At 26.1% G+C, this 72089-nt stretch overlaps 1 protein-coding gene and 1 pseudogene across 2 annotated transcripts; both read right to left on the bottom strand.

Annotated features, from left to right (window-relative positions):
- Positions 1-2614: 2614 nt before the first annotated feature.
- On the bottom strand, positions 2615-5472 carry LOC145843168 (eukaryotic initiation factor 4A-I-like). Its single transcript, XM_082950629.1, has 5 exons — positions 4919-5472; positions 4437-4626; positions 4008-4226; positions 3227-3363; positions 2615-2768 (listed from the first exon to the last, which is right to left on the bottom strand). Exons 1-5 carry the CDS (start codon positions 5470-5472, stop codon positions 2615-2617), a joined length of 1254 nt encoding a protein of 417 aa, XP_082806755.1.
- An 18198-nt stretch (positions 5473-23670) lies between these two features.
- LOC145843167 (large ribosomal subunit protein uL1-like) lies at positions 23671-54239 on the bottom strand (annotated as a pseudogene). The gene is made up of 5 exons (XR_014370222.1): positions 54117-54239; positions 53452-53543; positions 29157-29309; positions 25903-26169; positions 23671-23881 (listed from the first exon to the last, which is right to left on the bottom strand). The product of XR_014370222.1 is annotated as a large ribosomal subunit protein uL1-like (transcript).
- Positions 54240-72089: the final 17850 nt, after the last annotated feature.

Genomic DNA, 72089 nt, shown 5'->3' with positions numbered 1-72089 from the left:
TAAAATATGGGTAGAAATATTAGCTAGAATATTCAATTAACATTTTGTGTTCTAAAATGGTTTTAACTATAAAAATAAGTGATTAACTTGTACCTTTCTGAGAATTTGCTTTTTTAAATTTTGAGTCCAAATAAGGTTATTGGGACAGAGCTTGTGTAGCACATTTCTGGCAATTTTACATTTTTGTTTTGGACAAAACATCAAGTATTTACATAAGTAAGTCGAAAGATTTTATATGCTTTTAGGCAACTAAAAAATAAAAAAATATTTTTACTGATAATCTATTGATACCTTATAGATAATAAAATTAGACTATCTTGTAGTTTTCAAACAATTTACGAAGAATAAAACGAATTTTTGGCTTTAAGGTTAATCTAGCACATGCCAATTTGTATCTTATTAAATGGTAACTGTCCGAGAAGTTGAAAAAGATTTCGAAGGAAATAATAAGGCGCTCAGATGGTATAATCCCGTTTTTGAAATAAACTTAAATGGATTGAAACTATTCATCTACCGAAGAATACTGAATTTTCTTAACTTGTTTCGGCTCTTTCAAGTTATTTGCATTGGGCGCTTGTAAAAAAGATGATAATATGATAAACATATTCAAGAAAATTTGAAACCCACCTTAAACATTACAGAAAAATCGAAACTTACTCTAGATATTTAGGAATTCAAAACGAAGTGCAAAAAGGTCCTGGGTGCTTTTAAAGATAATGTTTAAGCTTACACTAGGTTTATAAAAAAACTTGAGTTTATTTGATTAAATATTCAAAATTAATGGTTTGCTAATGAAGATCCTAGCGAAGTAAGTTCACTGGAGTATATAACAACATATTACTATGTATTATGAGAAAAACTCATCAGTTTGATAGGATCCTACATTCTAAAATGAAGCGGCAACATACTAAATTCATAGTTCCATTACACCACTACTTAAAACTTGAAAATAGTTCCTTTGCCTTAAACTAAAAATTCTAAAACAATATGCAAGGTTAATCGTAGTAGCAAAGATGCGTTCTTAACTGTATGTGCTTTTTTTACAAAAACACTGCTACCTAAAATTAAAAATCTTGGTAGAAAAAAAGACAATTGAAATAGTTATTAAAGTAAAAAATCTTAGCTTGAGATCAGACTTAAAACTAATTAAATCATTAAATATATCTATTTGATAGGCCACAGAAAAATTGTACAATTCGAAAAATCTTTAACAAATCATCATTGAATCGGAGCCCGTGAAGAAAACAATGTTTGAAATTGCTTGTCACGTCAAATTATTGGAAGCGAAACAACTCAATAAACAAAATAATAGCATATTTAGGGAAATTAATAAGTTTTAAATTCCTACCATTCCAAAAACTTAACACCTAATCCCCACACAATTAAAAAAAAAAACAGAAAATCAAGAAACGCAATTTTTTCGGAAAAACAAAGAAAGCTTCTAAACGGTTTTCTCTGAATATAACAAGATTTCCTTTGTAAACTTAGTGGATTTTCTAATATCAATAATAAATCAAATGAAGTTACCAAGGTTACCGGGCTTCAATTACTTTTTTTACGTTTCAATTGTAAAACTAGCTACCAACTTAAACCATTCTGAATTATTTTAATAAATTGTGTCCACAAAAGTTTAAAGACATAGCTTATATGTGGCATATTTTTTTATACAATAAAACTTGTTCTACTTAATCAACTTATTTAAGATATAGGGCAAAAAAAATAACGAATAAGTCAATTGCTATATTCCATTATTATCTAATCGTACCTAGAGGTCGTTAAACTTAACAAAATGTAAAGTTAGTGTTTTATTTCAAACAAAGCTTTTTCCAATAGTTCTCGAAGGAAACAAAAGCTTTTGTAGGCTTTAGAGTAATTTGGCATGTACTGATTTGTATCCTTTAAAATCGTACTTGGCCGAGGTGATTGCAGTAAAAATCTCGAGATTATGAACTTTAAGTCTCTGGAATAAAACTATAAGACTCATCATAGTAACTTTAACTAATCGCAAGACATTTAAAAGAGCATGCACAGTTTGATCGTTGTAGGGAATGTTAAGATTAATTCTTGTCTAATGTTTTTTTCCTAAATACAAAACTAATGTTAGTTGAAATTCCTTATGTTATAATGTTTAGCAAAGCTTGTGTAGGAGAAAAAAGCAGTTAGAAAAATTACTACCTTTAAAATTGTTAAAGTGACGTTGTGCTTATCCAATCTTTGATTAACTAGATGTAACATACACTGAAGAATATTAAATTTTTGACCCTCAAATACTTGTAGTTGACAAACAACGCAAAGAGCCTGTATTTTAATTTCCAAAAAAATCATCATTGGAATCATCATGAAATTATATTATGTAATTTCTGTTGTTACCGAATGATTGAAAGCCGAGCACTTGATGAAAAAATGTCTCAAAATATTTGAGAAATTAAAATTTTTAAATTTTGCTAGTTCCGATCTTTTCTAAAGATTTAACATATAGCCCTATAGAACAAAACACACAACGAAAATAAAGAAACGCAGTTTATTAAAAAACACAAAATAAAGTTTTCAAACGGATTTCTCTTCATACATATATATATAAACTAAGTGTGGATTTCCTAATGCTAACGGCAAATTACATGATGTTCTGGAGGTCTTCGGGCAGAACTTCGATCTTGGTCTGGTAGTGGTCCTGGATGAATTGTATCTGTTCCTTGTCCGCCGAGCTTGTTTCATCGACGAAGTTGATGGCCGTCCCCTTGCGTCCGAACCTACCGCTCCTTCCGATCCTGCAGTGAAAAACGGTTGCGTTAAAATAAATGGTTGATTAAAAATGTTAAGAAAATTGTTGCGTTAAAATAAATGGTTGGTTAAAAATCTTAAGAAATTTGTTGTGTTAAAATAAATGGTTGGTTAAAAATCTCAAGATAATGGTTGCGTTAAAATGAATGGTTGATTAAAAAAAATATTAGATTCAGGCATCATTTCATCCCGCACACAGGGATGAAAGGTTGAATTTTAAAAACGGATTGTTATGTTGGTTATTGACCGTTGATGTGGTTTAACAACAACACTAATAACAATAACTGGGAAAACGTTGTTAGAATTATGAATAAGAAAAATTAATATTAACAACAGGCAAATGGCTGGTTTATTTTAAATTTGGCATACGCAGTGCTGTTTACTCAAAAAACAAAGGCTCGGCACACAAAGCGTCAATTCAAAATATTCAAGATCAACTAAATACCTGTGGATGTACTGTTCCTTCCTCATGGGCAGGTCGAAGTTGAACACCAGCGACACCTGCTGGACGTCGATGCCGCGGGCGAGGATGTCGGTGGTCACCAGCACTCTGCTCGATCCGCTCCTGAACTCCTTCATCACCTGTGAGAAAAATATTAGCATGTTTTTACTGGAAAATACTATGTGTCACGTCAGTCGATTTTACAAGTTCCTTGTCAGCGGCTTGACATTTTTATTGAAATAAGCCACTGTTACACAAATTATTTGAATTACAAAACTATTCTTTTAATGAGAGCCCTTACCACCATAACAATTTAATAATAACTGATTTATTTACACATCACTACTTCACCATTAAACATTTATCAGGGTTGCCAAATATTTTGGAAAGTTTTCCCCAAGTTTTCAAACATTGCTCCAGGTTTTTAAAAGTACACATTTTTGGGTCTATTTTTAGTTTAAAATCAAGTCCAAGTTAAAAACTGTGTTAAATAGTATAAAAACATTGAAAGGGTTCTGTGAACCTACTTTAAGTGTGTTTTTTTTTATAAAATCTTTTCGATGATAACAAAAAAAATCTACATGGTAAATTTTTTGTGTCAAATCAAAATATTTTTTTTAAACATGTAAAAATTAAATTCCAGGTTTCATAATAATTTTTGTTCAAAACTCCGGGTTTTTTTTTTGAAAATTCTCAAACTCCAGGTTTTCCCGCCCAAACTGTCAACTTCCGGGCTTGCAAGTTTTTTTTTCGGCAACCCCGACCGCCACAAACTCCAACCGACCCGCTTCCTCTCGTCGGTCTCCATCTCGCCGTGCAGCATGCTGACCGTGTGCCCGTCGCGGTTCAGGTCCTCGCAGAGGTACTCTGCCGTCCTCTTCTTGTTCACGAACACGACCGACTGCGCCACCGACAGCTGGCTGTAGAGCTCCTGCAGCGTTTCCACCTTGTCTCCGTAACCTTTCACTTCCACAAAGTACTGACTGATGCCTTCCAGCGTGACCTGTTCGGTTTCAAATTTAAAAGGTTTTTAGAGTGAAAAAAAAAAACAGAGTGCGATTTTAAACAGTGTCTCGAATAGCTAGAAAAGGCTAAGCGTTTTGTTAAATGTTAATAGCAAGTCGTCTTCGCTACGGGTGAGGGCGTTAACAAAACTGAAAAGCTTAGAAAATGATAACATCTTGAAATATTTAAAAAAATGTTTACATCTCACCTCTTCCTTCTTGATGAGCACCTTGATGGGGTCCTTCATGAAGTTCTTGGACACGTCCAGGCAGCTCTGGGGCATGGTTGCCGACAGCAACAGGATCTGGGCATCCGGGGGCACAATCTTTAGGATCTGCCTGAACTGATCCTGGAACCCGCGGTCCAGCATCTCATCTGCCTCGTCGATGACAAACATCCTGTTGTGAATAAGTTATAATAAATGTCCAAGGTTGAGAGTGATTAGGTATTGTTACTCAAGAAGTTAGTGAATTTTGTTTAGTTTTTGAGGGTAATTAGGAATAAAATTCAAATGTAGCTTCACAATTATATCTTATTAATATTTACCAACAGCTAAAAAAAAAAATCTACCTTAAGGGATTTTAGCCTTAGTGGTAAAAACCACATCTGGCTAATTGCAAAGCATCATTTGTCTTACTTAACAACTTGCAATTCAATAAACAGTTTAAATAAATAATTAATATTACATACCTGACATTCTCCGTCTTGATGGCGCCCTTATCCATCAAATCCAAAACCCTGCCGGGGGTTCCCACAATGACGTGGGGGTTCGCCCTCTCCAGCATCTCCATCTCGTCCCTCCTCTTGGTGCCTCCCACCGACACGTGCACCTTCGCCTCGGTGTGATCGCCAAGCGCCATCATCACGTTGGCCGACTGCTGCGCCAGCTCCCTGGTCGGGGAAAGCACCACCGCTTGGGTCTTGTTCCACTGGGCGTCGATGTTCTGCAGGACGCTGATGGAGAAGGTGGCCGTCTTGCCGGTGCCGGACTGCGCCTGCACTATGACGTCTCTGCCGGTGAGGCAGGGCATGATGGCGCGGGACTGGACGGCAGAGGGCTTCTCGAAACCGTAGGCGTAAATTCCCCTCAACAGACTCTCCTTGAGGTTCATGTCGTCGAAGCTCTCCACAACTTCAACGTGGTTGCTTTCCTCTTCAGGGGCTTTTTGTGGACAAGCCTCATTGGTTGGTTGTTCAGCATTATGTTGGTAGAATTCGTAGCCTTGTTTGTACTCGTTTGCCATAATATACTTGTTATTTATTTTCTGAAAAATTTTAAGTGCTAATGTTGTTTTTGTTACGCGATTTTGCCAGTACTTGAAAGTTCAGTTTAGTTTATCTTAATTTGTTGTAAATCATTAAAAAAGGACACCTTTGTCTCCTTAAGGGAAATTTTGCTGTCAGGGGGCGCTACCTGGTAAGGAGCAAAAATGAAGTAGGTAATTAACTTTTAAAGAGGCGCTTTTCTAATAAAAGGTAGATATTACTTTTTACTTTATGCCTAGTGGGTGATTATGAAATAAGTTTAGGAAACCCTGGTCTTAAAGGTATTAAAAACTGTACAAATGTCAACAATTGTAAACGTACAATTTTGCAATAATTATATATAAATAAAAAGTAGGCGGCCATGTCAAAATGCTATTTCAGTTGAGTGTTCAAGTTTCTTATTGAAACTATTGAAATTTTAACAAATGTTGCTTAAATTTACAGAAATATTAAGCTTCTATTATTGAGCCTTTAAATCAAATTACCAATTTAACTAATGTTTTGTTCCTTGCAAGTATTTAGAGCAAATGAATAGAAAAACTGAGACTAAATAACCTGCTCAAAGCTAGGATGAAAGGCAATTTAATTTATTAAAATACAAAGGATCAAGCTGAATAGAAATGTTTGATATGAAGGGGCGTATTTACAAGGGTTAAAAGAAATAAATACATCTTAAAACTTAGTAATCTTTCAAGCCTATATTAGTAAAATTTTTAATAGACTATCAATTTAAGTTATCATTTTTTTAAATACTGGGTTGGCTTGAAATTTTCAAGACTTTAAACTTTTTCACAAGCATCCTTGTATTAAAATTTATAAAATTTGAGACATATTGATTTAAAAGGCATCATCTCTTTATAAACTAAGACAAACACCTAGAAAATAAGACTCATTTACAAACAAACTAACTCAACTCATTAAATAATATCATCATATTTTTTAAACAAACTGAAGCCAAATAAAATTTTTAAAACTGAATGAAATTTGGTGCTAAGGTTTTTTAAAACCATTGCAAATAACACCAATTTTGAAAAATATATCTATCATAACAATGTTTCAAATGATAAGTTTTGAGCCAAAATTATCATTTCTTCAATCGATTACATTTAAAAAACATGATTGTATGTTCAAAAAGTTATTATTTAATAACATGTTTTTTCAATTTTAAAAACTATAAAAAAGTTTAATCAATAACTTTACAAACTTACCCATTTGTGTTTTCTGAAAAAAAAAATACTCAAAAAAAAAGTTATAAGCATGGTTAATTAAGAAATATCAACTTACTTTAAACCAAACAAAGTAATAATATTAAATCAGAGGAAAAACAGCCACCTGACAAGAAACTTAGTAATAACTTTTTCAGTAGAATTTTTTATCCGAACTTAGTTTTATATTCCAAGATGTTAATCCAGGGATACCACAATCTGAGGCAAAACTTTTAATGAACAAAATCAATCCTGAGTCACATCAATCTAGCTTGAAAAGTTCATGAAAAGTTGAAAAAAAGTAGTTTAGTCAAAAAATTAAAAGCTAATGAAGCTTAAATGCTTAAAGAATTTGAATAATAACAAAATTACTTAAAAATACAGTTTTTCAGCATATAAAGATTTTTATCATTAAAAACTATTTTGAGATTTATAAAAAATATTCAAAATGGTCTGAGTTTAAAAATCAAACTTTCCTCAGTCATCTTCAGTAGTTTTAGTGTTACTCCTAGCTTTCTTAGCTACAACTAACTTTATTTAATACTTTGGCTAAATTAAGTTAAACTTCTAGAATTTCCTAGTAAAAAACCTTAGTTAGTTCAAACAAATGTATGGTTTAAGTTGTTATAATACTTAACCATTTTATAGCCTTTTTTTATTTTTATTTTATGAAGCTTACTACTCTTTGAAGCAAACAAAACTTATTCTTTTAAATTTATGTATTAGTTGCAAAAAGTTAATATAAGTAATAAACAATATGATGTTATAAAAATGCAAAAAAGCTTGAACACTGAAAAAAATCACCAACAAAACAAAAGGACTTATATAACCTTATTAACTTTACTAAAAATTATTATAAAAAAGTTATTATACTTTATTATACCTTATTTACTTGTATAACTATAACATTATATACTCTATAAAAGGCTATATATAACTAGAAATTAACAACTAATTAAAATCTATCAAAACTAGCATAACACTCATAAATTGTTCAATTTAGTATCCTGCACAAAAAATTCAAACAAGCTTGAGTTTAAAATGATCTGATAAAAAGTATACAATCTAATTTATTCAATACTGTTTAATGTTTTCACAGGATTTTTTTACAAGTACTTTTTTAGAGTTTTCCAGCTTAATAATAACTCAATGTTAATATTCTAATTGTATGGTTTTAATATTTTTATCATACACGAAAAAATCAAGTTAAAGTCTTGTTTATTTATGAAGCTATTTATAACCTAAAAATTTAACAAAAAAAATAAAATTAATATTTCTTTTAAGATTAAACTGATGCTTTTTATATTTTGTACTATTTTTACCAACTACTCAGAGTCCATTTTATCAGATTTGTTTAAAATACTCTGTTCATTTTTTTTTGTACTTATTTCTGAGGCAGTGTTAAAACACCGTTTATTTTTTCACTATTCAATGTATAAGACATGGTTGCCACTTTAGTCAAAAACTGTCCTTAGTGACCTTAAACTGTGTAGAACTTTTTAAAATCCTCAATAAAAGTTTCAACTTTTCAAATAAAAAAAAATCAAGTTCTTTAGAAAAATTGAATAATATAAAAAATATTGAAATTAAATCACACTTAAATCTAGATATAATAGGTCTGGGATTTAAAATTTTTTTTAAATTATACAGAGGGTTTTTCATAAAAAAAAGAACTATCATGAGTCAGCTTGAGTGTTTAAAACAAAGTCAAGATATCCTTTATTATCCTGACTCATTTTGAGATTTTTGAAAACTTCAAAATATCCTCAGTGTTAGGCAAACATGAAATAAATCAAATAAGCTTCATTCAAAATCTTTAAAAAACATTCCTGAGATTTAAAAAATCTTAAATATATCCTCAAACTTCTGTTTCTCACGACTAATAAGGACAAAACAGGCTGTAAGTTGTCTTAGATGCTGTTGTTGATGGCCCTGTGGTAAAGTTCATTATTTACTATTGGTAAACTTTTGAACAACAAAACTTAAAAATACTATTTTAATATTTTTTAATTTTCAACTCATCTTTTATAAACCCACTGTTTATTGACTATTTGGGTAGATTATAACTAAATATAGTCGATTCTAAATAAAAAGACAAACTACTGTAAACTAAAAAGAATACTTAAATAATTGCAAGTAAGCATTTTCTTGTACTTTCATACTATAAAAATAAACATTTTCTACAGCAGAAAAAAAACTGAAAATGAAAGCATTATAGTAAATAGAGGATAAAAACAATCTAAATCACAACAATATAGTATGAAGTTATGGGTAAAGTTTAAAACATAATATTAAGAGCTAAATTAATTTTTACCAGAGAAAAAGTTGAAAAAATAAAAATAAAAAGCTAAAATACTTGAAAATAATCAAGAAGCAAGTAAAAATATTTATATTAAGCAAAAAAAAAAAAAAAAATTCATAAGAGATACTAACTGAAACCACTAAAAATCAAACTATCTATAAATTTATTAGAAATTCAAACTAGCACAAGTTATGATTTAAAGGGTTACATGACAATTCATGTAACAAAAATTTAAACTGAAAAACTATATATCAAGAAATAATTAATATTTTAGAAAAATAAAAAACTTCTCATGTAAAACTTATAAATAAGTTTATGATAATAAAATAAGTTTGAAAAAAATGCTTAAAGAAACTTAAAACTTATAACTATTAAAAATATTTATAGTTACTGAGTTTAACTTTCTTAAACAATTTCTCAAAAAACATACTAAATTAATAAAAATAAAAAATGCTCATGTTGGCTTAGTTAATAAGACTATGATAGAAAAAAAAATTGTTAAAAGAGATAGTTGAGTAAAACTAAAAATTGTTAAGAGCAGGGTTGCCACTAGCTTTTTCAAAAAATTTTTCAGGTTTTCTAAATTTCTTCCAGATTTTTAAAAGTATACATTTTTGGTTCTATTTTTAGTTTCAAGCTAATTTCTATATAAGAAACATTATTTTCTTATTAAATAGTATAAAAACATTGATAAGGTACTGTAAGTTACTTTAAATGTGTTTTTTAATATAAAAAATTTTGATCATGACAAAAAAATCTTATTTATATGACAGATTTTTTGTGTTAAATCGAAATTTTACTATTAAAAATGTTAAAATTATTAAAAAGTCCACTTTTTCCAGGTTATTTTTGCCTAAATTGTCAAATTCCAGGTTTTTCCAGCTAAAGTGGCAACCCTGTAAGAGTTAGAAATGTCAAAATTTAAACAGTTGTGCACCCTACTTAAGGTCATAGTGGGGGTCATATGTTATTTTTCATATTTTTAATTTATTTTGTATGATAACATACTTCAGTTTTTTAATTAAGTTCAAAGTAACTTTCTATTTATAAGGGATAAAGTCAGTGAATTGAACATTTACCTAATAGAATGAGCATACAAATATTGCAATTAAAGACTATTTCACTATTAATCTATCTTTTTTTTTTTTTGACCATTCTTCTTCAAACTTTTGAATTTAGTGATGTTTCTTACAAAGCTTTTAGTTTTAGTTTGAAAAAAGTATGATGTTTTTTACCTTATAATCAAAACTCATATGTATCAAGCTATTATGTAATCAGTAATGTGAAAAGGTTAATATTTATTAAATGTAAATCAGATATTATTATGAGAACTACAGAAAACTAAAGACAATTATTAAATTTTCTTCAAAATTAGGTCAAAATCAATCAAAAAACAAATACTCAATGAGAAGCAGACTTGATAAAAATTTGATTTTTAAAAATTTATAAGAAGTTGTACAATTTTAAAGTAAGAAACCAAAGTATTCAGTTTTAGAAACCATAGTAAAAAAAAAAATTTTATTCTCTAGTGTAGACTTAATGAAAATAAAATTTTACTAATTTAAAAGCTTTTAATTCAAGGATTTTCATTGACTGAACTAAATAAGCACATAATAAGTTAAAGTTGAAAAGCAAGCCAAACATAATACATTAAAAAAAAAAAACTTGACAAGAAAGCAAAAAGTAAAAAAAAACTTATATGCTAATACATTAATAACATTTATACACAACTCAAAAAATATAGGACTTAAAGACAAAATAGACAATAATCTTTCAAGATAAAGCCAGAAATTCCATAAAATGGTGTGAATTTGGTTTGAAAAATACTTAACTGGTAGAATGACATTATTGTACTAAAATAATCATCAACTAGGGGCCAGCCAAACAAAAGTTTCTGACCAACAATGTGCTTTTTAGGAGAAAACAATTGATGTGAAAGTAACAAATTCAAGCTTATTTAGAACAAACATTATAACTTTGCCTTTTCTTGCTTGTAAGTGATCTGTGCTGATTTGTTTATGTTTATTGAAATAATATTTGTTCTAAAGTAGAGTTTCCATTCTTTCAAGCCAGCCTTGAGACTAAAAAATAACCTGATTAACATCAAGCTAGCCTGAGATAAGAAATAATTTGGAAAAAAATATTGTAATATGAGAAAATCCCAAAAGTTAGTATTAATAAAGGCTTAATATCTTTAAATACCAAAATAATAATAAAAGAATATAATAAAAAAAAATAACTTTAAAGATAAAAGAGTCCAAGTAAAGGAAATTTAACTTTAGTTTTGCAAAATAAAAAAACAAACCTGGGTTAAAAAAAAAATCAAATAGCCTAGGTTTTTTGAAAATCTCAAGCTTTCTTGGGTTATTCTTAATAATTTAAGAAAATCTTCCAGATTTTCCAAATTTCTTCCAGGTATTTATAAGTACACACTTTTGGGTTTATTTCTAGTTTTATCTCAAGTTTAAGGTTAAAAACTGTTTTAAATAGTATTGAAAAATACTGTAAAGCTACTTCAAAAAAGTTAAAAAAAAATTTTTTTGATGATTACAAAAGTTTTTTAGTTATATTATAGATTTTTCTGTCATACACATGTGCTACTTAACATGCAAAAATTGTTGAAATTCAAAAATTTTAAGCTTTTTTAATGATTTTGATTCAAAATTCCATGCTTATAGACTTTTTAAAAAATTCCAGATTTTTCAAGGTTTTTTAAGCTAAATTTAAAAACTTTTTTCTATACAAGTTCTGGCTTATAAAATACTTTTTTTGGTAAATCTTTTAGTAGAAAAGTTGTCCACTTCTACATAAAGACCATAGAGAAGCTCAAAGCATTTTTGTAAGATTTCAAAAAAAATTTGAAAAATTTTTTCAAGATTTTCTTCCAGGGTTTTAAAAGTACACTCTTTTAGGTTTTTTTAAGTTTAAAGCTAAGTCTAAGATTAAAAACTGTGCTAAGTAGTATAAAAACATCAAAAAAATACTGTATAACTACTTAAAATGTGTCTTTTTAAAAAAATTTTCAATGATGACATAAACTATCATCTATATGATAGATGTTTCTTGTCAAATTAAAATTTTACTAATATACATGTAATAACTGTTTAAAATTCAAGGTTTTTGTTCAAAATTCCAGGTTTTTTTCTTAATTTCTCAAATTCCAAGTTTTTTAGCCTCAATGATTAAATTCCAGGTTTTTTGGTAACCCTGTTATCATTTAAAGTTTTTAAAAGTAGTTTTTGAGATATAATAAATAACTCAGCTTTTTAACATCTATTATAAAGCTTTTATAATATTATATACTTTTAAGCTTTCATTATTATCAAAAATATTTCTGCAAAACTTAATAACATAGATTTAAGATAAAACTATAGGTAGTTTTAAATAAGATTTCCACATATTTATAAATTCCATATTTTCAATTTGATATAATTTTTTGATTTTAAGATGTACTTCATTCTTATTTTGCTAGAAACTGATGATTTCCTTATTATTACTATATCTAATTAACTTGTTTTATTGTTTAGAATTTTTCTTAGAGGTTTTAATTTTAACAAAAAACTGATGTTTGTATACTTAAAGAAATTCTAATGTTTGAGCAAACATTTTATTTAATTGAAACACTAATGACAAATTTTATGACCAAATTTAATTTTAATGTAGTGGGGCCAATAAATATTAGTAGATAGAAAAATTACTTTCTAAAAACAAAAATAAGTAACTATCAGGCTGAAAAAACGCAGTAATATAGTTTAAAATAAACAAGATTTTATAGTTACATTTTGGTAAGCTACTTAATAGATACAATATAAAATTTGAAATGATTCACTTTCTGAAACTTTTGTTATTAACATATGTGAATTAAACTAGAATTTGACTTAACTAAACTTACAATCAATTCAGAAAACTTAAAAACCATAAGCAAAAATAGAGTTAGCAAAAGCAGAAATTTCTGGAAAAAATAACTAAAGAAGTTAATATCTTTTGTAAATCATTTGATTAATAAAAATAAGGGTTGAAACAACTATATAAAAATGAAGTTTGAAAATTATTTAAACTAATGAGAAAATAATTTCAATAATTAAACAATATGGATATAATGCACTTCTAAATTTATAAGTCATGGAAAGTACATTAGATATTAGTAGTGGTATGCAGTACTAAACATTTAATAAAGAGCAATTTTAGAAAAACATCAAAAAAAACTTACCTTTCAGAATAGACACTATACAAACTAATTTGGTTTCTATATAAAAAGGTTTCCAGAGAAGGGAATACTGCCCATTTTGTGTCAGAATCAATGATGCATTATTAACTCCTCACTTTAATTTGATTATCTCCATCAACTTTAGAACTACAAAATTAGGTAGTCTTGTAACAAGCTGATTGAAATTGGAAAAAAGTTTTTTTTGAAAATTTCCAAAGCTGTTCTGTTTCGCCGAAAACAGTAAAAAAGCCATTTTTGTTAATGAGTATCTAAAATGTTTTAGTTTTAACCATACAATCAGAGTGGCATAAATAACCTCATAACATATCGAAACAGTACACCAACTAAAACGTTAGTAACTTTATAAGTATAAATACATACTTTACTTTTTATAAGTAATAACTAAAATACTAGACTAGATCAGTAATTTTTAAATCATATACTGATAAATTATTTTTAAACATATGAATTACCACATACAAGGTTTGCCACATAACATGTTCTCAAAATAATATAACTTTTTTAACAGTTTTATTTTCTTAGACTATATTTTTAATCAAAATTTTAGCTCTAATTTTAAGTTTTTAATAAATAAAAACAATTTTAATGATTGCTTGACAAAACTAATAACCTTTATTTTATCTGTAAGCTTAAGTAAACGATACAAGCCACGCAAAACAAAGATTGTAAACTTAATTGATAGAATTACAAAATAAAGTATACAAAAACTGCTAAATACAACAAAGACAGCATGTTAATTTTAATTTAAGTAATTAAACTACTAAATATCGTATTTGTCAGGCTTATTTCAGCATTTGACTACACAACTACTTAGGCATTACATTTTACGTTAAAAGATTAAAAAAAGTATAATTCAAAACTTATTTTTTCAGACAGCTGCTAAATATCTGTCGACAATGACACGACTCAAAATGAACAAATACCTCAAAATTAACTGTACTTTGTATTACAAAAGGCTATCAATAAAGCTGAGCTAGCCAAAATTATGATAGTTCCTTTATGAAGGGTTTCATGTTCAAATAATGATAATTTTAGTAAAACGTACATGGGTCATGTCTTCCATAAAAACAGTTTATATTAAAATAAAAGTGTTAACCATTTAAAATAATCAAAATTAAGTGTATTAAAAATTTAAAATAAGTTATTTTTTTCTTTGCTACAGTGGTCAGTGCAGTGACCGTTAGAAAATCATGGTTTTTAAATTTTAGAATCGGGAATGTTTGTATAGATTATTAAAACTTAGATATTTAGAAAAAAAACAACAATCCTTGAAAAAATATCAAACTAAGAATATTAAAAAAAAATTATATGTTTTGGCTGAAACATCCATTAGAGTAAAAATTCCAAATAAAAACATTTTTTTCTAAGGTCCCACCCACCTCAAAAAATTCAAACCCCAATCAAATGGATTTTTTTATCAATTAAAGGTAAATGAGTTTTCTCTATAATTAAAACAAAATCTTAGTTAGCTTTAAAGATAAGGAAAATAATTAGATCTAAAGTTTGGACATTTTTTAAAAGTTGCATAAAATGTTAATCGAGTCGAGCTAATTTAACGCTCGTTAAAAATACCTAAATTTAAAACATACTATTCAAAGCTATATGAATAAAGTTATTAATGAAATTTCGATACCTAATAGCTGTAAATAGAGAAAAGAAAATATTTTATATTTAATCGATATGACAGGTCTTTCTTTAAAATTATGAATTTCAGCGTTAATCAGATAACTAAAGTTTGGTTAATAGCTTATATGTTTACCAGTCAGCTGTTTATGTGATAATACTTTCCAGTTTGAAAAACAAAATGTGTTTTACTACTAAATAGTTTTTATCAGAAGTCTGCTTTTGTATGTTTTATTTTGAAAAATAAAATTTTAGTTTAATAAGATAGCAAAATATTTTTGTTACAAGTTAAATTGTCATTAACTTTTTAAAAGTTCTAATAAAAGTGTTTAAATACGTAAAATTAAATTTTTCTAAATAGTTTTACTCAATTCGTGTAAATTATTACAGTATTTTTATTATGGGAAAGCAAAGTTGAAAGATAATTTCTTTTTAACTGTATGCTAATTTAAAAAAAGTTAATTAGAAAGGGTTCACGTTTTTTCACAAAATTGAAAAAGTTTTTAATTATTAATTTATCGAGCTATCGCTTTAGATTTTGCAATTTAGTTTTATAAAATTTATTGTTAAAGTAAGTAAAAACATTGTATGCTAATGGTTTCTAACTAGACAAAAAAGTGTATAATTAAAGTGATTACAAATAAAATGTTTAAAGTGGTGAGTTTTAAAGTCATACAGCTTTGACAGTAAACTATAAAATCTTTTGTTTTATATACTTTAAACTATTTCTTGAGTTGATTAATCGAAAATGCTTTGTAGATATTTTAAGCATAACGTTTTTAAATTTTATAACTTAATATTTTTTTATTGTAGTTGGAAATAATTAATTCTTAATACTTTATGTATGTCTAAATTAAGAAAAAATTATTAAGTAAAAGCATTTTATGTTGTTCTAAAATATCTAGTTTTCATTATCAAAATGATTAAGTTATAACACAAACTGATATACAAAAAATTAAAAAAATCTACTGATATTTGGGTAACACTAATTAGGTTACATACAAAACTTTTTTATTTAAACTTTATATTTTTATATTTTAAGGTCTCATTCTTATTTTATCTTTCTTTAAGTGGCTCTAAGATTGACTGGTAGGACAGATATATTTTTTCAATTACCAAAAAAGGTCAATTGACAAAGTATATCAAATTTCACACTTAGTGTACCAGAAGCTATTCGTTTATAGCTTGAAAATGATAAAGATTACATTAAGCTGTATTTATTTTTAACAAACCATAAAAGTGTTACAGGTTGAACTTTTAATTTCAGTATTTATAACAAGCTAAAGTACATCTTTTACTTAAAGTTATAAAGTTGTGTAGTGTATAAGTAAATCATTAAAATAACTTTTTCTTAGATAATCGTTGTAAATAAACGTAGTTTGTTTAGACTACTTAAATCCATTATTTGAAAAACTTAGTTAAGTTTGTTAAATACTCTTATTTTTAAAGTGTAAGATAGGTATGATGAAAATGAACTTGTTAAAAGTTGTTTTTTTAATGAACAAACCGTTTAAGTAGTTTAAAAATCCTAATTATAAAAATAAGTACATAACAAATGGTTAATCACCTATCTAATATATATGTTTTTTATTGAACGGCAAAAAATATGCTCAAAATGTTTGGTCCTTAAACCTGGTGAACGAACAAACTTTTCGGTTATCGAGTCGCACACCACTTGGATACCTTTTACCGTCTTGTCAAGGACAAAAATATTATGATGTATTAATTTTAGAACTTTCTCTCAAATGTTCCATGAGATAAAGTGGTTTTAAAACTTATACATTTTAACCTCAGTTCGTCAATACTAGACTTAACCAATTTGATCCTAATTAAAAAAAAAATAGTTATAATATTTTTGTTAGTTATTAGAATTTGTTATTTAGTAAGTAGTTTGAGTAATAAGTGATGCGCATTTCTCAATTGTTGGTTTTTATAAGTAGTACAAATGGTAAGTTTTATTATTTATCTATTGTAAAACTCAAAGCCATTGTGGTTCTCCATCTGTACTGTCGCTTCTACATAGCTGTTATTCACATTTAAGTTTGGCTATTAAAACTTTTCAGCAAGATAATACCAATGAAATAGACCAGGGTTTACCAAAATTTTTATTTTCAAACTGCTTTCTTTGAAGAAATTAAAATGGCTATTGCCCCATCCAACAAGACTACCATTTAAAACACTTAAGACCTTTTTTATTTTTGCTCTTCATTTGCAACTCAAGAATATCTAGTGTAAGTTTCACAATTTTAAAATCGCCCCCCCCCCCCCTTCGCCCATTTACTGATTATTGCCCCACAACTTACTAAAACCGCCCACTTTTGGAAACCCTGATGTAGGCCTTCATTGTCAAACAAGACTACATTAAGATAATTGTGAAAAATTATTAAGAAAGCGGTTTAATGTATAAATTGATTTTTTTTCGTTTTTGTATCATTTTAAATTTGCATAAAAATGTTGTAATTTTGTATTATTTCGAATTATAATTTTGTTATACAAAAGTTTATTTGTTATTTTTATTGATGTTTTTCTACTTAAATGTTTGTCAACAAACTAAAATTTGTTTTTGGTTTTATAAAAGTTTTATATTTTTGTTTGACAAACCTTTACAAGTTGTTTCGTTGAAATATTTACATTATAAACTTTAAATTCATTCAAGCTTACTAATATAATATCTTACTACCTTAAAATTAGTGTGTTAGTTAGTTTTTGTTTTCACTGTTAATTGATTTTATTTACAATTTGGTATGCTAAAAAAAATTCCTCAGTTGTTTCCAAAAATAGAATTTAACAATGAATGTTAATTTATATTTGATAACCAATCGTTTGTTAGTTTTTATTTACATTCAAACTATACACTTACTTTTCAATTGAACTATAAAACATCAGCAGACTAGTTTGTTTAGCTAAATTTTTTTCTTGACTCTAAATAAAAATGACAATAAATCTTTAAGTTATCAAAAAATTGCATCTAACAAGGTACTGTTTATATCTTGCAGACTACAGTAACCTCTCGCATCCTTACGCACTCGTGACGTTACGCACTCTCGTTTAGTTACGCACTTTAGAATTCTAAAAAATTAAAAAAAATTAATTTTAATTTCAATATCCAAAATTCTTATGGCGTGAAATTCCCACTCAAAAAGTTCATTAACATATCTTTTTTACAAGACAAGTTTATCCTTATGTGGGCAAAGGTCAAATTTAAAAAAAAATTTTACTAACACAAACAATGTTTATTAAACATTTTTATTATATTTTATATATTTTTGGTCAAAAGAAATCCATTACAGCACCAAATGCATATTTTCGTAGAAGGCTGTAGAAACTAATTTTAACATAGACACCAAACCATTTCTAAATTGTAAACAAAAGCTTAACTATAAATTGAATTCGCTAAGTAGAATAGAATATAAATGTTAAGTATATAATAAGTAACATATAAATAAAGATAAAATCTACTTATTTTTAAAATTAGTAAAATTTTTCTACAAGTATTATTATTTTATATAAATTTAGTTTATTTTTTTTTTAATATGTATAGTTTTATATTTTTTATCATATTTATAAATAAAGTAAAGAAATTCTTAAAATTGGGAAAGTACCCAATTTACTTTTAACTAGAAGCAATATCAAAAAAACAGCCATTATCGTAAGTATATTTGGTATCTCTCGTATCTTTACGCGTTTTTTCTGTGAACACAATGTGCGGAAATAAGCGAGAGGTTACTGTAGTTATATAATGTTCATTACTTGTAAATTAATTATTAATAAAAATTGTTTATTAAATACCTGTATAAGTTTTGATTTTTGGGACAAGAACATACTTTTAAAAGTAATTATGTTTTCTTTTAGATATATGTAAATTAGTTACTTGTAGTGGGCTAAGTTGTAGTAGATATAGTTACAAAACAAATTTTCATGTTACACCATTTTAAAATCTAGACGTGAAATTTAAAAAGTACGTGTTACAGAAGAAAAGAAATATTGTGAGTATATTTCTACTTAGTAGCAGTCTAGTTTAAGTTGTTTTAAGTAAGCGGTATTTTATTAGTTTTTTTCTATAAATTGTTGTTACATAAACAAATTACGAAAACTATTAACGATCAAAAGAAAATAAAACCTTGTAGGAAAAGAGAGACTTTAAATTTATAAACTATAAAGTTTTCTTTTGTTTACAGAAATCAATTATTTAAGACCTATGTATTTAATAGCAAAAATCTTCATTTACTAACATTAAGAACTAAATTTACTGTATGCAACATGTGGATATGTTAAATAACATTAAAAAAAAAACAAAACTTTACTAAGATAAGTAATTAATTCTCTTCTAAAGTTCAGATGTAAATGATAAGTTTAAACATATTTTCTTTCCGTTCATAGTTTCTAATTTTTAGTTTCACAAGATGATAAAGCTGTTGTTTGAAAATTACTGTGTACTTAATAAAACTGTTTAAGTACTTCATATTTGTATTAGTTTTAAACTGATTTTGACCATTATTATCTGAGGCGGTTCTAAAGTATCAATTTGATAAAATAGTTTTTTACATCAGTAATTGTACATGCTGCTCCTTACAAAAGTACATGCTGTGCAAAAGTAATTGTACGGGCTGTACAAAAGCGTTTGTTATAAACAACTTATTTACTGATAAGTTCTGGTTATGGTATTATAAAAACTCAATACAATGAATTTTAGGACACTTAAAAGTATTTTAATGGATTGCCTGACGTAATATAGTTATAAAGAATAAATTTATTTATATTAATTTTTAAAATTAATTGCTTGTAAAAGTCAAATGTTAACAAAGTCTTTTTGCTTTTTTATTAAATTTGTTATTTTTTTAAAAAAACGCAAAAACTTACAACTAACCCTAATCACTTTGTAAGTTATCTGTAATTACTCTTAAGATTTAATCAAAGTTGCCAAAAAAAAGATACATATTATTTTTGTGTACAATTAACCTTTTAAAATTATTATTCTTCACTTGTTAATGCAAATTTTAAAAAAGTTTTAAGTTTTTTAAGTATTAATTTTACTGTTTTTGTCAGTAATATTTATCTAGTAGTGATATCTTCGGGATTTTTAAAAGTATTTGTTTGAGAAAAGTTTGTCTCAATTATAAAATTTAAACCTCCAGAGTAGTAAAATTTCAAAGTATATTCGCTATTTTAGTAGATTTTTATCAATTCAATGTAATTTTTGTTGCCTTTTACCTCAAACCAGGCTTCAAAAACTATTTTATATTCTGTCAATTTAGCTTTCTGAACTGGAATTATGATATGTTTTAATTTAAGGCTTGTTAACTATAATTAATTTTAATATTGGTATAAGTTTTAGCTTAATAGTATAAAAACCATAAAATAGGTTAAAAAATTGCAATGGGCCAGATTTCTGGTGACGAACGATACTTTGACTGCTGCCACCATTAGTTAAACTACTTTAAGTGATTGATTTACTGAAACCTTTTGAAGTAGTTCGTCTGCGAACAAACTTAAGCCTACTACTTACAAATTTAACCACCCCTGGCTTATATAATTATATCTGATTTTTCTTAGTTAAAACCAGTATATCTTTTTGTTTTTGAATCTATGGTGTTTTGTGACAAATTTCTAAACATTTCAATCTGGAAATTTATAGCAGGAGTGTTTATTATTATACAAAATATAAATAATATTTTAAAAACATTTGTAGGAGCTGTATAGATCCTTAAAAAGTAAACAACTTAATACTTCCAGTACTAATGGAGTTAAATAACAAAACATTTTATAAAGTTGTATGTCCAAGCAGCCTAAAACTTGCAAAATAAGTACTTAATTTTCAATCAGGAATAAAACATTACCAGTAAGTTATACACTAATTTCACTTTTATTTAATTTATCTACAATCACCTGTACAGTTTTTTTTTTGATGTTTAAGCAATATTTACTTATAGAAGGTCTATCCACCACTTTCGCTTTTTGGATTTAAGTATATCATTTAATTGTGTAGATGAGTTAAGTATATAGATGGTACACTTAGATTACAGTTTCAAGTAAGTTTTTATGAGGAAACTTAAGGAAAAAACTGCACGTTTGCTTTTTTAGTTAAAGTTTTAGGCTTTGGAAAGTACTAAAAATATAAATAAGTATATTTAAAGTTGAAGGAAATTATTATTGCTATAATTTTCTCATTATGTGGAAATTCAAGTGTATGCTCAGACTGTATTATATTCTCGGACAAGTTTTTGACTACATTTTGAATAAAATTCTTCAAGTAAACGCATTAATAAATTAATTTTCCTTCATTTATTGAATTTTCATAAGTTTAAAATTTTATAATATAGAAATTATTTACTATCAGCTCGTAAGTAGTGATGTACCGGACCCGGACTTTTTTTTAAAATTAGAATGCGGCCGGAATCGGACTTTTTTTTCAAATTAGAATCCGGCCGGAATCGGACTTTTTTTTTCAAATTAGAATCCGGCTAGTGAGTCCGGTACATCACTAGAATAAACTAGCCTGAGTCAGAATGAGGTTTTTAAAAACTGAAAAAAAAGAACTTTAATCTAATAATAAGTAGAACAGCTAGCCACAAGGTTTACAAATTTAGGTGTTATTTACATTTAAAAATCTGAAATCAAGTTCTTGAACAAAATACACTAGAAAATTACAAAATATTGAAAACTGGATCAGCTCAAACTCATTCAAAATCTAAAAGAAAACTAGCCTGAGTTTTTATAAAAACTAAACTAGCCTGAGGCAGTCCAAGATTTTCTAAAATTTTCAAAATAGCAGGGTTGCCACTGTTTAAGTCAATAAAACTAGCTAGAGTGAGTATAAACAAGCCTGAGTCAGAATGAAGTTTTTAAACACTGAAAAAAATTACTTAAATCTAATAATCAGTAGAACAGCTAGCAAAGGTTGACAATTTGGTAGTAAAGTTGTGGACTGATTGTGGTACACTTAACTTATTACTACTACCCATCATAATTAAATCCTACCTTATTTAATTAATATCTAACAAATACTAAATTCTAACTAAGACTACTTTCTATAATCAGACACGACAGTTTTGAGTGATGAATCTTTTATATAAACCACAACAAGAAATACTAGCATATACAAAATTATTAATTACTTTGGTAACACTTTAAAAACTGGAAGCTATTTAAATCTATATCAAAAGACTTAAAACAAAAATCTAAAAATTAAATAAAACTTTTAGTAAACAAGAAACTGTAAAATTTTTGATAAACTATAAACCTGGCTTAAATATTTAAACAATTAAACACCTGTTGAAATATTCACTTTTAAAACAAAACACTACTTACAATAAGCATTCACAAAAACGTTCAAGATACTTTGTTGCTTCAAGCTACACACCAAACTAACTAACTGCTTACATATAAACTGCCTGTCATGTTCTGATGTTTTGTTGCATCAGTATTTAGTTTGAAACATTTCGTAGTATGATTCTCATTGGCTCGTACATTCAACCGTTTTAACTCTAAATATTCTCTGAGTTCAACTTTAAACAATAAATAATGCAAGTATTCATTCCAAAGTTTTCAATTTTACAACATATGTAAAGAGTTGCATTTCATGAAATGTTTATTTCATAGTTTAAATGTAAACAAATGTAAATTAGTCACATGTACAAAATGAGCCAACCACGGTAGGTGTTTAATTTTAACTGACGAAAATGACTCTTATTAATTTACACAGGGTTTGTTTTTGAAAAAATACTTTTCAGTATGCTCTTTTTTTACTAACTAGATCCGGGATCCGGATCTTTGTTAGGATCCGGCCGGAACCGGGCTTTTTTTTCAAATTAGAATCCGGCCGGATCCGGATATCAGACAAAAATGGCAATATCCGGCCGGACCCGGATATTGAGTCCGGTACATCACTACTCGTAAGCAACTGTAAAAGCATGTGGTGTACGACTTGATAAACGGAAAGTTCAATCGTACACCATATCCTTAAGATTTAACATTTTAAGAGTTTTTTTTATTTTGTTAATCTGCAGGGTTGCCACTCGTTTTTTCAATTTTTTTTTTTCAGGTTTTCCAAATTTCTTCCAGGTTTTTAAAAGTACACACTTTTGGGTCTATTTTTAGTTTTAGGTTAATTTCTATTTAAGAAACTGTGTTAAATAGTATAAAAATATTGAAAAGATACCGTAAAGTTACTTTAAATGTCTTTTTTGTTTAAAAAAACTTTTGATGATGACAAAAAACCTTAATTATATGATAGATTTTTTGTGTCAAATCAAAATTTTACAACTAAAAATGTTAACATTATTAAAAATTCCAGGTTTTTCCAGGTTATTTTAGCCTAAATTGTCAAATTACAGGTTTCCAGGTTAAGTGGCAACCCTGTAATCTATCAATAAACAATATAAACGTTTGTTAGTTGCACATCTTATAGATAAGATTTTAAATGAACTAAACTTTAACTTAAGTTGCAAAATTAAAGTTTAAACATTGAGACACTATAAGACGATCATTTAAAAGTAAACCCACTTCTTGATAAAATCTAAAAATTATACAATTCGGTATTGATGGAGGAATGTAATCACTATTATATTCATAGAGAAACAAATTAATTAGCAGTACACGTCAAAATGCGAAAATTTACAAGGGCTAAAATCAACTCATATCAAAGAAAAAGTCGAGAGCTAAAATAAATTAGTTAAATGTAAGGACAAAACATCTTATGTTAAGTAAATTGTAACAATCACTTATAATAACTCATTTTTTAATTATCACACACAAGTAATACAAAATAATTGATAATTGACTAGCTCATTCAACTACACACAAAACCAAGCATAATTTATTACAGTCTCTGGGGCCTGCCCATGGTGGACTTGACGTTCTGCCAGTTCTTCTTCAGCAGCGAAACGAGGAAGTTGACGGCCAAGTTGAGGTTCTGCACCAGCTCGTCCTCGCCCATTCCCACGTTGCCGATGGCAACCGCCAAGCACAGCACCTTCTTCATCTGGAACTTGATGGTGCACTTGAGCTCGGAGACCTGTGATAATATTGGGGTTTAGTTTGTGGAAAATTGTCATGTAAATTCAGTAAAGCTACATGTTTTTGCGATTGAGCTCAGAGACCTGAGAAGATAAGATTTGGGATGTAGAACATTGTGATGATGTTTCAAAACTTATTTTATTTATTAATTGTCAGATGTTAAACTATCAGTTGATTTTGTGATTATAATTTAAGTGAAAATAAAAAATGTATGTAAAATAATTTTCCAAAAACAAAGACTAAAACACTCAGATATGGTTGCCACAGATCAAGCTAAAAAAAAATTCCTGACTTTTTACTAAAATTTTCCTGACTTTTATAAATTAAAATTCTTAATTTAAACTTATTCTAAAAAACATAATCAAAACTTGAAACTATATAAAGCTTTTAATCTTCTTTTTATACAGCTAATAAGAACAGTTTTTATGATAAATTCAATCATCTAACTTCCATTACACCACTTAAACCATTTGTGTATGATTGATGTAATTGCAATAAACAGCTTTATCAGCAAAATACTTGTATTTTCTTACTTGAAACAGTTCTAGTTTGTATGCATACATATAATATTTAATTCTTCTTCTGGATGTTATAGTTTCTTCTTTCATACTGTTTTCAAGCAGAGCTTTATTTATACTAAACTCTCGTTCAACCTCAGCCTGGTCATCGCGCAACATTAATAATGGTTGCAACAACTTTCCGTGATAAGATTTGGCAGGAAATTTCAATGTTTCAAAATAGAATTGGTCCAAACGATCTTCACTTTGCTTTAAGCTCTTGAACTTTAATGCATTAATTGGACAGTTTACCAAAGTTCTTAATTGTTCAATGCTAGCATCACCTTCAGAGTTGGAGCACTTTTTTACTTTATTAATGAGTGCACAATGTTGGCAAACCGCTTAACAACAATTGTGACTCCTAATTTTTCAAGGCATGCGAATTTAGGCATGACATATTTTTTACGAATCTGCTTCTGATAGCCATTCTGCTCCGGAAATTTTCAACCGGTTTTATAACAGATACTCTAAATTCTTTGTTGAAATTTAAGACCTTTTGTTCCTCAACTAGGTCTTTTTTCCTCAAAATTGCAAGCAAACTGTTTGCAGCACAACCAAGATCAAGGGCAGGTTTTAGGGAAGCTTGATCACTCAATTCGACTTTGAATAACTGGTTAAGGTTGAGGTTCGTAACTATCACGTCTTTAATAACGATGCACAGCAATTTAATTACCAAGCACAAAATGTCCTCATGCATAAACGCAACAACAGGCTGGGTACTCTGGTACAATGTCAAAAAAAGCTACATGAGAGATATCACATAACTAAAGAAATGTAAGAAAAAATTTGTTTATATATCACAGTTTCACTATAGAAGTGTCCTTGCCACAGATCATCAATACTAAAATACATAAAAAAACTGCTCGTTCAATTAGTTGTTCAATATATTAATAGAAAAAAATTGCAGTTTTATACAGGATATTTTATTAATTTTTACCAGATGCATTGGAAGTTGAGAAATTTTGTAAATTTCTAGGAAAATTTTGCAATTTTAGTCTGACTTGAAAGAATTTTTGATTAAATTTTTACCATTTGAAGGCTTTGGAAAGTAAGGAATTTTGTAAATTTAAACTGACAAAATTTGACTTTAAAAAAAAATTTTGTCAAATTTCCTGACCTTTTTTCAAAAACCCCCATTTTTTTCAGATTTTTCCTGACTTTTGTATTTTTTAAATTTTTTCCTGATTTCCTGACCATGTGGCAACCCTGCTCAGATGAAACCAAAACAAAACTTTAGGCAATAGATAAAAAAAGTAGAAAAAATGCTAGATATATTAAGCCGTTTTAAGGTGTTTAATAAAAAGCTTCAAGTGTGTGAAAACAAAACCGTAAATATATTTTTCTGATGTTTAAGATTAAAAAAAAATATCAAAAATATTTTCGAAAATTTATAATTTTAATTTAAACAATAAACATAATATGAAATCAAAACAATTAAAAACTTGAGAGATAACAAAAATAATTAACTTGTGCATCATGTTTTCTGAGTGGGTGAGGAGTGTGGGAATTTACCAGCCTTGGAAAGACCTGGACCCAACAACCTGGGAATCTGCCTGATCAGGGATTCGGATGCCATGAAGGCGTCGTAAGACTTGGCCAGCTTCCTCACCAGCTTTTTGTCCTTGTTCAGCTTCTTAAGGTCCTCAACCGCCATGAACGGGATGTCGTTGGCCTTTGCCTCATCGCAATGCTGAGCATCTCCAAGGATGCACACCCTGTACGAGTTCTTAAGCACATGGGGAAGTCTGTACAAAATAACATATTTAATATTTATATATAATACATACTTTTTTATTACTACATTCTAGTCTCCTAGTCCTTGGGTAAGTGTGGAAGTCTGTTTGGGTAGAAAACTAGTCTTAAGTTGAATGCAATGTAAGAAGTGTAAAAATTATAAAAAATAGCATGTTAACTTTTGGAAGATGGCAATACGCTAACTTATCTTGAAACATTAAGTAAAACTGTCAGGTTAAAGAGATTTATTTAAAGTGAGTAGTTAACTTATATAAGTTAATTTGGAAGCCTGATAAGAAGATTGTTGATAAGCTCAAAATATAATAAGTCAAAGTCTATAATAAACTACTTATGTTAATAGTATTGTGTAAACTTTAAAATAATTTATTTTAGTTGCTTCGTCACAATGCTGCGCGCCTCCAAGGATGCACACCCTGTACGAGTTCTTGGGCACGTGGGGGAGTCTGTTGAGTGGAAAATTGGTAAAAAGTCTAAGGTAACATTGTTATTTGCAATTGTATGTTAGTGGAAATTTTGATTTTTGTTATAATATATTCCTAGTGTGCACACTAGGGTGCATCTGTAGCCCCGACCTTGGAACTTTATTGAGTAGAATTTTTTGATCTTGGAAAATCACATGTATAGAAAGCACAAGAAAAATTGGCTTCCTAGCTTTAAGCCTGCTGGAGCAAATTCTTTTTGAAAATTTTGCTTTATATTGGTATATCTATGAAAGGGAAAAAAGACTATTTCACTAAAAACATATTTTCTCCTACGTTTTTTGAGTTAATTACCTAAAACGGTTAGGAAATGTTTCTTGTCATATCTAGAAAATTCTGTATTAACAAAGTTTAAAAAAAAATTCTATGGAAAAATAACGAAAAAAGTTCAGTTATCATTTTTACAATAGTTTTTTAATTATCTTAAAACGTTGTTTATTCAGTATTTTATAAATATACCAAATAAAATTTCATAACTGTTTTAGGTAATTATCTCTCAAAAAACGTAGGAGAAAATTATTTTTTAGTGAAATGATCTTTTTTCCTCTTATTAAATATACCGGTATAAAGCAAAATTTTCGAAAATAATTTGCTCCAGCAGGCTTAAAGCTAGGAAGCTAATTTCTTGTTCTTTCTATACATGTGTTTTCCTAATTTCAAAAATTTTACTCAGCCAAATTCCAAAATTTTCATTTTTGGTGCAACAGATGCACCCATGCTGTATGAATTCATGGGAGAGTTTAAAAAGGTTGTTGATAACTTTCAGGTACAATAAGTTTTAGTAAGTGATAAATAGCAGATTGGAATTTATAAAAGGGCAAACTTATATTGGTACTTTGGTGAAACTTTGTTGGAAAGCTTTACTTTAAGTAATGTGATAATTAGTTGAGATTTATATTAATTTTTCATTATTTGATAGTCATTTAAGATCGTTTATATATTTCAAGTCGAATTTTAAGATGTAGCTAGTTGGTTTTTCAATATGGCATTTCGCAAAAATATTTTTATCCTGGAACTACTGTATTTAATGTTAAAGCTTATTTTATTTTACTTTCTACATTGAGTTGGCATGAAACTTATAGTGCAAACTAGTGAAAGATATCAATTTGTTGAAATTTTGTTTAAAATAATAATGACAGTGCAAACTTTTTGTCATGGTATTTTTAATTACTGCATTCAAAGTTCAAGACCGCTGTGGCTTTACGTTTATTAAAATTTATTTACAGTCATTTGATTTTTAATCAAAATTTTAGATCAAGTTGGGTTAAAGTTTCTTATGCAAACAAGCGAGGTACTTTATTTTAAAATGTCTCTGAAATTACTATCAAACTCTACTCATATTTTGTATTTGGAGTAGTGTTAGCGAACTTTCAGACCTTTATTTTGCTGGTACTTGAAATCAAAAAACATTGAAAAGTTTGGTGACTTTCGATTAAAACCAGCTTTCAAGTTTGCATCAATAGCGAAAAAATAATGCTACATAAATTGGAAATTTATATCAACAAAGCAGTAGTAATTAAAAGAGAACTTCATACATGTTTAGTTAATCACAGGACAGTAAAAATTTAAGAGGATTGTCAAATGTTTTTTGAAAATTTTCTCCAGGTTTTCAAAAGTACACATTTTTGGGTCTGTTTTCAGTTTAAAGTAATAAACTGTTTAAATAGTATAATATCATTGAACAGATACCGTAAAGCTACTTTAAATGTGTTTTTTAATAAAAAAAAAATTGATGACAACAAAATTTTTTATTAAACAATAGATTTTTTGTGTCAAATCTATTACTAGTGTAAAAATATAATATATATTACTGAACACATTTGTTCAATTTTATTAAGCACTGAGTAAAAACATTATAACCAGAAGATTTATAATAAAACAACGTGAATTGTTGTGTTTTATTAAAACTTAAAATGAAACGCTTACATGAGTATTAAAATTCAAACAAACAGCTAAGTTGTTGAACTAAACTGTAATGTTTAAACTGTATATTTTTTATGAATTTTCATAATTATGACGTATATAACCTACTCAAAACAAAATAATGAAGATTCTTAATTTTTTTTAGAGATTCAACAAAAGGTTTTAAGCATTTATTTTTACAAATACTGACTGATTTTGTCTTAAGTAACTAAATCATTATTTAGAAATAAATTTACATCTCAATTTGATCTCATGAAGATTTATCAAGCTTTTACTATCAAAAATTTGATGCATTTGAACTGAGAAAAACTGAGATTCTCAAATTTTTAAATAAAAAAACTGATTTAGCCTGACATTTTCAACTTTTTTCAAAAAAACTGATTTAGCCTGACTTAGCCTGAGGCGCACGAACCCTTTTTTTAATTGCATCATTTAAAGTCACATTACAAAAATAGCTACCCATACATTTAAACACCCTGGGTTGGGGTTGCGTTCCAAATTAATGAATCTTCTCAGCAAAAAAAGAGACACATAAGTGTCACAATTTCATAGTGTAAAACATGAATCAGTCTAACTTGACGGAGCCGCTGAAACGCTTGTCCTTCTGGGGATCGTAGTTCTTCAAAGAGATCTGGAGCTCAACAGTCTCAAGGAAGTTCCTCTTCTAGTCAACTGAGCCTTGGCGGACGGCTCCTACGCACTTGTAGAGGGTTTCACAGGATACCTTACTGTAAAAAATATATAGTTGTTTATTTTTCTAAAACCAATGGGTAAAAAGTTCAAGTTCTGAATAATATTGTAATTGTACAATTTTACACTAATATTTGCACTTAAAACTAAAATAAATAAGTTGTGCAATACAAGTGTGTTGCAAAATGAGTTTAGTACATTAAACAGCATATAAAGTTTCTAATTTAAATTTAAATGTAAATTTGTTTTTAATTTAAATGTAAATGTAAAGTAGATTTTCACAGTTGTCTGCAGCATATTGTCTGTTTCAGGTTTGCATTGTCTTTGAGTTAAAAAAATATCTTGAGTGACCTTAAAATGTCCTGATTTATCCTTAGTTTTTTCAAATCCTAAAAAAACAAAAAACTTTTCAAAATCTATAAAATTCTAGTTCTTAACAAAATTGGTTAAAAAATAACAAAATATTGATCTAAATCTCATTCAAAATCTAGAAAACGGTTGAAGTTTTGAAACTATTCTGAGTTTTCTATAAAAAAAGTTAACTATCTTGAGTTAGCTCAAGTTTAAAAAAGAAAATTGAAACATCTTGTATTATTCTGAGTTATATATAGTCATCGTGAGATTTACAAAAAACTTATAGAGGGTTGCCAAATTTTTTTGAGAAATTTCTTCCAGGTTTTCAAAAGTACAAGTTTTTGGGTCTATTTTTAGTCTAAAGATAAGTTTGAGGTTAAAATGCTGAGTTACATGGTTGCCACTGATCAAGCTGAGAAAAATTTCCTGACTTTTTCCTGACTTTTTACCAAAATTTTCCTGACTTTTCTAAATCAAACTCTTTAATTAAACCTATTCTAAAATACATAATCTAACACTTGAAATAAAGCTTTCAATCTTATTTTAATACAGGTTTAAAACGACAGTTTTTATTGCTAAATTCTATCATCAAACTTCCAGTACATCACTTAAACCATCCATTTGATGTTTGTAATAAACAGCTCTATCAGCAAAATACTTGTAATATAACTTATAAACACAGCTTGTCTGAAAAAAGACACAAATTTTTAGCATTTCCTAGCATAAATGTATCTAGATAAACAAATGACATATAAGGAACTTTTACAATTAAAACCTTGAATTAATAATTAACTTTCACAACTAAAATCTTAAAGCAACAATAAAACTTTACAGTTAAAACCTTAAAACTAAACTATATATCTGTTGTATAAAATATTTTATCTTATCATTTAGTATAAAATTTTAACAAATAAATATACTCTTATATACTTTAAAAACTTCAGTTTCTCTACAAAAATACAAACAATAAGTAAACTTAATTTTGACATGTACCTCTCTTATAACTTATTTTATAAATTTATTATTTCACTAAATTTAAAAATTATAAAGAGGTAAAGTTAGATAAAATACTAATCTAACTGATTAGTTATAAAGAACTCAATTATTAACTTAAACAAAAAACACTTTGATTCTAAAATTATGCTAGATAAACTTTTGTGTATATATCACAGTTTAAATATTAAAGTGTCCTTGCTACAGATCATCAATACTAAAAAGCTTAGAAAATCTGCTTGTTCAAGTAAGCTACTTGTTCAATATGTTAATAGAAAATTTTTGCAGTTTTATAAAGGATATTTTACTAATTTATACCAGATAAAGGCATTGGAAATGAAATTAAGTATTTTTGTAAATATCTAGAAAAATTTTGGAATTTTTTTCTGACTTTAAAGGACTTATAATTAATTATTACATTTTGAAGGCTTTGGAAAACAAGGAATTCTGAAATTTAAACTGACAAAATCTGACTTTTTTTTTTAAATTTTATCAAATTTCCTGACTTTTCCTGACATTTTTTCAAAACCCCCCATTTTTTCCTGACTTTTACTGACTTTTGACATTTTTTAGAATTTTTCCTGACTTTTCCTGATTTCCTGACTTTTCCTGACCGAGTGGCAACCCTGTGAGTAGTATAACAGCATTGGAAAGATACTGATAAGCTAATTTTAATCTGTTTTTGATAAAAAATTTTCAATGATAACAAAAACATTTATCTTTATGTAGGGGTAGGGAGTACTTAGGTGATGTTTGCTGGACGTATGAGCATTATGATTTGGATGTGTTTTTGCTTCATTATGAAAAATAAAATTCAAAAAAAAAAAGTGCTGCCCAAAAATCACATACTTTTTGATTTTTTGACTTAAAAAGTAATAAAATCATTTATAAATGACATGTCCTAGACTTATAATTTATGTCTTAAATGAAAGCTTATCTTATTTACATATATTTAAAGACATATTAACTGCTTTTAAAGTATTATGACGTCATAATTACCCTAAATGTGCAAAATTCAAATAAGTACATATGATTCAGATGTGTTTTTGCTTAGTTAAAAAGTATCTAAAAAAAAATATATTTTTGCAAAAAAAAAGTTGCAGCCAAAAACTGATTTCAACCCCAAAAATCACATATTTTTTGATTTTTCGACTTAAACAGTAATAAAATTACTTATACATGTCCTAAACTTATAATTTATATCTTAAATGAAAGCTTATAAATAAAGGCATAAATTAAAGACATTTCAAATGCTTTTGTTGTATTATGACATCATTATTATACTAAATATGCAAATTTTGTCTGTAAAATCTGACCTTATTTTCTAATATAAAAAGTATATAACACAAGATCAACAACAACAGCATCCAAGACATTCATACAACCGGTTTCGTCCTAATTAGGACTCATGAGCCAAGAATAGTCGCAATTAACCGCTATTGTGATCTTAAACAAGCGGGCTTAAGTACAAAGTACTGAAGCGACCGTTTGTGGGTAAAGTTGAAAAAATGACATAGCTAAATTCATTTAACGTCTAAGACATTGTCAGCTTATTGTGAGATTATGGTCTGCGCTCGTTTGATCAGTTTTAGCCAATATTTATTTTGGCTATCATCAACAAAGTTGAGATGTTTAATCAATAATAAACAATGAACTTTACCGCAAAATCAACAACAACAGCATCCAAGACAATCCTACTTTTCTTTTCAACTTTACCCACAAACAATTGCTTCAGTACTTTGTACTTAAGCCCGCTTGTTTAAGATCACAATAGCGGTTTCTCACAACTATTCCTGTCTGATGTGTCCTAATTAGGACAAAACAGGTCGTAGGATTGTCTCGGATGCTGTTGTTGTTTATCTTGCAGTAAATTTCATTGTTTATTATCAATGGCATAAAACATCACAATTTTGTTGATGATGGCCAAAATAAATACTGGCTAATATAAAAAGCAAATTATTCTGCTGCTTTACTATTAGTTTTTGATTTAGAATATAAAATGTGTCAAGTCAGCTAGGCAGAAAGATATTACAGATGTAATGTCATTTCAATTGCATGTTTACATATATATAAATTTTAGTTAAACTTTTTGTGTGGGATTAAAATTTTACTACTTAAAATGCAAAAATTATTCAAAATTCCAGGTTTTTTAAATTAAATTAACAAATTGAAGGTTTTTCCAAGATTCCAGATTTTTTGGCAACCCTGTCTATAATATCCTGAGTTATCATGAGTGTCCTGAGTGTGTGGCTACCCTGCTATTTCATAGTATTTAACTAAATGTTTGTATTTATCATGTAGAGTAAATAATGATATCACTTTAACTATTACTGTTTACATAATATAACATTTAACTACTTTAAAAGGGTGGCCACTAGCGTTGAAAAGATAATGTATATCTACTTTAAATGTGCTATTAAATAAAAAAAATAGATGATGACAAAAGCATTTGATCTATAATGATAGATTTTTTGTGTAAAAATAAAATTTTACTACAGAACACAGGGTTGTCACTTGTTTTTTTCAAATTTTTTTCCAGGTTTTCCAAATTTCTTCAAGGTTTTCAAAAGTACACATTTCTGGGTCTATTTTTAGTTTTAAGTTAAGTCTAAGGTAAAAAACTGTGTGAAATAGTATAAAAACATTGAAGAGATAGTGTAAAGCTACTTTAAATATGTTTTTTACTAAAAAAAATTTTTGATGATGACAAATTTTTCGAGTCAAATTTAAATTTTACTACTGAAAATGTGAAAATTGTTAAAATTCCAGGCTTTTCCAGGTTATTTTTGCCTAAAATGTCGAAGTTCAGGTTTTACCAGGCTTCCTGGTAAAGTGGCAATCCTGTGAACATGTAAAAATTATTTGAAATCAGTTTTTAGAGGACTTTATTCAAAATTTCAGGTTTTTCAAGGTTTGTTTAGCACAAACTGTCAAATTCCAGGTTTTTCAAGGATTCAAGATTTAGTGCCGACCCTGTATTTACTTACTGATTACTATTTTAATTATAAATAAATGATGATTCATTGGAATATTTTTTTATTTATATGGTTGATGATAACCAAAACTTTTATAAATTATTAGAAATATCTATGCCATTTATATATTGTTGTGGTCATTGTTAAGTCAATAGATGATATGACATCATTTATTTTTAAAGAAATATATGATTGTAAATTTCAGAGTGACCATTTAGTCCTGAGATTTGAAAAATAAGGCAAAAAACTTAATTTATTAAATAATTAATATACTTTAGATAAAACAATGAAATTTAATTAGATACAAATCATCTATTATTTTCAATAAGTTTTATCTTAATTAAATTGATTTTTTTGTTTGAAAAAATATTTAATACAACATAACATTATTATTTTTTAATAAACTTTGATTTAATATAAATATATTACTTTCAACATTTATTTAAAAAAAAATGGACAAGTAAAACTTAACCATATAAAAGTTCTGAAAGAAAATAGTAAACCTGGAAGAGATTTCAAAAACACAGTGGAAAAATAAATGAAATTATAAATTTCATACAATAAAAACATATTTAAGCTGAAATATGTGGTGCATCTACTACAGATTATGATAATGAGTTGTATTAATAAAAACTTAAAATACAACAACAATCTAAAATAAAAAGGATTACTCACAGAATAAATAATCTTATGAAAAAATGTTTGTCCTCAATATATCATTTATTATAAAAGCTTTTGAAAATTTAATAATTAAAGATAAATTTCAAAAGAAATAACAAAGAATTAAAACCTTAACAGTCAAAACAATTAGTCACATGATAAGTTCCTATATTTTTGTTCATATTAAGCAAACCATAAACAAAACTAGACTTAAATTTTTAGAAAATTAAACTAAAATAATATAACGTTCAAAGTAAGCAGTAAATACAAACCTCATCTTTTAGGTTGGATTGAGTTGAATAACTTCAAACTGTAAGAAATATTAACTAATGACTTTTTAGCAGGTGTCCTTCCAAATGGTTTTACTATTTCTGCAAATAAGAACCTGTTTTTAATGGTTGACTGAGCATTAAAAAGCGTTTAAAATACTAGCTTTCAAAATTCAACAAAAACTAGTCAAAGTCACTATGTAAGCTAACAAGTAAATTAAGCAACAGAAAAAAGTCAATAATAAAAGATCGTTAAATTTCAAACTTATCAAAGTATATGAGCGAATAAATTAAATAAGGAACTAATTTTAAATTAATTGTTTTTAAGTTTTGTCCAAAATTATAAAGTGAAAAAATATATAACTTTTTTTCATTATAGTTACAGTTTATTGCTAGTTTTTTATATACTTAATGTGGTAAAAAAAAATAATTATATTCTTTAGCGTTAATTTATTTCTAGAAGAAAAAACATTGAACCATGAAAAAATATTTAATTTCATCTTTTTCACACTTATTAATATAATTATACATTTTAAATTTTCTCATTAAAAACTAAACCAATTTATGACTAATTTACTAATAGTTTATTTATACTATTAATATTGATAGATAATTGTTTTTTTTAAATACTTTCTTGAATAACTGAAAATAATGCTGATTAGTTTAATATAAAATATATTGTTTTTAATTGTATAACAAATTTTGTAAATATGATTTAGTTTTAAATAATCATCCAAAATAAAACTTATAATAATACGAAATAAACTATTAATTTAATTAGAACTAAATGACTAAAAAGTTCTATAAGATTATACCCTTTATTATAAAAGATAAAATAATGAAACTCTTATACATAAAAATATTTCAATAAATAAATAGTTTAAGTATCTAAAAAGGCTAAATACTCATCTGAGTAGACTTTTCTAGTTTTTGTTAACATTTTATTTTATTAGACAGATTTTTGATATTATTAGAACCCGTATTTAAACTATGATTTTGAAAAATTAATCAACTAATACTAAAAAATTAAAAAATATTAATAAAGTATCAATAAATAAAAAACAAATTTACATCCTCAACCAATTTCCATCAACTCATATCTTTTAATTATTGTTTCTTTTTAATTAATGAGACTATCGAAACATCTATACAACTCATTAAAGTTTTTGAGAACATTAATATCATTCAACGCACACTGCCTACATTAAAATACTATACACGAGTAAGTTTTGATAAATGCAATCTAACAATGAACCTTAACATTTTATTTAGTTATCGACCAAGTTGCATTTTACAAAACTTGATTAGTAACTGTATTTTAAAACCTTAATATTAATACTTTTAACATAAAGTTAGATTATAAACCAAAATAAGTAACAATATTTACGGTTTTTTATAGAATGAATTATATATTTAAGCTGAATGGAAAGAAAAACTCTTTAAGTTTATAATTAATAAGTAAATGTAAAAATAAATAATTGAAACTAAAAATAGAGTAATTTATTTGTACTCAAAACATATAAAAAAGACATAGAGTTTGTAAGGGGCAGATTTTAAATTTTTTTAAGTTTAAGTCATAATATTAACTTTATATTTCTTCATAACACTTTAAGTCAAAGAAGTTAATACTTACATAAGGTTCGTGAAAATTACTGCTAGTGATATTTTTTGTTTCTTGTATTATTTTTATGGTGTATCATATTTTTTTTTACTAAGCAGTTTTAATAATGTACATATACTGTAGTGTTGCAAAAAACAATATACTTTTTGGTAAGTAATAAACTATTGAATCAAGTGTTGTGTATGGAAAAGAACTGCAATAACTAATTTTGTGGGTTAAAGTAAAATATGCGAAATATATAAACCCAAAATTGGAACTTCTCATGCATACTCGTTAGCTGAATGGTTTAAGTCGTCCGGCCCATTTATTTGTAATCAATGGACCCAACTTCGAAACCGCCATTAAGCACATTTTTATTTGAAATTACAAGTGAGTAATATTTTAATTTTTAACAAAGGAGTTATTTATCATCATAAGACTAGAAATAAAAAAACATTAATTGTTAGTTATTTTTTTTTAGATTAAAAGAAAACTTATTTTGTGTTTATCACAATAATAATTTTATCTTTATATTATAAGGTCATATTGTTAAACAGGTTTATTAAATACTAATTTAAATATGTTTATAGATCATCTTGAATAAACATAAAGCAATTTATAACTTTTAAAAATATTAAAAAAAAGTTTGAGCCATATATTATTTGTATTTCTTTAACAATTGTATATTTGAGGTTCTAAATTGAAAAAAAATAATTCTCAACTTATTTAAAATTTAGGAGACAGATATACAAGATTAATTATTTAAGATTTTTATTTGCAAAACTAAGTTTCACCCTTTAAGGGACCTTCAGTTACAATTTAAATTTGAAAAATAAAAGTAAAATAAAAAAAGTTTTTAAATAAGCTCTTATAACATAGAACAAATGGTTATAAGTTTTACTATATCAATTAAATAAAATTTTTTATTATGCAAATATTGAAGTGAAACACACTTCAAACTATACTGAAACTAATATAAAAAAACTATGTAAATGCTACTTTTAATGGCATAGGGGGTAAGTGGGTGTGCCTTGTTTTTAAAAGTTGATCTTTGACTTAGCTAGCAGTTGCTTTTCACATTTTTTTTTGATAGTACGACATTCTAGTTAAGAAAAAAATATAAATGCATTTATTTCGGAGGTTTAACATCAAAGTATGTTATACTTTTAAACATAAGTATAAATACTGTGAGCACAATGCAAGAAAAACATTTATTAGTCAGCAAAAAGTTTTATACAATTTAGATTTCAAAACTATTTTTATAATCATAATTTTACAAACATTTTTCAAAACTTTATTAGACGGAAAAACTTTAAACACAATTTAACACTGAAAAATAAATACCATATCAAAAATGAAATATATACAAAAGTACAAAATTAAACTGTTACACAGTAATAAATTTTGTTACATATGTATTGCTTATAAAAAATGGCTTTAAATAGTTAAAGACTTTAATCGAAAACAAAAGCTTGCTTCATATTTATACTAATTAAAAAAAATATCCACTACTAAATATCAACTTAAGTATCAGAGATCGTTTTAGGTAAACTTTGTAATTTAATTTTTCTAAACACTTTTATCAAAGCAATGCGAAACTTTTTGTTCATTACGTTGTATATGACAAAGTTCCAAATAGAATTAGTGGCAAGTAGAGCCAAAGAAACATGAACCCGTGTGTTCGTATAAGTTTTGATGTAATAATTTTCTTCACATATATAATAACAAATGTGGTTGTACAAAGTTAAAGATAAACAACAAGAGAATGCAAAAACCATAACTACAAGTGTAAAAGACATTTGTATTTCCAATGCTAAGCGTTTAGAGATTTTTCTGTTTAATTGTTTTGACTTCATCTAGTTTTTTAAAAGGTTACTGATCGTCAAAATTGTTAAAATCCACATTAACGAAAACAAGCCAAATAAAAGAATTGAAACTACTTTTTGATTTAGTGGTACAACGCAATCTAAACAAGTTTTAAAACGAGGCTGTAAAAAAGCTGTCTTTGATAACACGTTAACGTTTTCAAAAAATGTAAACAAAAATAAAGGTATACATACAATCCAAGTTGTTATTGAAGAAATTTTTGCAATTTTTAAAGTATTCAATGCTTTGTACTTAAAAGGAAAAGCCAAAGCATAATATCTGTCTGTCGCAGCAAAAACTAAAGACATAATTGATACCAAAAAGGCTATTGGTAAGATATACTCTAAAATATTGAATACGCTGTTAATGTTTTCATTATCTTTCAGAATGAGCTTTAAAGTGTTAATGTTGTAGTTATAAACTGTAAAATTTTGACTATTTGTAAGTGTTCTAGGTGTAATAAAATATTCTTCTTCTATAAAAAGATACGATTTTCTACTATAAGACAAAACTGAAATGTAAATAAAGTAAAAACTGATCAAAGATCCCCAAACAATGTCTGAGATGGCAATCGAAAATTTATAAATGTATTGACTATGACGCAGTTGCTTTGACTTCCAAACAACCAATAGTATTGCGATGTTTCCAAAGATTGAAGTTATTCCGATGAGTAAAAAAACAACCGACACAGTAAAAATTTCAACCTTGTGTCTGCAATAAGAACTTGTAATTAAATTTACCTATCATAACATTTTATAATGGAAACAAAATAGCACAACTGCGTAGTTTTATTTATTATTGTTCGTAGTTGACATATTTTGAAAAAATATTCTAGATAAAAACTAACCAGAAACATTAAATCTATAAACAATAAAGTAAATAATTTAACTTTATAAATACTGTTTTATATGAACTTTTTTGAAAATTTAGCTTACGATTTTTTTAGAAATTTTTAAAACACCATGACTTACTTTGTTCTCGATATTTCATTCCATACAGTTGTTTGAACTAAGTTTGTTACTTCAACTGTAACATCTTTAGCCCGAAGGTACCATAGTTCGATTTGTTGCACTTTAAAAACATGTTTTTTTCTTTGACCGTACTTATAGTACAACTCACAAAAATAAGTACTTTTTGAATTTTTTTCAATATGAGAGACTCGATAAGAGTTGCAGTACCAATCTAGCCCCAATGTGTAAACTTCAATGTTTTGTAAAATATCAGCTTCTATTCTGTAATAAGATACCAATTCTTTAAAAGGTTGCCTGCTTCTACAATTGAGTACAATTTTGTAGTAGTATAGCTCTTCGAGATTTATATCTGCAACATTGAAGTAATTCCATTTGCTCTTAAAACCTTCACATGAACATTGATTAATAGTTTGTTTTACTTCTTTGCTTAAATTTGATTGAGTTTTTAATATTTCATACGATTCGACTTCGATGAAAACACCATTTTCATTGCATTTTAGATTTAAATCTACAGTGGGCTCAGGTATTCGTGGAAAAGGGTCAAAAACTACTGGTGGTGGAGGGTTTTTGGTAAATAATTTCGTCAAGCTTTCGGTAGTAATTATTTCGGTTGTAGGTTTCAAATTTTTCTTTGCATTTACACAGGGTCTTTGTAAATTTTCGAGGAAAAATACTAACAAAAAAAATCTACAGTCAATAATCATAGTTTCTATCTTTTTTTAAATTTCTTGCACTATTGTCTGCAATGGTAACAAAATATAGTTAATTTAGTAATTTCTTAACAGTAAAATACAATCATTTCTATAATGCAAGGGTGAGCAAATTACGGCCTAATGCGGCCCTTAAAGCCAAAACCTGCGGCTTGCAAGGTATTTTTAGCTAAAACCATACTTTTTTAAGAACATATAAAAATAGTTTGTAATAAAAACTTACAATTAGGCTCTTAATTCAACAAATAATTATTACTAGTGATATATATTGCTCATTTTGTCACACTTTTGGTTGGGTCGGATTTTAAAGCAAAGGTGTTTTCCCTAATATTTGCTGAACCATCAATTAAAATTTTTGTTTTTATTATTTTAAATATTTATACCCTTAACCCTAACCCACCTTACCCAAAATATATATATATGTTTTTTATTTATACCCTTAACCCTAACCCACCTTACCCAAACATATTAAAAACTAATTAAACATAATTTTTTTTTAATGCTGACTCAGCAAATATTGAGGGATTTTCGTCACATCAACAAAAGGACTCCTTTTGGTATAAAGTAATATTTTTTATACTGATTTCTACAATTATTTTAAAATAAGTGCGGCTCTCGAAGACTTTTTCGAAATAGTGCGACCCGTGAGCAATTTTTTCCGAGAGCCCCTGCCGACCCCTGTTGTAACGGGTTGGATAATTAATTATAAACAAATATTACAAACTAAGAACAAAACAAGTTTAAAAGAAAATTTAAACTAAGCAACTAGATATACATTGTGATAAAGTCAATACAAACTGTGAAAAATCAAAAGTTTCAATTAATTTAAAACAAAAATAACTTTAAGTATGTGTTTAGTTATAACAATGGCAACAATTTTTTTTCTGAAGGTATTTTATAAGCTTATAATAGCCTGATAAAACTTTTTTATAAAATAGTCTATCAATATTTCGACCAAAAAAAAGAACATTTAAATACTAACCCTCAAGATTTTTATTTTAAATTTATTTAAAAATATTTAAATAGTTAGCAATAAAAAGTACTAATTTGTGTAAAACTACTATGAGTTAAAATTTAAATACAGTTTTGTTAATGTGTATAAAAAAGTCATTAATTTTTAAATTTAATACACCATTTTAATATATTTTTTCTATTCTATAAGTGTAAAATGAAAAAGTATATAGTGTGAATGTTAAATAAAAAGTTATTTTATTACGAAATTGTAATCAGATAACAGTAAACTTCTATAAATACGACGAAATCTCTTAACAAAGTCTCTAGAATTTTATGTAAACAAAACATAACATTGTCTAGTGTTATTTTTAAATGTTACAATTAATCGAAATAATGTTCTAAAGCTTTATTCTAAAAGGGTTATGCTGTAACAATAGAGAACGAGTTAAAATACTTCTTTAGAGAACTTTAAAGTAGCTAAATTGCAAAACTGTCTACTTAACACGTTTGAGATGAATTAACATTTTTAAAGTATATTAAATGTTGACTAAAAAACATACCTAAATGAAAAAGTACTACTAGTGTGTGGATATATTATTATAACTTATTCGTTTTTAAAAACATTTTCTTAATTACATTGCATATTCTAGTAGTTAAATTTTAATGCACCTATATCTACATTGTTCGAAAAATAATTATATTTTGTGTTCAAGATAAGCTTTTTGCACGTGTTTAACTTAAATTGTAGAAGTTAAAACTTAATGTCTGCTTAAAAACTATTGAGAAAATTTTATTAGTTATCATACTGTAAGTTTAATTACTAGACAATTTTTTGTACTTAATAAATTACAAAAAACAATAAAATCAACTGAAATAAATTCAAAATGTACGTCTAGTTGTGTCAAACAAAATATAATTAAATATTTGTATTAAGTTTTATTGGGGTACAAAACTTGAAATAATAAAAATCTTCAAAAAACGTTTATGATAATTATTTATTATTTATACTTTGTTTGAAATGTATAGAAACAGACATGGTTTTTTATTATTAAAATCTTCTTGCACTCAAGTCAATTTTGTGTTTTCTGTAAGTCGTAAAAAGATAGAAATATTTTCACTTAGTATAAAAGTTTGTTTTAAAATATCGTTCAGAGCCATTTTGATTACTTTTAATTTCAATTCGTTTATAAGGTACGTAGTTATTCGAAAAACTAAATCTAGTTCCAATTTAAACAAGGTTATCGCTTTTTTCACAAAAGTGCTTTTAGTTTAGTGTTTTTATTACGTGTAATATAATCTTTTCATTACCTTGTTTTTGCAATATAACAAATATAACAAGTAATTAAAAAAAATGAAACTAATTCTAGTTTAACAGTTTTTTTAAATTAAAACTGATTTTAATTTATACCATAGTTGTTGCATCTTAACAATGAGTGATATTACTTGCATAAGTAATGTTGCATAAGTAATATTATTTAAAATTTATATTTAACATAAAACTAACGAAAAAAACAACTCGCTTAAAATTTATTACAACTTCATTTTAAGTTTTGATCTAAGTAAAGCTTTTTTTAACACAATTTATCGAAGTTTCAGTCTTAAAGAAAATAAACAAAATAAATCTATTTAACGTATTGTTCTATCTCATGCATAGTTTTTTTATGGAAGTATTTTAACTAAAGTGCCATTTTATACATGAAACTGATATAAAATAATGATTTTTAAGACTTCTTTATTTTCTTTAGCCCAATACAATCACTGTTACTTAATTAAAGCACAATAAGTATTAACATAACAAAAAGTATTCTAATAAATCGGCAAAGTTAAAATATACAGTGAAAAAAGTTAATTCTTCAAACTAAGTCTGAATAGTTTGATAACTGCAAACTTAAAATTGATATACAAAATGAAGTATTACAGAGAAAGCAGAACTTTTTAAACAGTGTATAGAATTCAATGCAAATTAAGCATAACAAGATTTAGTGTTTTCTTTAAGCATTACGCCATAACACAAATATTGTTCTAAAGCTTTCTACAAATAGCTTAGGCTAAAAATACTTAAAATAATAAAATTGGTCACTAATTTATCGCAGCATTCAATGATTTACAATGATAGACAATAAATTGACAATAATTCTCGTAAAGTTTCAAAACTAATTACGTAGGTATATGAAAAATTTGGGTAATTTTTTAAGACATTTGTTTATTTTTTTACATTGTTTTTATTTTTTTTCTAATTAAAACTTAAAAAAAAAAGATTAAATTAATACGTTTAACAGTCAATTTATTAAAGTTAAGATAAACACATTGGAAAAAATGTAAACAAAAGTATTAAAAATCAAATGTAATTTTTATTTTTAAGAGTAAAATCATATTTGAAAATTAAAACAAATTAAACACAACAAGGACTTTCAAAGTGGTAACAAATAAAATACAGGTGAAGTTTTATTAGTCCCTTGTAAATAAAGATAGAAAATCTTGAGTAGTCTCGGTTTATTAAGTACCAGTGGCGTAGCGTAATATTTATTTCAAATTTTAACATTTTTTAAACAAGTATAGCTTATTTTTCTAATTGAAATTCGATTATAGTTTACTGTACTTGCACAAATGTAAAGTAACTAACATAAAATCAATACTTAACTAATTATTGATAGAAAACAACTTTTATATAGAAATAAAATATTTTGCAAGTGAAAACATTACCAAAGTTGTAATAAAAAAAGTACTTTAAAATAGCTAAACATTTTTTAAAGACAATAGAAAAATAAAAAATAAAGCTAAGTCAGGCTTAGCAAAAATTTGTAAAGCAAACTCCAGTTAATATTGTATATATTAACAAAAAATATTTATCTAAAACAGGAATCGGCAAACTGCGGCCCACGAGCAAATTTTTTTTTGAATGGAATGCGGCCCGCGAGCAAGTAAATGCGGCCCGCGAGCTTGTAAATGTGGCCCGCTGAGAAAAAGTATAATTTAAGTTTAATCATTTTTTACGGTAATTTAGTTTAATTTGATTAATTTCGTTTAAAGTCCCTGAATAACAATTTGAAACAAGTAGAAAACTTTACTGCTTTAGCTTAAAAATGTGAAAAATACAGATTAGCATTACACCAGGGTTTTTTCTCAGTTTCATAATAATTTTCTTTTTACAATAGGAACTTATGATCAGAAAAAGAATGTTAAAAGTACTTGGACTCAGTTATTGTTCAAAAACATATTTTTAAATGTTATAACAAATCAAAGAGTTTAATTTTTAAGTTTTGGAAACTTTCCATTTTGCTTATATTTTGTTTTCAAAAGCATAATTAGTTTTTGATTAAAATTTGATGTTTAGCTAAATTATCTTAACTGGAATTGTTTGACTTACCGATTTACTTACGGTTTGCTATCTTTTCTAACTCGCTATCATTTATAACCCGATCATTTCTAACCCGAACACTTCTAACCTGATCATTTCTAACCCGATCACTTCTAACTCGATCACTTCTAACCCAATCACTTCTAACCCGATCATTTCTAACCCGATCATTTCTAACCCGATCACTTCTAACCCAATCACTTCTAACCCGATCACTTCTAACCCAATCACTTCTAACCCGATCACATCTAACCCGATCACTTCTAACCCGATCACTTCTAACTCGATCACTTCTAACCCGATTTAACCTGATTATTTCTAACCCGATCATTTCTAACCCGATCATATCTAACCTGATCATTTCTAACCTGATCATATCTAACCCGATCTTTTCTAACCCGACAATTATTAACTCGATCTGTATAAATATATATATTTATTACTGTTTTAAAATAAGGAATTGTTTTATAAAGAAATTAATCTCAACAAAGATGTTTTTTTAATGAAATTTGGTTAGTTTTGTTTAAAATAAAACTTAGTTTTCAGATAGCTTTTGTTAAAGTTTGATTTTTGATATTCATTGCTATTGGAAGTTTGTTATCCTACGCTAGACCCAGGCATCAAAATCTGGGCCAGTTAAACTAAATTTCACTTAACAAAGAGACGCAAATTTGTATACATTAAAATCAAAAACTGTAGTCTTATCTATTATTTATAGATTAACAGCAAAAGAGTTTAACACTTTAGTATAATACTAATTAACTTATTTATGATTTGAAGGAGAAGGTTTTTAACAAATTTGGTTTTGACTCCATAATAAGCAAGTTTAAGATCAATTCTTTATCGATCAGTGAGTTCCAATAAAACCAAACACAGTTGCACAATCTTTCAATTTAGAATTATTTTCCGACTTCTTTTTAACAAAAAAAAAACATTCTTTTAAAATTTCAGCAACACATATTGAGACAATTTAGTAAATTGTTTCAATGATTTTAGTGCAGAAATCAGCAAAATATTCTGAATTACGCACTTTTTCATTAAAAGAAGGTTCATGGTTACTTTTATAAAATTCTTTTAGAACATACTAGAATGTCAGAATTCAAACAAAAAGTTCATAAATAAAATTTATTTTTGTTCAAAAATCAACCGAATATACACATCCTGACTTTTAGAATTAGGTTCTGTACAATTGTGCAACCGTTTGGTATTTCATTGTCTTTTTATCATTCATTTTATTGCTTTTCCAAAGCTTAATCGATACAATTAAAATAAACATAATTGGAATTAAGGTACAGCCAATTGTAAAGAATTAAAAAATTAAGTGCGTTAACTAACCACTAAATTTAAAGTCCAAAGCACATTAGGATTACAGGTTAAAAAATATCAATCGAAAATATTGAAAAACCTTATGATATTTACAGAGGAAAGGCGCTGCTAATAAAATCAAACTATATAGTTACCCAAATTCTACATATTATATCAATGGTTTATAATGGTTTATTTTCGTTAGGTTTATAAATCAATGGTTTATTTTCGTGGTAATTAATTATTTAAATAAAGTTAAAAATGGATTATTAATAACTGTAGTTAATTAGTTTTAAAAAGCATTAGGAAAATTATTAGTCTTCTGTATTCTAAAGATTAAGTATTAAGTTTTGATAGTCGTCAATGTAATAAATATATATTGAGTTTTGCAGCCGTTATAGACTACTCCGTACTTTTTCTTTGAAAAGATTCTATATGGTTAATATACATTTTTTAAGTATGGAGACTAGATTGGCAAATTGCATTTAAATTTAAGGCGAATTTATATATGATACAACTTTTTAAGAATAACAATATCAGTATATATGAAACTCGAAATAATACAGTTAATAAAATTTAGAAATCGTAATTAGTATGGTGGTTTCACTTGAAATTATCATTATTAAATTCTAAGTTCTTAAAACGAAAGTGTATACTGTTTGAAAAGTCAAAAGTAGAGGTAGACGTTTTTCAATATTTGATACCGGTCATTTACTAGAACTTAAATTTAATTTTCTTTATTTTAGGCAATGGTATACTATATTTAAAGATAAAACAAGATATATTATATAATAAACTTAACTATAAAAGTTAAGAAAACAGGTAAGCCGTACACCGGGGTCCAAAAACAACTCCAATTAGCTATTGTTTCAGACAAAGCTATACTTAAATTTTCAAATACAAAAAAGCTAAAAAATAGCCCTTAAATAGCTGTCTAATGAAACAATAACCAAAACACTTTAGTTGCAAAGCTTTCGTCCTTTATTTAGAACATTTTCAATGCAAAAATACGGCTGTAAAAACAAAAATTAAAACATAAAATATATATATAAAAAGATTTTTTTAATTGATAAAATGACAACTTACTATAAAAGTACTATAAAAGTTAAGTGTCGAAATTTATTATTTTGCTTTTTGTTTATTTCAAAATATGATGTATATAGAGAAAAACAAATTTACACTTATCATGAAAATTTGAGTTTTCAAAATTTAAAATTCCAAAAACAGCTTCTCATGATTAATAGTAGATACTTCTTTAAAAAATTTCTCAACATCTTTTAAAAGTTTTTGTATCACAGGTTTCCAAAAACACAAGAATTTAAGATTATTCAGCGATAATTAAATATGAAATATGAGTATAAGTTACTTGATTAATATATATATTTTTAAAATTTATAATAAAATAATAAAATTTGTTTGTATTGTGAAACTCTAATATAGGTTTCTAGAAAATTAGAGGTGCAAAAATTGTTTTTAGAAATTTAGAGGTGCAAAAAAACACCGAGAAAAAAGTAAATAGACTTTTAGCTGGCTTTACTGTAATGAATAAAAAGTAAATAGGTTGCGTGTAATAATCGTCTGAAAAAATAGTTGATTAAAGGACACAAAAAACTTGATGTAGTTTTTATAAACTTTTGCTCCTAGTTATACTTAATTTAACAATAATTTATTTAATACTCTATTTCAAAATATTTTTCAGTACTTATTTTGTTTATACTTACGTTATTTCAACTGTTCATAATAAAATAAATTTTAAAGAAACTTTTGTCTACTAAAGTACTAATTTAAGTCGTAATTAAAACATTTTATATATTATATAGATTTAAGTGATGGTTTTAAAGAAGATTACCTGGGCGAGATTTGATTAACCTCGGACTTGTTATGCAAACAAACATGTCTGTTTAATTGTTAGTGACTTTTTTTGCTTTAGGACTAGTTAGGAATTTAATAATGATGTGAAATCAAGACGCTAAATCGACATGATATACTTTTGCAGTTTGTTATACGACATAACCGTTTTAATATCTAGGTTATACCTAAAAATCAGGCTTTTTCACTTAATATAACAAAAGTATTTAATTTCTACTATTGTTTGTTTGAATTCCATTATCTTAATAGGCCTATGCAAGTTGTATAACAATTTGTAAAAGTTATTAAAATGAAACTTAAAAATAGCCTACTATAAATCGCTAATACAATAGTCAGCAATAATACAACATTTACAACAGACTTACATTGTAGTTTTTAGACCGTAATATAAAGGTTTTGTATCTTAATATTGCAATTGTAAAGGTATACTTTTTAAAATTTGCTTATGTTAAAATTATTATAGTCACGTGAATTATTATAAGATCCAACTTAAATATAGTTATCACTGCTTACTTTAAAATCCTACAAAGAATAGTTCAAAATATTGTAAAGTAAACGATTTAGAGAATTGTATATTATTAACGAAAAAACGGCTGTTAAAGTATATTGAGAGAACAAAAATATATGAAATAATGAAAAAAAATTGAAATTATGTGTAGGATGAAATTTAAAAAACATAAGGTGATAAAAATAAATAAAACTTATGTTTAGTTAATTCTAAAGTTTAAGTTTATACTAACAATGTTTTTTACGTAACACATTGAAATCATAATGTTTTAAAGAAACTAGATATAAAAAAAAGTATATATCAATATTTTTATTAAAACTAGTTAGTTTTAGAAGAAATCTAGATTAAAATTATGAAATAAAATAAACAAGTAGAATGGGTTAGAAATGATCATGTTAGAAGTGATCGGATTAGAAATGATCGGGTTAGAAATGATTGGGTTAAATCTGGTTAGAAATAATCGGGTTATAAATGGTCTTCTTGAAATGATCGGGTTAGAAGTAATCGGGTTAGATATGGTCAGGTTAGATATGACCGGGTTAGAAGTGATCGGGTTGGAAATGATCGGGTTAGAAATGATTGGGTTAAATCGGGTTAGAAATAATCGGGTTATAAATGGTCTTCTTGAAATGATCGGGTTAGAAGTAATCGGGTTAGATATGGTCAGGTTAGATATGACCGGGTTAGAAGTGATCGGGTTGGAAATGATCGGGTTAGAAGTGATCGGGTTAGAAGTGATCGGGTTAGAAATGATCGGGTTAGAAGTGATCGGGTTAGAAGTGATCGTGTTAGAAGTGATCGGGTTAGAAATGATCGGGTTAGAAAAGATCGGGTTAGAAGTGATCGGTTTAGAAGTGATCGGGTTAGAAATGATCGGGTTAGAAGTGATCGGTTTAGAAATGATCGGGTTAGAAGTGAACGGGTTAGAAATGATCGGCTCCCTTTACTCACATATCAGTGAATATGTTTTACTAATATTAAGACAAGTTAGTTACAAATTTTGATTAGTCTTCGTGTTCAGTTTCTACACAATGTACTAAATGTTTTATTATTCATATTATGTTCACAATGTAAGACACAATTTTCACATTGTCAATAATAAATTACCTAGGTGTATATTGTAATTGTTTAACTAAAATTTAAAGAATTGTGTTACTTATCAAGATTTTGCATTCTGTTTGACTAGTGTTTCAAAAACTACAGAAAATTTGTAGCTAAGAAAATTTGAAACAATTATATAGCAAAAATTGATTAAAATTTCTAAAGTGTTTTTTAAAAGCAAATTCAGAAAATATTTTTTTTTTGAACTAAAAAAAATTGCTACTATATTGAAAAAAGTCTATACACGCCTCTGTATTCAACAAGTTATTAGTTTAATAGTTGAAATAAGCTTAAAAAGTTTAGTAACTTAGTAATATTTTTTTCTATGTAATTAATACAAATCAGCTATACTCATAACGAGTTGAACAGCACAAATTTTAAGAAAAACTACAAATTAAATACTTTCAGTGAATTTGTAATCAATAATAATGGTTTATTGAACAAACAAAAGTATGCTAAAATAAAAAAAGTTCAAGGACCTGAATGCAGCAAAAGACCTCTCAGTCATTGAGTCGCACGATGCACACTCATTAATATTGATGCATAGGTTACAACAAGAAAAACTACATTTTTACTAACAAGTTCTGCACAACAGTACTTAAAGTTTTTTGTAAGCAGAAAAAAAAACGAGTAATTTTTGTTTTGAACTTGCTTGTTTTTGTTTTATTTCTGGAGTATATTTGAACATTGAAATACTTTCTTAATCAACTGATTAACTAGAGTGAAATATAACTAAGTAATATAATATGTTTTTTTAACTCGTGTTGTTTTAAAATGAATTATTTTTAACTTTTCATTGCAATTACAATTTAACACATCTTGCTTCATAAATTACTTCGAAAATTAGATGTGTTTTCTTAATAATTTTAATTTTTAAACCCTACTATCAATAGTTGTTAGAGGTAAAACTCAGTAAAATCTTAAAAACAAAGAAAATAGTTTGGCACACTTTTGTTCAAACACAAAAAGTCATATAGATTACTAATTATAGATCAGATAAAGTAAATACACCAATAAACTCTTAATTGTAACTATTAACGATTATTTCTGTAGTTTTTTTTAAATATTTAAAGTTGAGGTTTACAATGTTTGCTGAAAAGAATAGAATTTGTAACAGTTTGCATTTAGTGTTAAACGATTTAACAGTTTTAAAAAGTTCAAATACAAAGTTAGTTTTTCAACAAAAAGTTTTAGAACAGAGTTTTATATTTAAAGAAAAAAAAACATTTATTTATGTATTTAGAATTTTTAAAGATTAATTTACTTACAATTGGTATGCTAATTTTCTTAACTAATAAATTAATGTATATTTCTTTAAATAAATAAAAATATTAATACAACACATTCTAAGTACTATTTAATAGCTTTATCTAGGTAAAAATTAGCTAGTAAGATAGTTTGATTTTAATAACAAAAATTTACTTTAAAGAACTTTACTTTAAAATAAAATACTTTTCTAACAACACGTTTAAATTTCATGATATGTTTTAAAACTTTTGATCAAAGATTATGTTTTTCTAAAAGTAAAATGTATTTATTAATTGAAACTACTTTGATTAAGACATATGTTAAACTTGATTTAGTTTCCAGTCGTACCAATTTTAACTGTTAATTTATTTTTTGTTTCCTTATTGATATTGAATTATTAAGTTTTAAGAAAAGCAGTAATTACGAAATATAACTTCACCAAGAAAAATGTTGAAACACTTTTCCGTTTTAATTCTCATTAATGAGTTTTCTAATTGTTGCTTTATTAATTTCAAAAAGTTCTTGTAGTGATGGCATGTTTGCTAAAATTAATTACCTTTGTTTTATTTGTTTTGGGCTGCAAATCAGAAAATATTTGTGAGTTAATTTTGTTATTTAGTATAACTTAATTTACAATGGAACCAATTTTTTTATATGAGATAAATAATTGATTTTTTCTATGCATAACGGTTGTTTATATACTTTTATCAGTTAAGTTTATTACAAACTATTGGTTCTGCTTCTTAATTTGTTTTTAATAAAAAAATTATATACCAAACTAATTGTTCAATTTAAGACTTTGTTTTTATACTTTTAGGTAGTACCAACAGAAAATAAATATTCAAAGATAGTTAAGATTCTTATTTAGTTTTGTTTCAGTTCGGTATTTAAGTATTTACATTTTTAAGTATTTTTATAGAAATGCAACTAGTTACAAAGTTTATTTATTTTTATTTTAAACTAGGCTTATCTTATTTTAGCTATATAATATTTAGTTTTATAAATTTTCAAAGTAAATGATTATTATCAGTTTTCTATTTGATAATTTCTATCTAAAATTAGTTTACTAATTACGAACAGTGTGAACAAAAAAACTAGAAAAATAATTAGTTTTTAAGCAAAGTTGTAGCACAATCTGCAAATAATACAACTAATGTAGTTTAAAATAAGTTTAAAACGAATTTGTGATAACGTTTTTCCAAAAACTTAAGTACTGGGTGCACGACTATTCAAATTCGGACAATTCAAATTAAAAAAAAAAATTAAAAGGATCACAACTAAAAAAGTAATGTATATTTGTAAAATATAAAAAAATCATATGTAGGTTCTATTAATATTTGAAAGCCGTTTTTTTCATTTTGCAAAACATTGATTATTTTTCTATAGGCTCAAATAAAGTAAAAAAAAACATAGTTATATTTAGTAATTTTGAAATAACTTAAAAAATATTTAAGATTTTGCAAAAAATAAAAAGTGGCTTGTAGATTTTGATAAGATCTACATATTTATTTTTTATTTTTAACTTTAATTGTAATTTGTAATACTTTTTGAGATTTTTGAGTTTTAAATATTTTTTTTAAGAATTTGAATTGTCGGAATTTGGACTGTCCGAATTTGAATTGTCATGTAACCTTCCAAAAACTTAAGTACTACTTTTTGGAAAAACATAATGCTTTTCTACCAAATTATACTATATTGTTTAGTAAATTTCTTGTGCCACATATAAGTTTCTATACATTTAATTTCAGTAAAGCATATAAAAACTTCAAAAACTATAAGAATATATGAAACTATATAAACGAGTAAAGCTATAAGACATTTAGTTATAGTAAAATATGGTCTTTTATATTTTCTTATACCAAGTTTAGAAAATAGTTATACAGATTTTTTTTGCTTTTAAAATTATTTGTCCATAAGTATTTGTTTTTAAGGAAGTTGAAAACTAACTTACAACATAGAGTGTACATTATTGAGAAAGAAAATGCTTTGTTAAACACAAGTTTATTTGTAGTTACGTTTTAAATTGTATAACGAAGAGTAATTTAAACTGGTGATTAATGTTTAAACTTTTTAAATTAAAGCACAAACGAAAACTTATTTTTAAGTTTTATTCTGATTGTAACTTCCTTATAAGTTTTGTAAGCTTGTTTAAAAATAGCAGTAAATAACTACTTCAAATACTTTGAATACCTCTACTTAAGTTATTTTGTATAGTATAATTTATTGAACGACAAAAAATATTTGACGCTCAAAATAATTGGTCCTAGGACCTGGTGCACGAAAAAACCTTTTGGTTATCAAGTTGCACACCACAGATACATTTAATGTCTTGCCCAGGACAAATAAATAAACTATCAACTAGTAAAATTAAAAACAAAACTTTTTGCTTTTATAACTTGTCGAAATATTAATTTTCTACTGCTGTTAGTTTTCTGAATTTATAAGGAAAATCATTTTACATTCTGTTTTTTTGCTCGTAAAATATTTGAAGTCAACTTTTTCACTACATTTAAGATACAGAGTCGACAAAATACCAATTGACTTCACCAAAAGAGTTACTTGGATGCAAGACAAAAAATGTATAAATATGGTCGAACGGTCTCTATTTGAGAGGAACAATTTATAACGCAGTGTTCAGTAGCCCTTCTAAAAATAAAACTTTTATGTAAGCAAGGCCATGTAATGTTTTTCATATAATTATTTTAACAATTTTTTTTTGTATTTTTGTGTCATAAGATATCGTACAAAGTTACTAAATATTTTATGATAAAATTAACGTTTTAATAAAAAGGTTGATAAAGCCTTTTTAAATACCTTTATAATTTTAAATTAAAAAAACTATAAACTTTCTACTTTTTATTTTTCAAAGGTAGTATATGTCTTTAACTAGTTATATTTTAAGTTTGTCATAAATTTATTCGTATATTTACTAAAATAATTTATTTGTATAATCTTAAACACAATAATAAATTCATAATTATGCTTAAATTTTTGATTACCGAAATGTTTTTTGTGCACCAGATCCTAGTATCAAATATTTTGATCCTATATTTTTTGTACTGTAATAAACTGCAGTAAAAACTTTATTTCGTAAAGTTCCTTGAAACTATTCCATAATAGCACATTGTAAAAAAGTTTCTTGTGATAAAAGTTTTGAAAAAAACCTGATATAAATTAAATTTAATTTGCGTCGAAACTTTTTAAAAGATTATTTTTGAAAATAATAAACCGTTTAAAAAACGAATTGCACAAATAATAAATTGATTTTAGAGTATTTTTAACCCCTTTTAATCGGTAAAACATTTCTTAAATGTCCGAATATTTAAACATCAAAGTTTTACTGGAAAAAGTTATTATATATAAGCAATAGTTATTCACAAAAAGAAACTAAAAACTTAACAGGTGTATTTGGAAGATTGGTAAGAAAGACGGCTCTCACTTAAACGTGAACAACTCAAACTGCACCGATACAACAGTTGTCATGGTGATTATGGAGAAGTCAGTTTCCATGACAACATAAGCCAACTGATACTAAATGACAATTTTGTATAAAGAAAAGTGAAGGATATTAGTTTTAAATGTTCAGCCTGGGATGAAGAATGTAAAATAACTGACAAAAATAGTTAATATTTTATTTTAAATAATACTTTAAGTTTATATCTACTGTTATTTTATTACTTAGAGTTTGAAAATAAAATTATAACATTAATACGCTTAAAATTTAAATTTAAATTATAGTAGTGTTTTTTAACTTCATTAGCAAAGGTAGTATACAAAATAACGAAAAAAAAAAGCTTTAAAAATCCATACTTAACTAATGACTGCGTTAGAAGATAAACTACGAGATAATAATTTAATAAATCTTAATAATATTTTATTACAAATTTAAACACAACAAAAGTTTGTCAACTTATACAATAACTATCATATTGCTTTTCAATAGAAATAAAATCTGTCTGTTTACTTGTTTTTAAGTCAACTTTTGTAAAACCTTTATAATAAACCTACTTTAAACTAAATGAATCACACCAGTGTAGATGACAAACTAACTTTAAATTATCAAAACTCCAATAAACAAATAGGCTTGTTTAAAAATTATAACACATTTTTTATTTCAGATGTAACTGAAGCTGAAGACACGTCAAAATCATCACTGTCGAAAATTCTGATCATCTCATTATCAGTTGTTGGGTCCATCCTGCTGTGTTGTTGCGGTTGTTCGCTCATAATGATTAAATCATTAAAAAAATGAAAAAGTTTGAACAAAACTTAATTTTAAAGCTGTAAACTAACTTTAACGTGAATGTTTTTGGTGTATAAAACAAAGTTTTAATGGATTTAAAAAAAGTCTTAAAACACTTGGTATGAACTTTTTTTTTTGTGAAAGAAAAATTTAATTGAAAATAAAAATAAAATGTTTTTTGAAATATAATCTGTGTTATTAAGTTTGAAACATCTATTGAACGTGATTTAATTTAATTTTAATTGTTTTCAACCGTACAATCGAAAAATTAATTACCGTACACTATTTTGATGTCTTATGAATCATAATATTTAAAATTGTTTACTTAATTAATAAATTTTTGTGTTTTTAAAGCTTATATAACTAGGAAATATAGTTATAATTACAAAACAGACATTATAGTGTTTTTTTTTTGATTTCCATTCAAGTTTAATTATATAAGGCTTAGTTTTTAAACATCCTAAATTAGCTTTAATATTTGACATCTTTTAGTATCAGAAACAACAACTATTTTTTAGTATATTTTGAAAACTTAGTTTATATCAATAAGGTCATTAAAAAACATTTAACTTTAGATTTTAACCCATTAGATTTCCAGCTTATTGTACATTATTTATTTTGTATACTTTTTTTATTGTTTAACTTGTTTCTTTTTTTTTAGAGATTTAGGCCTGAACCCAAATTCATTTGTATGTTATTAGACAAATTTGTAAGAAAATTTTGTTTCTTACTTTCAAAGTAAATAAACTAAGTAGTGGAGTCAACTTTTGGAGTTAACTTTTTAATTTCGCTTAGCATGAGGAGTCCTACCATGTCGCACACTTCGGCTACATTGTAGGATCCCATGCTAACGTTAAAGAGGTCAAAGGTGTTTATTTTTTCTCATGTTTTATTTTCGTGAGAGATTGTAGATTTGCAGGAATGTAGTATTAATTTTGATCGTTGTCTGTGATTGGTATACTACTAGATATTTTAACTTAAGTTTAATTCATAACTGTAATCATACCAACTACTTTTTGCACTCTTATTTATATGGAATTATACTTAGATAGCTCATTAAATATAATTTTATATGTTTACTAATAGCTAATCTTGCAAACATAAAAACTAATAAAAATAATTATTTTAAAGTTACATTTTTGGACAACCTTTCAAATTTTGACTAATAACCAAAACTAAACGTTTGTATTTAATTTATAAACAATTTCAAAATACAAAAAAAATCAAAAACAACAAAACAAAAGCACCACATATCTAAGACAAGCAGTTGCAAATCTTAAAGTAAGTAAAATAAAAAGTGTTAGTAAATCTTTTAAACTTGTTAAACGACTTCATAATAGAATAAAAACAAAACAATAACTAAAATATATAACAACTTACTAGACAAAGGTACTTGCAACTCTTAAAATAAACCTAATTAAAAATAAACAACTAATAATAAATTTTAATTACAAACTTCAAACGACATACCAGATATAGGTACTTGCAGGTCTCGCTCAGAAAGAAGCTTTCCATTCTGTCCTCGTGAGACTTGTCCACCTCATTATAAAGTGTCGCATACCCGCATTCCGTCTTCATGTGCCCCTCTATCGAGTCCAGCATCTGACGCCCCACGTGTAGATAGAACGGGTTCTTCGTTGCCTGGTAACGAGTGTATTGTGTTTTTATGGAAACAAAAATTATGTTGATAAGGTACTGCATGCTTACTTGGGTGTAAGGATTATTTGGTGAAAAATAATTGTGGTATACATTATATTTTATAATAAGTGAACTTGTTCAACTTCATTAGTTAAAAGCAAGTATTAATTAATTAAACGGGAACTGATAATTTCTAATCCGCGATCATTTTTAACTTTATCAGTAATAAATTTAAAGAAGATGAACAAGACAAGATTCGAACAACCAATATAATCATTCAGTATAGACGAGCAACAACTATCACATCACAGTTGTGAAGAGCTTACAACTATCACATCACAGTAGTAAAAGCTACAACTATCACATCACAGTAGTAAAGAGTTTACAACTATCACATCACAGTAGTAAAAGCTACAACTATCACATCATAGTAGTAAAAGCTACAACTATCACATCACAGTAGTGAAGAGTTTACAACTATCACATCACAGTAGTGAAGAGTTTACAACTATCACATCACAGTAGTTGAGAGCTTTACAACTATCACATCACAGTAGTGAAGAGTTTACAACTATCACATCACAGTAGTAAAAGCTACAACTATCAAATCACAGTAGTGAAGAGTTTACAACTAACACATCACAGCAGGGGCGTGTTTTGACTGGCTTCCTATTTCCTGTGAACACCCTAAAAAAAGATTCTTAGAATATCACTTAAACGTTCTTTATTGAATTTGTTTTAGTTATTTGATAAATTTTGAATAATGAATGTTGAATTTATAACACTGAAAGATTAAAAGGTTCCGTAACAAAATATGCTCGTTTTTGCCCAGCTGAAATAGATTTCAAATAAAATTTAAATTGTGACATGATATTAGGTAAAAGTTTTAAAGTAACATTTTCTTTCTAGAAAACATTTTACTAAGGTGCTCCTAGTTCCCATTATAAATCGTTAAATAGTGTAAAAAACTTTTGATTACGTATTGTTTTTCAACTAGTAAGTACAATTTTACTTAAAAAATGTTCAATATAATCACTCAAGTTTTGTTTTACTTGGTTGATTGTATATAATAGTGTTTGGTGAAGTTTTTGCACCTTGAAAAGTTCAATTCAGAGAGTTTTTAAAATCATCTTTAGACCTCTACACCACCTAGCAATTTATTATTTTATAATTTTATGGTATTTTGATACTATTATTTAAGTTGTTTTATTTTTGTATATCTGTTGGCCACAAAATTGATTCTTGATTTTTTTAAATATTAAACTCAGAGAGATTTCAAAACCATCATTTGAATCCCTGCACCATCAGGCAAACATTTAATTATAATTTAAAGATATTTTAATTTAATTGTATAAGCCTAAACACTTTTTTTGTGAAATTTAAATTTGAAATTAAGTTGTTTTATTTTTGTATATGTGTTGGCCACAAAGTTGATTCTTTTGTTTTGAAATTTTCAAATCAGAAATATTTCAAAACCATCATTAGAATCCCTGCACCATCATGCAAACATTTAATTATAATTTAAATATATTTTAATTTAATTGTATAAATCTAAACTTTTTTTTAGTAAAATTTCAATTTTTATTAAACTTTTACTTGAAAAAAATATTTTTTATTATAAATAGATATATAAATCTAAAGAGTTTGAAATTTAAAAGCAAAATTTGTAAGAACTCCATCTATACTAACATTTAATTTGTAAGTTCATAACTTTTTTCTGGTTCTATTAGTTTTAATTTATCTAAACTTAACACTTAATTTATCTAAACTTAACACTGTATAATAAATAAAAAAAAAAAAAAAATTATATCACTACTTATATGTATTTTTTTGTTTTTAAGCAGAGAAAAGCGTTTTAAACACTGAGTTTTTTCGTTAAATATAGCGTACTTAACTGGCAGTGCATACCTAAGAAATGCGTACTTAAGCGACATATTACAAACAAAAAAATTGTGAACCCCCTTTGAAAAAAGTCTAGACACGGCTCTGCATCACAGTAATAATAAACGTAAATTAAAGATAACGAGTTAAGAAAATTAGGAAAAAACTTAAAAAATTGTGTCAAAACTAAAAGTATTTACGAGCATATAGTTAATTTTATAAGCAAATTTATTAATTTTTAAAAAAACATAAAACTTTAATGTGAATTATTTTCCTTATCTTAAAAGCTATCTAAAAAATTTTTTTTAATTTTAGAGAACGCACCTTTGTCTTTGATTAAAAAAAAATATTTGGTTTGGGGTTGGAATTATTTCATGGAGTCCCTCCAAAAATAAAGGTTTTTTTTTGTTTTTCTTTTCATAATATGGTATTAAAACCATAAATAAATATATTTTTTTTATATTTTGTTTTCTTTTTCCCTTAGTTTGCATGTTATTAAAACTCTTAAATGTTTATTTTACAATTAATGTTAATATTTTTTACGATTTGGCCCCAAATCAAAATGATGTATACTACACTATCATTTGCTTTGGCCATTTCCTAGATAAAAAATTGATAAAAGGAAAAAAAAAATTAATAAGTATGTGAATTACAACAAATTTAACTAAATTATTTTATTTTAATTAAATTTGATGTAATTCACATTCTTATTAACTTTTTTTTTCCTTTTATCAATTTTTTATCTAGAAAATGACTAAGGCAAATGATAGTGTAATATACTACATTTTGATTTGGGGCCAAATCGTAAAAGATTTTAACATTATTTATAAAATAAACATTTAAGGGTTTAAATAACATGCAAACTAAGGGAAAAAGAAAATAAAATATGTAAAAAATATTTATTTTTGGTTTTAATACCATATGATGAAAAAAAACAAAAAAAAACTTTATTTTTGGAGGGACCCCATGAAATAATTCCAACCCCAAACCAAATATATATTTTTTTAAAATTAAAGACAAAGGTGCGTTCTCTAAAAAAAAAAAAATTTTAGATAGCTTTTAAGATAAGGAAAATAATTCACATTAAAGTTTAATGTGTTTTGAAAAATTAATAAATTTGCCTATAAAATTAACTTTATGCTCGTAAAGTATTTTAGTTAGCATAAATGTTATAAACTGACTATACTTAAACAATTGGTATGTGTACTTTAATTATTTATAACAACCTGATAACCAACTGTAATTCAAATAAGTATTTAAAATAAAGGACAAATTCTAACTCCTATCCTCAACAAAAAGGACATTTACGCCTTAATAGAAATGCTTTATTATAGTTTACAAAACTTTAGGGAATTTACAGCTATCATGTCAGAGTTGGCTATAACATATAGAAGCTAAAAACATCGTGGTGAAGAGCTATACAACTATCATATTACAGTAGTGAGGAGTATACAACTATCACATCACAGAAGTGAAGAGTTTACAACTATCACATCACAGAAGTGAAGAGTTTACAACTATCACATCACAGTAGTTAAGAGCTACAACTATCACATCACAGTACCAAAGAACTTACAACTATCACATCACACTAGTGAAAAGTTTACAACTATCACATCACAGTAGTGGCGAGATTACAACTATCACATCACAGTAGTGATCATGATGTGATAGTTGTAAAATCTTCACTACTGTGATGTGATAGTTGTAAATTTTTTGACTACTGTGATGTGATAGTGTAAACTCTCCACTACTGTAATGTGATAGTTGTAAATTCTTTAGGACTGTGATGTGATAGTTGTAAACTCCTCAATACTGTGATGTGATAGTTGTAACTCCTCAATACTGTGATGTGATAGTTGTATACTTCTCTATACTGTGATAGTTGTAAACTCCTCTATACTGTGATGTGATAGTTGTAAACTCCTCTATACTGTGATGTGATAGTTGTATACTCCTCACTACTGTGATGTGATAGTTGTAAACTTCTCAGTACTGTAATATGATAGTTGTAAAGCTCTTCACCACGATGTTTTTAGCTTCTATATGTTATAGCCAACTCTGACATGATAGTTTTAAATTCCGTAAAATTTTGTAAACTATAATAAAGCATCTCTATTAAAGCGTAAATGTCCTTTTTGTTGAGGATAGGAGTTAGAATTTGACCTTTATTTAAAATACTTATTTGCATTACAGTTGGTTATCAGGATGTTATAAATAATTTAAGTACACATATCAATTGTTATTTTGTTTACGTATACTTTGTTTAGAACATTTATGCTAATTAAAATACTTTTAGTTTTGACACAATTTTTTTATTTTTTTTCCTAATTTACTTAACTCGTTATTTTTAATTTACCTTTATTTTTATGTTTTATTTTGTTATTATTACTGTGATGCAGAGGCGTGTCTAGACTTTTTTCAAAGGGGGTTCACAATTTTTTTGTTTTTAATATGTCGCTTAAGTACGCATTTCTTAGGTATGCACTGCTAGTTAAGTACGTTATATTTAGCGAAAAAACTCAGTGTTTAAAATGCTTTTTTTTTGCTTAGAAATAAAAAAATACATATAAGTAGTGATTTAAAAATATTGTTTTTTTTTTATTCATTTTACTGTTTTAAACTTAGATAAATTAAAACTAAAAGAACCAGAAAAAAGTTATGAACTTACAAATTTTTATTTAAATGTTACTATAGATGGATTTCTTACAAATTTTTCTTTTAAATTTTAAGTACTGCATAGTAATACAATAAAAACCTAACCATTTAACCATTTATCCCCTTATCCTTTAATGGGTGTCATAGTTGCAGCAGTTTATTTTTGCAAAGTTTTGCAAAACTGTTCAATTTATATTTTTAATGATGTCATCAAAATACTGGTATAAATATTTCATTTTCTAACGAAAACAAACAATGTAAAAACAATCAAAAAAAATTCCAAGTGTTTACATAGTAAATCTAAATAAAAAATCTTTATTAGAAACTTGTATTTGGTGTATTACATTATTTCAAATGCTGTAAAAGTGTTTAAAAAGATTTCTATTAGCTCTATTTATATTTAAAGTGCAAAAAAGCAAAATTTTAAAATCAACATTCGGTTTTTGACAGTTAAAATTAGCTTGAAAGTAAATAATCTTTTAAATACAAAACTATTTTTAAAATAACAAATTCTAAAACAAAACTTGATCCTTTAATTAAGCAAAATACGTCATATAGATATAAGCTATAAAAATCTTTGGGTACTCTGATTGTAAAAGCAATATAAAGCTATGCTTTATTATTTTTAACTAACTGAGTCATATACATTTGTCATGATCGACAAAGCACAGCAATCAATTCATAGCTTTAAGAGTAACTAATTTTGATACTGAATTTTATACTGTTAGTTGCTGGTTTAATTTGTGTTCAGTTATAATTGATTACCTTTATTTAATTACTAAAATTTTAACCTATAGAAGTATTAAAAAGTTTAAACAGAGTTTAATTTCAATACTGTCCTGGACAAGACTTTATAAGGTATCCGCGGTGTACGACTCGATAACCGAAAGGTTTTTTCGTACACCAGGTCGTTGTACCAAAATTTTTGAGCGCTTTTTTTGTCGTTTAATAAACTATTGTATACTGTAAACTAAATTTAAAGTAAATTTGTTTGATGTGTAGAATCTAATTTTAATGGTTTTAAAAGAATTTAAAATATATATAATATATTTTATTTCCTGACAAAAAGTTTTAATTTACAACAGAAATAATAGTTTTTTCTAATTCAAGTTGTTTACCATCGTTTAAAACATTCATTGAGCGTGATTTAATTTTTAACTGTTCTTTGTGTATATTCTAGTTATGCTTTTTTAAATAATAAAATATTAAACTTCAAGTTATTCATTAACTAAAAATACACCCACAAAGTAAATTATGGTGAAATTACTTTTTTGTTTTAATTATTATCAGTATGTTTAAAAACCTTTAGATTTTTTAAATTATTTGATTAATATTTTTCTATTTAGATAGTTTTCTGTAATTCATTTGCATTTAACTTAACGTAAAAAAACTATTTTTAATCGTAAGTAAACTTTAGCCGTTAACATAACATACCTTAACCTATTATATAATCAGTTTTTTAGTTTAATATAAACTAAATAACTTTTTATTGAAAAAGTTTTTTCATATAGTTTTTTTATGGTCTTTGACCGAAACTTAGTTTGTAAAACGAATTCTTGAAAGAATAAATACATTATTTCTCCTCCAGTAGTTGAGATCTCTCTATTTGTTTTCTTAAAACCAAAACATATAATAGTTTTTTATGTAGGATACAAACTTTTCTACTGTTTCATTACAACTTTAAAAATTTAATCATCATTTAGAATTATAAATAATTAATTTTTGCACAACTTTTAAAAATTGATCAAGGTTAAAATTTTATAACAAAACACAAAGGCTAATCGTACATCAACTTATGAGTAAAAATAAACATTTAAACTTGGGTTGTATAATATTCTATCATAAACTTAATGTCAAAATAAAAATAAAGAAAATCTCAAAATAGTTCTAAACTTGAATTTTTTAAAAGTAATTGATATTTATTTGTTTATTGCAAAGTTGTGTTCAATTCGACTTTTATTGACCAAAATTTTGATCTAAGTGTACATGAATTTAATTTGTTTTACAAAAATATAAAACATACAGTTATGACTTCGTACGATGTATTAACACTTTTTTTAGTTTTCTATATTAACACTTTTTTCTTTTTGATTTCAAAACGTTAACTTAAAGTTAAATGTGTATTAATCTTTGACTAGTAACTTTAAAAAAGTATTAATACCTAATTAATTTTACTATAGTATAGTACTTTAAAAAAAAAGTATTTATTGATAGCATTGATAAATTAGTAGTCAAGTAATTGTTAAGTTGATTTCGTTCGATTGATTTAATTTTTTGAGCTTTAAAAGCTTTTTCAAAGCGTATATACAACATAAGTTAAATATTTTTTGTACTAAAAATATGATTTTCACATAAAATTAAATACGTCCAGCACAAGCGTGATTAACCTTGTCTAAAAGAAATTTAAAAAAGATAAAAACTAAAAGTAAAAGTTGAAACTGTATATAAAATACGAGGGTAAATAAACTTAATTTAACAATTTTTCTATCTATTTAGCCTTTTAATTTTTTATAGTTTTAAAATTCTAAGAAACAGCTTAAATAAAAGTTCTAAAAGTAAAAATGTGCTTTGAAAATTTTATATTTAGTACTATTCAATACAACCTAAAGACAAAACTAGGACAAGGAAACTTAAAACACTCCAGCTGTAAACTTAAGAAACGAGTAAATAATCATTAAAACTGTTTTGTTGAATATTATAAATTTATTTTATTTGTGCAAATTATATCCAAGCTGAAATGACATCGCAAGTCCATTTATTTTTCTGACCGTAAGATACCGTAATCACAGAAATGAAGTGTTATAAATACTGAATATACCTTTAACTAAGTTATAATTGTAAATAGAAATTTCATTAAAGCATTATGTCACTTATTTAGCTAAGTTTTTCTGTTGAGAACTTTTAACTCTATACTAAAAATATTTTGTGATTGTTGTGCTTTAATTGTATTAGCATACACAGAGTTAAACAGTTTTAGTTGTTGAACTTTAAGTTTTGGTTTCTTAAATTAAATTATTTATTTTTAAACCTTTTGTTTTGAAATTTAAAGTTGCTACTTTTTAAATGTGCATAGTTACATGTTTGTATTTGAATGTAGTTCTAGCACACTTTAATCATATAATTTACAACTAATAAATTGAAGAGATCTACCAGTCATGTTAATTGGACAATTTCCAATTTCAAGCACTGTAATTCATCAAAGATTCATATATTATATAGTTTTAACAAAAGGAAATCACACTAACACTTAAAATAAAAACTAAAAAACTAATTGATGACAAAAACTGTGTAAAAAAAAATGCTATACTAACTTCTAGTAATAAACTGAAAAGTCGAACAGTTAAGTAAACTACGTTTAAACAATTTTATGAAAAGCAAAAGACATTAACATAATTTATATAAATGAGTTATTAAGAAAAAAAGAATTTGACCTTTTTTAAGGATACGAGCTTCAATTAAATAAAAAAGTTTAATACTTTGAAAATCAATTTTGACATGTTCGAAAACATAGATTAACTTTGTTAATAAATCTCAAATAGACTACCCTTATCATGTAATAACTCTTAATTTTATTTATAAAGGTTAGCGCTCTACGAAAAAAACTTGATAAACTAGTATGCCCGATAAAGTCGGTAGTTTGAAAGTTAGTTAAATATAGTGCAATGCTGTTGTGTTTTGGGCGCATTAGTAAAACTTATTTTCAATTATTCAAAGAAAAAATTGTAGTTTTACAATAAATTGAATAAGTTAACTTGTTATATTTCTTTTTTATTACACTATGAACCATGACTCATTCGATCTTACCTTATTTATAAGACGGTTTTAATAATAATCGGAGTAAAATAATGTGTTGTACAAATACGAGATTTTATTAGACACTAAGCTTCTTATTACTAGTTAAAATTTAAACAAAAAAACTCATCTTAAGATACCTAAAAACTATTTTTTATCGAAACTAATTTTAGTATGCTTTTTCGTAAACAAGTTAAAGTTTATTATACCTTAAGTTTTGTTGATTCACGTACTTTTACTAACTTTTGTCATTTATTTACGTACATTTAATTTTACACACTTATTTTTTAGAAGAGAGTTTGTTGATAATATGTATAATGAAACTCGATAAAACAATTTTTGAGAACTTTTGATTAATCTAAAAAATTTCTATAAAAGCTTATCAAATTAATTAGTTACATTCAAAATACTGATACTTTATTTTGTTGTTTACAAAATGTTTAAAGAAAAACCAAGTGATTTCAAATCTTAACTGAACGGAATAGAGAAATAACAAATCAACTTTAAATTAGTGTGTAAAAGACCAAAAACTTTGGAGCTTGAATACAGATTTATCTTGGCAACAGCAAACTTCAGACCAGAGTTGTATTAAAAATAACTGTTCCATTGAAAATTTGTCTTTTTATTTAGTATTTAAAAACATGTATACTTACAATTTGTTTTGTTTAATTACTTTAGTCATATTTAGTCTGTCTTTATCGGTAAAGCATAGAATAGTATTAAATCCTGTTTAGTCAGATTGTTTTTGATAAGAAGTTTTTAACTTCTTAAAACTAAAAATTTAAATTAGAGGTAAGTTAATACTAAAAGCTTATTAATGTTATTTTGATATGAAAAGTAAACTTAATACTTATTCTTACTAATTGTATAAAACAATTTTAAGTGGTAGTATGTATATTTTGATTTTTTAGCGAACAATTTGATTTTGTGCATAAGTAAAAAGTATGTTGTTACCTTATTGATTATTAAATATTCAACTAAATTTCAAACACTTAAAAAACTTTAACCTGTTTTTAGCCGTACCAATTTAGATATTTTTTCTTAATTTTTCTACTTGTTTTTGTTTAAAAAATATAAGCAAAGTAGTAATTACAAAACACAACTTTATCACGAATTATGGTGAAATACTTTTCCGTTTTAATTCTCAATCATACGTTTATTATTTGCTACCTTGCTAACTTTAAAACTTATTTGTAGTGATGGCTTGTTTACTTAAATTGTTTTACAGTACTTTATTTGTAGTGAGTTGCAATTCAAAATATATTCGTAAGTAAAATTATTATTTAGTATAACCTAGCTTACTATAGAACTAATATCTATAGATAAACAGTTATTATTTTTTATATCGATGACTTACATATAGTTTTTAATTTAGCTTAATACAAACTTTTATGTATGCTTCTTAATAAGATTAAAAATATCTTGATTGGTAAAACAGAGCTTTAAAATTAAACTAGTAGGTTAAATTTATAGTTTATTTTTCACAATGTTAGATGGTGGCAAATAAAAAATAAAAACTTTGGGCGAAAAGTTAAGAAATTTTCATAATTTTTTTTTAGCTTTTTGTTCAAGTACATGGTTTCTTAAATAACACTACAGTATTAAATGAATATATTTTGACTGATTAGAAGAGATTTATTTTTATTTCTTTTTCTACCATGGCTTTTACTACCTTTATTGAAGTGTTGCTAAATTCTAAAACTAGAACGATCACTACTTTTTTTTTGATAAACTTTGTCGCAAAATGTTTTACTAATTAAAAATATTTAGAAAGTAACTAGTTTTTAAACAAAGCTGTAAAATCTAAAATTAGTATTTCTGAAGTTGTTTAAAACAAGTTGAAAAGAAATAAGTAGATTATACTTTTAAAACATAAGTACTATTTTCTCCAAAGAGTAAGTAAGTATGTCTTTTTTTGCATGTAGAACAATTTGTACATTCTTCAAAAATATTTCAACTTTTTATCTCTTTTTAGATACAGCGACGCCGAAAAACCAACTGGCTTTACTAGAAAAATTTCTTGCATGTAAGACAATAAATACTGAAACATGGTCGAATTTAAATGCAACAGTTTATAATGCTGTATTCCATAACTCCTCTGTAAATCAAACTATCAGGTAAGCAGGGTGGTTTTCAATTTCTCTTATCTTTTTACTTTTACTTATAATAAAATACCATTTTTTTTTTGTAACTTAATAATTGTAACACAAAATAGTTACTAAATAATTTATGAAAATACCTACGTTAAGGATAAGGAAGAAAAATGACTTTGTAAATACCTTTAAAACTTTTAACTGTTTAATTATAATATTTCTAGGTTTAAACTTTTAGTTAGTCATAATGTAAATTAGTTAGAAATTTAAGTGTATGTATTGTTTTAGTTTTTTTCATTCGTAAATTCTTTTTAAAACAAAAAAACATTTTTATCAAGCTAGTTCGTAAAACTCCTTGAAACTGTTCTAGTAGTACATATTAAAAAAGTTTCTAAGGATAAACTAAATATTATATAATGAATATTATAACTCTGAGTCGATTTTGCTTAAGTCAAAATAACTTTTGACATCATTAAAAAACATTTAAAAGCAAATTTTATAAATAATGCAATTTATTTAGACAGTCTTTAACTTAATCTAATCGGTACAACTTTTGTAAAATTCCGGTCAAATTCGGTAGTAAGAAAGTACTTCGGAACAAAATATTAATTTTGGCTACTATACTTAAAGGTCATTCTTAGCTGAAAAAGATGCTGAAACAGCAAAAAAATCAAACTTTAACTATTGAAACTTTATTTTTAAATCAGTTTTAAACATGTTTGAGTAAGGTTAGTTAGGGATAAGGGTACAAATAAAATTAAATAAAAATTGACTGACTCATCTTTTTTATTTAAACGTTTTTCAGTTTTCTCACCTTTTTTAAGCATTTTTCAGTTTAGACTGTCCTTTAAATGAACTTTTTTTTAATTTTTCACTTGTAAAAGTTGTTATATAAAAGCAGTAGTTGTTTATAAAGATGCAAAAAATGCAAAAAAAAAAATCTAAACAGATGCATTTGGAAGATTGGTAAGAAAGACGGCACCTATTTAAACTTGAACAACTCAAACTGCACCGATAGCAACAGTTGTCATGGTGATTATGGAGAAGTCAGTTTCCATGAAAACGAAAGCCAACTGATACTGAATGAGAATTTCGTAATAAAAAAAGTAAAGGATATCACGTTCAAATGTTTACCCTGGGATGATGAATGTAAAATAGTTGACGAAAATGGTTAATACTTTGTACTTTATGATAACTACTGATTTGTATATTTTAAATATATTTTATTTATTAATACTTTTATTCAAGTATGTGGTTTCTTTAATAACATTACAGTATAAATGAACATAAGTAAAATTGGTTAGAAGAGATTTATTTTTTTTCTACCATGACTTTTACTACGTTTATTGAAGTGTTTCTAAGTTTTAAAATAAAACAATTTTACTAATACAATGAAATTAAAAAAATGTTTTTACTACACTATACAGTAACCTCTCGCATCTTTACGCACTCGTGACGTTACGCACTCTCGTTTAGTTACGCATTTTAGAATTCTAAAATATTCAAAATATAAAAATCTCATATTTTTCAGTAGTGTACAAACTAGGTTTATTGTATATTTTTAATTTAAAATATGTTTTTAAATGCTAGCTAACTTCTATATTTTTAGACTTTTTAAATTTATGTTCCTTGACTAATTGATTGACATTTAATTTTACCTCAGTTTATCAGAAATTTTGTTAACAATAAGAGATTAAATAAAAGTTGTAGTAACGTAAACAATTTTTATTATATGTTTTTCTTATATTTTATATATTTTTGTTCAAAAGAAGAAGTCCGTTACAGCACCAAATGTATATTTTTGTAAAAGGCTAAAGAAACAATTTTTAATGTAGACACCATACCATTTCTTAATTGTAAGCAAATGCTTAATTATAGATTGAATTTGCTAAGTGGAATAGAATATAAATAAAGATAAAGATAAAATAATCTTATTATTAAAATTAGTTAAACTTTTCTACAAGTATAGTTATATATAAATAAAAATAAAAATTTTAAGTAAAGTTTTATCATTTGTTGTCATAATTATAAATAAAATAAACAAATTGTCAAAAGTGGGAAAGTCCCAAGTCTGCTTTTAACTAGAAGCAATATCAAAAAACAGCCATTACAGTAAGTATATTTGGTACATCTCGTATCTTTACGATCTCTCGTATCTTTACGCACTTTTTCTGTGGACACAATGTGCGTAAATAAGCGAGAGGTTACTGTACTTCCTTTTATATATTTCTTAACATGTCGTACGTAGTAAAAAAAATACTAAAAAACAAGGTATAAATAGTAACTCGGTAAAAAATTCAAAAAATTGTTCTGAACTTTTTTATATCATATAAAAGTTTTTATCAAGTGTGCATACGGTAAAAACCTTGACATTTTACAATATGCTTTTTGCTTTTCAACTTCATTATGACTGCTTAGTTTATGTGAAAGTTATATTGATAACTTTAATAAAACTAGTCTAAACTATATGCATTGTACTAAAACAATAGATAGTTTAACTCTAATCTGTATGTTTAAGTTATCAAACTTCTAAACTAAAACTTGCAATCAGTGTTTTTAAATAGATTGTAAAAAGATTGTAAAAAGTTGAAAACAAAAAAACTATAAAACGTAGAAATTAGAAAAATTTCAGACGCTGTTAAAGGCATATCAAAATCGTCACTGTCAAGAATTTTAATCACTGTTTTTTCTGTTGTTGGATCAATTTTGTTTTGTCTCGGGTGTTGTGCTTGTTGCGCTTTATCCATCCTGATGTGCGGTTGACTGCTGTTGATCAAACTGCTTAAAAATATGTTCAATAGTGTAAAAAACACTTACTTGAAGTAAATGTTTTTATTTTAAATAATTGTAATAAACTTAACTAATGAAATTTTGATTTAAAAAATATAAACTTATCACGCATTAAGACTTAAAATACTTACTGAATAATTTAAAGTTTTATATCGATTAGACTTTTGTCGCCTTACTTTCAACGGTCCTGTTTTTTGTGTAATTGTTTTTACAGTATTAAAATTTTTGTTGTATTATTGTATTAAAAGTTTTTATTGTATTTTAACTGGTGTAGACATTTTACAATCTAAACAATAAAAATGAACTTAAGCATTTATGATTTCATTTTAACAAAATTTTGTTGTAAAAAACTAAACCTTTAGCACTAAGTTGTGGTTGTCCTTATATTAAGTTTTCGATAAAAACGGTATTTCAAACCAACATATTTACACCAAAGCATTTATTGTTTTCAATAAATAATTAAATGAGGTTTTAGCCACCAATAAACTTTTATAATATGTGAGTTGGTACCAAAAACGTGGCTAGCTCAATAAAACTTACGAATCTGCAAAAAACTAAAACATCTAAAATGACACGAGCTAACGTCCTAGCGGGAACAGAGCAATTTAAATTACCGCTAATGTTATTTTATTTAATATAAAAGTATGTAGTTATGTTAATACTTATAAAATAAACTCTACTGACAAAACGCTTCTAAGTGAGCAACTAACTTCTTAGTGCCAGTCGTGCGTACAGTTTTATAAACGCAATTGTTCAATTCTAAATGTGTGGGGGTGTAGCTCAGATGGTAGAGCGCGCACCTAGCATGCGCGAGGCACCGGGATCGGTGCCCGGCACCTCCACCCCAATATCCCTATAAAATATATATATATATATTATATATAAATAAAACTAATTTTACAAAATTTAATTAAACTATTGTTTGAGCAACCAAAATTAGACAATCTTAAATACATAATCATAGAAGTAATAAATTACTTACTGGTCGTCAAATACATTTAAAATAAAAACTTAGATTTTGTATCTAATATAGTTTATGAACATTTTTTAAATTCGATACAATTTTTGGTTGTATGGTTCAAATAAGATTAAGAACTTTAGGAGTGTACAACAAAAGCTTTATTTGAATTTATCAAAACTCGTTTTTTATTAACTAGTAGTACAAATATAACAATTTATAAAGTAAACATTTTCATTTTAAAAATTTTGTTAATAATGTTGAAAATTTATTAAACAAACACAACCTTAGTTTTTTAAATTTAAAGTTTTAAGTTGTTTGAAATATTTAGTATAGAGTTATTAGACTTAAAGATCATTCTGATCTGAAAAAAGCTGATTCAGCAAAAAAATTTTTTAATGTTGTCTTTAATTTATATTATTTCAACTATATTTTTTGATAAATTTGTAATATGCGTGGGTAATGTAGGTTAGGGATAAAAATATAGATAAAAAAAATGAATACTCAGCTTTATTCAGCTCAGACTGACCTTTAAGCAGATTTCCTTAGTATAGTTATAATTATTGAAATCTTTCAAATCGTTTAAATTTCCTAGCAAATTTGTAGTATACACGTTAAAAATTTCTTCTACATTTTACTAAACTTAGCAATAAATACAGTTGAAATGACTGTATTAATGTACATCAAATTTTTTAAACCTCTTAAACTTTGTTTATGCTATTAATAATTTTTTTTAAATTACGTTTTGTGTTTTCTTACCATAAAAACATAGTTAAAATAGCTATAATCTGTTTTACTTTTGTAAACCTTTTTGAATAATCAACTAATGTAAAACTCAAAGTTGATTATTAACTATAAATGTTTGCAAGTACATGCTAAAGCAATAACTTTCACGTGTATTTCCTATAAGGATATTTAAACCTTGTAACATAGTTTTGCAAGACAGTTTATATTTATGATATAGTATGTACTTTATTTGTTTTCTGTTTTTATTTATAGTATTTGAATAAAAATCTAAATGTCTCTTTTTTTTATACAGTTATTTTTTGATACTTTATAAGTTATAGAAAAACATCTGATAATAAATTTATAATTTAGACTGTGCTGTTTATGTTTATTGTATAGTAAGGCTAACATCAAAATGTAAAACAAAATTATGTATGTAGTTAATTTGTATTTTCTACGTTATGTACTAGAATGAAATTCACTTGAAAATTTTAATAAAAATTAAGAAAAAAAAAGTTTAAAACAAAATTATGTTTAACTTGACTTTCTGTAATTGTTAGTGTTTGTTTTATAATTATGTAGTAACTATAACTACACAAAGTGTTCACAATTAAGATGTTTAAAAGTATAAATGTACAAAATCGTTTTTTCTTTTAACAGCATTTGATCTTATTATAAAAAGATAAGTTGACAGATATGTACTATGTACTAAATAAAGACTTCGTTACTTTTTACTAAATAATTTAGTAATGAAAATTATTTCACCATCTAAGTTTATGCAAGCTTGTTAAAAGAAATTCATCGAAAAGAGCTTTGATCGTTGATGCGTTCGAAAATCTTATTATTACGTCACAGAGCAAGAGAAGTTTATAAACGCTAAAAGTTGTTTAGCAACAAGTGGGCCGTTGGTCTAGGACTCTAGGGGTATGATTTTCGCTTAGGGTGCGGGAGGTCCCGGGTTCAAATCCCGGACGGGCCCTTGATTTTAATATTAGTTAAACACAAATCAAAGAATTTTAAGATTCTATAAATATTTATTTTTATATATGTATTTAATATATAAACTTTTTTATTTTAGTTGTTTGAAATGAAAAAATCAAACTTTTTCTACTTTTTCATTTTTATTTATTAATAAACAACTATTTTTAGATACATTTCATTTATAAAAACTATAAAGATATGTTTACTTCCGTTAAAATCTAGTGTTAGAATAAAAAAGTAAGCATATTTAAGTAACAGGACTAAAAGTAGTTTTGTAATATTTTTCTATGTTTTCAGGTTAAAGAATTTTCAGTTGT

Source organism: Thalia democratica, chromosome 8 (genome assembly GCF_965202585.1).
Source record: "Thalia democratica chromosome 8, ktThaDemo2.hap1.1, whole genome shotgun sequence".
NCBI classification, from domain to species: Eukaryota; Metazoa; Chordata; class Thaliacea; order Salpida; family Salpidae; genus Thalia; species Thalia democratica.
This window is presented reverse-complemented; position numbering and strand designations above follow the sequence as displayed.

What these genes read in the sequence shown, in the direction of transcription:
- LOC145843168 (XM_082950629.1), bottom strand. Translation starts at nt 5,472, where the DNA reads ATGGCAAACGAGTACAAACAAGGCTACGAATTCTACCAACATAATGCT. An exon ending in AGACCGACGAGAGGAAGCGG is followed by an intron (nt 3,364 to 4,007) that starts GTCGGTTGGAGT and finishes TTTTTCTCACAG; the next exon opens with GTGATGAAGGAGTTCAGGAG. An exon ending in AAGGAACAGTACATCCACAG is followed by an intron (nt 2,769 to 3,226) that starts GTATTTAGTTGA and finishes TTTTCACTGCAG; the next exon opens with GATCGGAAGGAGCGGTAGGT.